This window comes from Theobroma cacao, chromosome 3 (genome assembly GCF_053813885.1).
Source record: "Theobroma cacao isolate CCN51 chromosome 3, ASM5381388v1, whole genome shotgun sequence".
Classification (NCBI taxonomy): domain Eukaryota; kingdom Viridiplantae; phylum Streptophyta; class Magnoliopsida; order Malvales; family Malvaceae; genus Theobroma; species Theobroma cacao.
This window is the reverse complement of record NC_142641.1, coordinates 29,616,330-29,688,418: the sequence shown is the minus strand read 5'-3', so window position 1 is coordinate 29,688,418 and position 72,089 is coordinate 29,616,330. Positions and strand designations below refer to the sequence as shown.

The following is a 72,089-nucleotide window of genomic DNA, read 5'->3' as shown; positions in this document are numbered from 1 at the left end:
CTCTAACTATTTTCACTGACCGGTCACTCAATATTTACTCCGACATGCCACCACAGTTCTCTAACTTTATCTTTGCACTTCCTAGCAATAATATGAACTCAATATATTTAATTACATACATATACGGGCAGCACTTCAATCAATTAATCCTTACTCAAATTTATATTTTCATCCTATCATGAAACCATCTTCCATTAACTCACATCTTAATACATTTTTACCAAAATTACTTACATCCATTGCTTACGAAATTCCTTAGATTATATCACCAGCAACTTATTTACGATGTCACGTGCCTACTTCAACCTTTCTAAATAATTTTCACGCAAATCCATCTTATATTTCCACACATAATCCACGTATATGGCAGCAACAATTATTCTCACTTTCACTTGATTATTTCCTAGTTTACATGCATCATTATCTATCTAACTTTCAATACTTTGTTTCTCAATCCTCCATCCACAATATTCCTTTTTTATTTCTTTCAAACAACATGCCACACAATCTTAACAATTTTCAACTAGCTTATGCAAATAGATCCTTTCAACAACCCTAATTCCATCACAATATTCAACTAACCGTAGGCTTTAAAACATAGTGTTAAGCTTACCATTTTCCTTTTCCACTTTGAGTCCTTCATGTACCCATGGGTTTATTGGCTTACATGTTACCAATTTTTCTCCAATCAAGCCAATCTTTGCTGCCACAAGACATTTCTCTAAGTCACTAACTCATTTTCAAAGACTACTCAAGCCAAAAACAAGAATTCTTACCGTTCCTTGCTTAAATCATCAAAACCAAGCTTTTTCTTCCTTTCTCTCTTTTTCTTTCTTCTCCTTCTAGGGTTTAGATGTGTTGGAAATTGGGGTTAAAGGCTGTAAATTTAGTGCTCAAGAAGTTTGGAGAAGAAAGGAAAAGAAAACATGGAAAGGAAAGTGAAGAAAACTTGATTTCATGGTGGATAAAAAGAAAATGGCATGAAAGCTTCAAGAATGGCATGGAGCATGAAGGAGAAGAGGAAAAAAATCTTGCTAGAGGAGATAAGAACGGTTTTGGGCTGAAAAAAATTAGAGTCAAAGCTTCTTTTGGAAGCTTTGACCAAACTTCAAGTAAAATTATCGTTTTACCCTTTTTATTTCTTTCCATTTTAATTTAGTCCTCCCAACACTCATTTAACTCCAACTTCCTTCTGTTACCTTCTTCTACACATGTACAAACAAAGTATGAAGTTTGTACTCCAACGCGGTGTCCCCATAATATTTAAAATATTTATTTGTTCGCGCTATCTTTGCTTAATAAAGACACGTAGCCCCATTAACAACATTTTTCTCCAAAATTCTCTCACTCTTCTTCTCCCCAACTTAGATTGACCATATAATCCTTATTCATGAAAAATTTTGACACTGAATAAAATATTAATATTTTAATATTATTTTATTAATAAAATATTATTTTATTAATAAAATATTATTTTATTTCAAAAATTTTCTCTTGTCTCCTCTTATCCCCTTGGTACCCAAAATACCTTATTATGCCTCAATTGACTTCCGAATCACTTTTTATCTCGTAAAATCATTATTTTATTATTATTTTTTCGTGTGCAGAATATTTTATCCCAAACTATTCCTTTCATCTTTCATCATTTCTAAACATTATAATTAACCTCAATTGGCATCCAATAAGTTTTATTAGTCACCATATCAAAGTACGGGGTATTATAAAACTATTGTGTCAATTGTGTATGATAGTTTTGAAGACAATTTTGCTAACTTAGATTATCTAAAACAAAAGTCAATAATAACTCCTTATAATGAAATTGTGGATTCAATAAACTCATATTTGCTTGATCTTATTCCATGTACATTAATGTCCTATTATAGCATTGATCAAATATTAAAAGCATCAGATCATTATACAAAACACAAATTATTGTATCCGGTAGAATTCTTAAACTCACTTAGTTTTCCTGGTATTCCTAATCATCAATTGGATCTGAAGGTAAGTACAGCTATTGTGCTATTAAGGAACATAAACCAAAGCTCTAGTTTATGCAATGGAACTAGAGTTTTGGTTACTCAACTAGCTATTAATGTTATAGAAGGAAAAATAATACCAAAAGCTTTTGCAAAAAGTATAGTATTTATTCCAAGAATAGTCATGACAATCAAACAACAAAAATGGCCTTTTATTTTCCAAAGAAAACAATTCCCAATTAGATTTTGTTATAGTATGACAATAAACAAAAGTCGAGGACAAACTCTTGATATTGTTAGTTTGTATTTACGAAAACCTATTTTTACGAATGGTCAATTGTTTGTGGCTTTATCAAGAGTGACATCTCGACAAAGATTGAAGATTCTAATTTTGAATGAAGACAAACAATAGTCAAATGAAACCAAAATATAGTCTATAAAGAAATATTTGAAAACTTACAAAAAGGTTATAGTAATCTTTTCCTCTGTTTAATAGAATTGTTTGTAGTTAAAAATCTTTTATTAGGTTAGTAAAACTTTAGCTATTACAAAACCATTGTTTACTGCATTTACTCTGTGTAGTGTTATTTATCATTTCTTATTATTGTGAGACCTTGACCTTTATAAACTCGTAAAGGGAAATATACACGATATCCCTGATCAAGGGTAATTTCGTCATTTCCTTAGTAAGCCCATAAAAGTAAGATTTTTAAACAATATTATGGCCTAGGTAGGCCTAAGGTATAAATGGATGGTGAAATTAGGGGTAAAATGGAAAGGAAACCAAAAATTTTGACTATTTTCATGGTAGGGAAAAATGGTCATTTTTCACCTTGGGTTAAAATTTTAAGTTTTCATGAACTCAAGTATGTCTAGACCATTATGGACCTTGTCTCGGTGTCAAAAGAGCAAAAAGATTGCATAAAAGATTAGAAGAGAGTAAGTTAATTGGTGGAAGGGTAATTTGGTAATTTTAAGGGAGTGCATAAGTTTGGCTATAAAATATCTTGAATTTCCAGTGGCTTCTTGAATTTCTAGTAGCTTGTCTTCTTCTCCTTCCCTCTCACGTTTCTTTAAAACCTCCATGGAAGCTTGATATGGAGCTTGCATGATTTTCTCTCTCTAGCTCTAGTTTTCATACTTTTGAGCCCTTTTGACTAGAACCCTTGTATTCTTTTAATCTTTCACTTCAAAACCCTTGATAAATCTCATTTCTATACTTTCTCTCACTAGTTGAACGTTCTAGAGAGAGAAAGAGAAAATTACACCATTTATTTAGAAGCTATTGGAAGAGAATTTGACTACAAAGAAGCCCTAGGGTAAGTGATGAACTAAGTTTGATTTTTAGCTGTGGATAAGGGCTAGTAATTTAGATTATGAGTTATATTATTGTTGAGTATGTTCATTACTTTTTAGTGATTAAAATAGTGAACATAGATAGTCATTTAATGTGGTAATTGAAAGCTAGCTAAGAGATAGCTTTTAGGGTTCATAGTGTGTGAATTGACATATTGCTTATACTAATGTGATGGTAGGTTTCAAGGAAGCCCTATCATCCCATTTGGACAATTAGGGGAATTGGAGTCATCTAAAGGCTCAATAATATACCGGTGAGTGGACTTGCATTTCAAACTTGTTTTGGGGAGAATGAATGATTTTGTCTAACTTGTCTTTGAAAATGTACCTTGGGAACAAGCCTTTGATGAAGTAATGTTATATTGTGAAAATGTGTTATACAATGGATTATATGTTGTCAAAATATGATAATATGCATGATATGCATTGGGTGCTTATTTGTATGTTGATGTGGACCCGGCTATGTGCAAGTAGGAGTGCACATAAGTCGTTGCTGACCCGACTATGTGTGAGTGGGAGTGCACATAAGCCGTTGCTGACGCGGCTATGTGCGAGTGGGAGTGCACATAAGCCGTTGCATATGAGATGTTGATGATGGGAGGGTGTATTTGATGATTGATATCTATATATATATACATATATGGTATATGGTTGAAATGCAAAAATATGAGCATTTGATCTGTTGAAATTTGGGAGTTTGCATGTGTTACATGTTGCTTTTGTTATTGAGCAGGATGGCTTTATTTTAAGGGAAAAGGAAACCATTTTCTTGATGTTCTGATTCTCGTTGCAGTGAGAAACTCTTGGGTTTTGAAAAGATAGGCTGGCCGAAAACTCGTTGCAGCGAGAATCCATTTTCGCTGTAGTGAGGAAGGTACAGTAGCTTCTCGCTGCAGCGAGATTCATTCTCGTTGTAGCTAAAAACTTTCTGTTTTATGACCAAAATCTCGCTGCAGCGAGATTCAATCTCACTGTAGTGATAAACCTTCTGTTTTTCACCTCATTTTGATCAATTGTTGCCTTATTTTCCACTTCTTTGCTACTATATTTGAACATGGATTTCCAACATTAAGGAATAAGTGAATTAAGCTTAATATGAGGAGGTTTGGTGAGAAACCCTCGACCAGTCAAGAAACCCTCGGTTAGATGATAATTTAAATCAAGTGTCGCTGCAGCAAAAATTCATTCTCGCTGCAGCTACGCTGCAATGAGAATGCCTTTTTGTTGTAGCGAGGACCCGTCGTTTATTGACTTGATTCGCATGAATGCTATTAAAGTTTTCACTCTCCAAATCCTTTGTTGAGCATGGACTTCTTCCAATAAGTGATTTTTCTCGTGTGGGGTTTACATGAGGGGTTTAATAAGGTCAAAAATAAATTGCATTGTTTTGAAAAAGAATGCATCATGATTTCGTTAAACATTCTTTATGGTATGTTTGTTCCTTTTCTTGTTCACTCACCGGGTTTATACTCACTGTTTTCAACTTCATGTTTTCATATCACGAGGCAGCCGGTAACTAGGACGAGGTGTCCTTGTAGACTTGTATCCATCTTTTGATAGTTGTCTCGGCATTCAGTAGCTATACATTCGTCCGAGTCCCTCCGCTGGAAGTCGAGTATTATTTTATTGTGTATAGACGAACCTAATGTAAATTGTTAAGATACATGTTGTAGACAAATGTATATACACTTGTTTAGTATGCCAATATGAGATGGCAATGTTTAATAATATTTTGATTCTAAGTTTTGAAAAATGACTTAGCAGTTTATGATGGAATGATGAACACGTCAGATTAATAGGCTTGCTTGGGCTTAGTGGACTACGTCCATTGGGCCAATGCGCTGGTCATGGCCCAGAATTTGGGTCGTGACAATTATCTTTTGTTTAAAGAAAATTGTTTGGAGCTTAACGTGTTTTCTGTTTATATTATGTAAATGTTCTTAGTTTCGACTATCTATCTTTGAACTTATAGATAATCCCACATAATGTTGTTTCTTCCAACTGTTGCTTATGTATGGTTTGAGACCATCATGTCCAAAAATATAAAGAGCAATGAGTACTACAAGTCCAATTTTTCAAGACTATTTAAAATGTAATAAATTAATGTTCTTAAATGTTTGTCCTCAGATACAAATGACTTAGAATAGTTGAATGATCTACAGTTGTTCAAACTAGCAAATGCCATACAAGTCAAAGTGCTAAGGATTTTGCAATCAATGACACTTGACAATCTTGAAAACCTTATCAGCCTTAACCTTATACTTGCAGATGTCAATGTAATCTATACAATTGTTCAAACTCACATTAAAATAACAATTTATTGATCCTTTTCACTGTAGAAAAATGTAATCCAAGCAATGATCAGAGGATCAGATGCACCACAGTTTGCATTTGTACTGAAAGAAAGATCTATTTATTTGATTGACAAATTTCAAGCGATGAAAGCTAAGAACAACTTAAATGCTCTTCTCAGAGATATAATGGTTATCTTTTCAAGACTGGCAATAGTGAAAGAAGTCCATGACCATGTTATTAGATATCATTTCTATCATTCCAACTTCATATAGTACAGTGCCCTTCATGACAGAATACATCAAAAGAAAGTCTTGACAGGTGTTACAAATAAACCTCTTTTTGATACTACTTTATATTGTAACTGATACTTTAATCATCGTGTTCTCTTATTTCCATGAAAATATTGTAGATATTATTGGATTGTTAAAGACAATGAGTCTTGTAACAAAAGTCTAGTTGAACAACAAAGATTTGTTTGTGCAGAAGCAAGACATATATATTCAAAACACGAGGTAAATGAAAAAACAAACAAACACTCATCTTTTTCATTGATATCGTTTATCAGCTTACCTAACTTACTTAGCTTTTCAATATATTCAAACAACTATCAAACTTTGAAAGATGTATTATACGGGGCTTAGCATTGAACATTGAAGAACAAAAATTGCTTTATCGAAGCACAAATATTGTGCTTATCTTTGTTGGAGTGATAATCAAAAGTTACATGTGTAAGTACAATCTAGAAAACATTTTTACTTATCGCAATGAGAACTTCATATACAAAATACATAAACATTTTACTATATACTCTTTGTATGATCACTATATGCCTCTTCCTATTCAGCAACAAGAATGTACATTAACCTTGACATTTCAGAAGTCAATGAAGTGAAGGCAAGGTAATGTTAACACACATTGTATTATTTAAGTTTACAATTAACAACTACCTTTAAAGCTATATAATTTTTTCCAATAAAAACTAATTGTCAACTACCAATAACAACCAATTCAACCACAGCTCCAACCATTGGAAACTGAAAGCCAGTTGCAGCTCAATCAACCAATTAGAATGTCGAAGGTTACTGTTGCAAATGCTAGCAATGGAGAAAAGAAAAACAATGGTAGAATTTTCCCTTTATGCCACCATAAGACTTATAACAAATATTTCTTAGACAATTCTCATCAATAAGGCTTAAAATTCCCAATGACATGTGTGGTATTGTATACTCAACTTTCACAGTAGAGCAAGTTTGAACTCACTGCAACAATTGTGAATGTGGAAACACTAATTGGATGGTATTATAAGGCTTGCAACTAATGTGCAGTAGGCTTGTGATTCTGTGTCTAAAAATTTTGGTGTCTAACACATGATGAAAAGATAGTAATTTTAACATGAGTAGACTCAACTATATTTTTTCTGAAGTTCAGTGAGAACAATTGTATCATAAATAAACAAACTAACAATCATTTTATATATTTCCTATAGAAAAATTTTTAGAGCTTATCATGGAAGATCAAATTAGCAGGATTCAAATGCTTACTTTTGGTCAACAAGTAGAAAAATTAATTGGTGCTACCATCACAAAACTAGCTGCAATTAGATCGATAGACAACTTGGTTATTTCAACTCCTATCAAGGCATTGATCAACACACAAAAAACATTAAGGGTAAGGCTAACAAAAAAAACCATTGACCAAGGTTTGACAGTGTGCAAGATTTTTGGTTGTAATAGTGTCAAACAAACCTTACCTGGAAGCTCAAAATTTACTACAAAAAATAGGGCATTACTTGCAAAAAAATTCATCCACGATTAAAATTCCGTCAGTATGTTACATTTCTAATGGAATTATTTATGAAATTTTCAATTTGTACTCAATCAAAGATACGATGGTTGGTAATGGCAAATCTGTAAGGTGATGGATTATTTTGTCATTAAAATATTGACTGATTGATCCGTTCGGTAAATCCATTAGCAAAGGCTTGAATCCATTGGTCATTATCTCATCGATAAAGGGGAAACTCCATCGGTAAAGGTATCGATGGATTAAGATCTGTCGATAAATTCCATTAGTGAGTATTGATGAAATTACCGATGGCCAGCCAAAAGAGCTGGCTTTGAAAGTTACAATCAATATCTGTCAACAATGGCAATAATTCCATCGATATTCCATTTGTATCTCATATGAACTCTATCAATAAAGGAAGAATTTCATCGATGATTTTGTCAATAATTAATGAATTCCGTCGTCAATAGATAAATTTCATCGGTAATACTTGCAGCGTAAGGTTTTTTTTCTGCAGCGTAAGTGTTGGGCTAATATTATTAAGGGTCATAATACTGAGGCCTTATTTGCAATTTAAGAAGTTAATTAACCTAGATATAAACATAACTTTTTAGCTACTCCTCATAATACAAGTAAAACACAAAAGTTAGTTTTTTGAGTTGTCAAATAATAAACAAGAAAGCCTAGTTGCACACTTTCTTAAGTGACTTGAAATATAGTTTTCCAACTTTGTGATTAGGCTAAAAAGAGTGTGATTATGTGAAAAGGACTAGTTGTTGTCCACCTTGCTAGCACAAAGGCATAGTTGAGAAAGCTCCCTCCTTGTGAAGGTTCAAGTGCAACTGTGTGTGCAACTATTGGAAGCCAAACACTTTGGTGGTTTGGGTTCTCCTCCCTTTGTGGTATACACGGGCTTGAGTAGAAACAAGAGTAGTGCCGCATCTTCTCTCATTCAAGAGGATTTGCCATCGTGATTACGACTACACTTGGCTGGATAATATTTATTTATTACTCCTCTTAAATTTTATTTGTCCTAAAATCACCAAGGTGATCCACGAGTGGCGACATGGCATGGTACATTTAAAATTTTTATTTTCCACTGCATATGATAATTGTTATCTATGAGTTTCATGCCATTTCAACATAAAGAACACATCATTAAATGTATTGTGATCATTAACAACATAAAGAATTGTATTATTAAAGTAAATGATTTTTGTAGCATTAAAATAAAACCACGTACCATCCTCTTCTAGTGTACGGTGAAAATCAAGGAGCTGCCTGTATGTTTTGCAACGTTGCCTTCCTTCTCTATACGCAGCTCTGCGTGCTTTTGCATGAGGGTGACTACCATTTCAGCATGGGCCATACGTTATCAACAAGCTAATCCCATACCTTAGCAATGATCCAAGGTCGCACCTTACCCTTCGTTAATAGGAGATCGACGTTAGGGTCACCTGCTTCCCTCTTGGCCTTGTTGCACTCATCCCATAATAGATCCTTAAGGTGATCCTTGCAATTCTTCTCTCATATGGACCATACCTTCGTCACATTTGCATCAGCCCATTTAAAAGATTCCTAGCTCTAAGAAAAATTTATATTAGTATGGAAAATTATTATAAATATACACTAATAGTATATCCTTACGTTACCTCGAATTTACACCACATGTTATCTTTGTGCTCTTGAGGAACCGACCTCCGTGTTGACGAAGATCCATTGAAGTTACTCTTGATAATCCGCGTAACTATAGGAGTAACGTCAGTCCCCTCAAAAGTACTACATGTTGGTCCCAATTATATGTGCTAGAGGGGGTGAATAACACAAATCGGCTCTTGACAAGATAAGGAACTAATTTTCAGAACAAAGAAAATAAAAACAGAGTAAACAATGCACAGCAATTTAGAGTGGTTCGATCCAAGACCTACATCCACTACCTTGATTATCCAACCAAGGATTTTCCAAACAAATCCACTAAGATTCGGTGAAATTCACAAGCTTTCACCAAGCTTTATAATGGCTTTCCAAGGCTCAGCCAAAACCTTTTACACTAGTTTTTCACGGGCTCAACTAAAACCCAAAGTGGTTTTTCAAGGCTCAACCACAACCTACAACAATCAAGCTATCCCAAGCTTGAATAACCCCTTAGAGTGACTTCCTCACTCTAGGAATACAAGAAAAGTAATAAAGGAAAGTACCTATGATCACTGGTTGATTTGATTGGTACAAGATTGAGTGCAAAATACAAATGCAAAGAGTAGGCGTTTAAGTGCAGACAAGTGCAGTGAAGATTTTCTGGTTTTTCAACTCTCTATAGCTCAAATCTCATTCAAGGCTTCTAAAACTTGTTTCTAATTGTTGGAAGACCCTTTTATACTTGGAGATGCAACTCTAATGGCAGTTTGGCAGTTTTATATCCGTTGGAAACAGTTGAGGATGAGTTCTAGCCATTAATCTGTCTTGTAGTGCTCTAGTTCAATTTGTAGACAGAGAACTCTTAGTCGACTAACTTGGTTGACTAAGTTGGTTCTGTTTCAAGTTACAGATTCTGGCAAAAAGCAGTTAGTCGACTGACTTGGTCGACTAAGTTGGTTCTATTTCTTAAACTCTTCAACCCGTCATTCCTCCAATTTGAAACTTGGTCAACCAACATTCTTCCTTATTTCACCAATAAGCTTCCTCTTTGTTAGATAGTTGCATCTTGTTATTTTTATCCCTCTTTTTCTTTTGATATACTCTTTGAAGAGTTAATTAATTAATTTTATATATTAATGTTCCTGCACAATTAAGTAAAGGTATTAGACACAAATAAATGGGAATGTTTTATTATCATCAAAAACTAATGGAGCCAATCAATAAACTAATCTGGATTTCTACATTTTCATCAAAACTCTTTCAATCAATAAATTTGCCACAGGAGATTAGTGATTTCTCAATATTTTTGAACCTATATTCATGCAACTTATTACTGAACTTCGAAGAAGAAGAACTAGTACCTTTGTGGAATGAGAATTCTGTATCTTTTTTCTTGTTAGTTTTTTACTTTTTTTCTCTTAGTTTCTCGGATATTTCTTTCACTGAAGCAGGCATATTTTCTGTTTGTTCTTCAGACTTTCTGTTTTTGTGCCTTTCTTCATTGGCCTTTTCCTTTTCTTCTTTTCTGATATCTCTTTACTCTAAGATGTTCTTGCCATTTTAATTTCAGAAATTTTTAATAGTTAAGGTTTGAGTCAGTTTCAGAGGCAAACAGGAAGATTTGGGTTTTGTTTTTAGAGCAACGGGTTTTAGGAAAGAGAAAAGAAGAGGTTGTTAGCAATTATTTCTTAGAAAAACTGCTCACCTTCCCTTAAGTACTGCCCTACTTTTATTTCTTCATAATTTCAAAATTCCCTCTAAAATTTTGGTTATTTACCTTTAGCAGTTTTGCTTCATTCTGTTTGCACTCGAGAAACCCAATTTTTACCTCATTTTACTTATTTTTCTCTAAACTAACTGAGTCTTATTATTTAATGTTGTCAGACCACTCTTAGTTGACTAAGATTTCCTTAGTCGATTGAATGCACTCTATTTTCTATGTGAGAGCCAAAGGTTTTCCTATAATTCCTTCATACTAATCATCCCTAAATTTCTTCTAATCTCACAGAATCTATCTTCATTTAGAGGTATGGTAAAAATGTCTGCTAATTGATGTAAAGTGTTCACAAATTCTATCTTCATATCATTTTTCACTGCATGGTCTCTAATAAAATGGTGTCTAATTTCAATGTGCTTTGTCCCAGAGTGCTGCAAGGGTTTTTTGATATATTGATTGCACTTGTGTTATCACAGTATATTGGTACGTTATGCATAGTTATTTCATAGTCTTTTAATTGTTGCTTGATCTAAAGAATTTGTGCACAACAGCTACCTAATGATACATACTTTGCTTCGGCTGTTGACAAAGCTATTGAATTTTGCTTCTTGCTGAACCAAGACACAATCATGCTTCCAAAAAATTGGCATGTTCCACTAGTGTTTTTCCTGTCAGTTCTACTGCCAGCAAAGTCAGCATCTGAGTATCCAACTAAGCTGAGAGTTGAGTCTCTAGAGTACCATATTCTTAGTCTTTTAGTGTCATGAGGTATCTAAAAATTCTCTTAACAACTATCAGGTGTGATTCTTTAGGCTATAACTGAAATCCAGCACACAAGCACACACTGAACTTAATATCTGGTATATTTGCTGTTAAGTAGAGAAGAGAGCCGATCATACCTCTATAGAGCTTTTAATCTACATCCTTACCTTTTTCGTCTAAATCGAGTTTGGTGGATGGACTCAATGGTGTGAAAATTGATTTCAACTTCAACATATCGAATTTCTTGAGCATATCTTGAATGTATCTTCCTTGATTGATGAAGATTCCTTCCTCACTTTGTTTAATTTGAAGACCAAGGAAATACTTCAACGCTCCCACCATGCTCATCTCAAATTCACCCTACATTTCCTTAGCAAAGTTCTTGCATAAAGCCTCATTAGTTGCACCAAATACAATGTCATCCACATATATTTGCACAACAATTAAATCATTTAGATATCTCTTAATGAACAATGTAGTATCGATGCTGCCTCTATCATACCCTTTTTCAACTAGAAATTTTGAAAGCCTCTCATACCAAGCTCTAGGAGCTTGTTTTAATCCATACAAGGCTTTATGAAGTTTGAAAATATGATCAGATTTTTCAAAGTCTTCAAAACCAAGTGGTTGTTCTACATATACTTCCTCTTGAATTAATCCATTTAAGAATGTACCTTTTACATCCATTTGGAACAGTTTAAAATTCATGAAACATGCAAAAGCTAGCAACAACCTTATGGCTTCAATCCTAGCAACGGGAGCAAAGGTTTCATCATAATCTATTTGTTCCTCTTGGTTGTATTCTTTTGCTACTAGCCTATCTTTATTTCTATCTACATTTCCTTGCTCATCTACCTTATTTCTAAATACCCATTTTGTACCAACAATAGGGTGATTTAAAGGTCTAGGTACCAATGACCATACACGATTCCTTGTGAATTGATCAAGTTCTTCTTGCATGGCCATTATCCAACTTTTCTCTTTTTCAGCTTCTTCAAAGTTTTTAGGTTCAATTTAAGATATAAAAGCTGAAAACTCACAAGTTTCTCTAGTTGCTTTCCTAGATCTAACTCCTTGTGAAATGTCACCTATTATTTGGTCTTGTGGGTGATCTCTTACAAATCTTCAACTCCTTGGTAGATCATCATGCTGATTTTCTACTCTTTGCAGATTTTCTAGACGTGGAGTTTCATTTTCTCTTCTAAGTGAGCTTTCTTCATTATTTTTGTTGTTCTCTAAGCTCATTTCCTCTATTTATTTTTCTAAGATTTCTACATCATCATCATCATCATGAAGTTCTTTTTATAAAGCATTTGACTCATCAAAAACTACATGGATTGATTCTTCAACGGTTAAGGTCCTTTTGTTAAAAACTCTATAGGCCTTTGAGTTTAATGCATATCCTAAAAATATTACTTCATCACTTTTTGCATCAAACTTCCCTAAGGGCTATTTTCCATTGTTCAATACAAAGCACTTACAACCAAAACTCTTAAGGTGAGAAATATTTGGTTTCCTATCTTTATAAAGTTCATATGGAGTCTTTGAAATTAAGGGTCTTATTGAGACTCTATTAAGAATATAAGCTGCTGTATTTACAGACTCAACCCAAAGATATTTAGGTAGGTTGTTCTCACATAGCATAGTCCTAGCCATTTCTTTTAGAGTTCGGTTTTTTCTCTCTACAACTCTGTTTTGCTGGGGTGTTCTAATTGCAGAAAAATTGTGATCCAACCCCTTTTCATTGCAAAATTTTTCAAACTCATCATTTTCAAATTCTCCTCCATGATCACTCCTTATGCTAACTATGGCTAGTCCTTTTTCATTTTCTACTTTCTTACAATGATTTAAGAATGCTTACAGAGCATCATGCTTATGAGCAAGAAAATACACCCAAGTATATCTAGAATAGTCATCAACAATTACAAAGCCATAAGATTTTCCTCCTAAGCTAGTTGTGCTTATTGGACCAAATAGATCAATGTGTAACAATTCAAGAGGTCTAGATATTGACACTATCTTCTTAGTCTTAAAGGTTGTTCTAATTGTTTTCCTAGTTGGCAAGCATCACATATCTTATAATTTTCAAATTTTAACTCCGACAGTCCAGCAAATAGATTTTTCTTAATTAATTTTGACATAATATGCATGCTCACATGTCTTAATCTCCTATACCATAGCCAACTATCATTTTCAATATTTGCAACAAGACATACTTCACTATTTACTTCAAGATCTTGAAGAAAAACTACATACATATTTTTCAATCTTTTTCCTATAAATAAGATTTTATTTGTACTCATATCTATCACTTCACACTTAGTTGAATCAAAACATACTTTAAATCTTTTATCACATAATTGACTAATACTTAGTAAATTATGCTTTAAGCCTTTAACCAACAACACATGACTAATTTGAGTTTGAGAATTCTTACCAACCATACCTATACCATGGATTCTGCCTTTTGAATCATCTCCAAAGGATACGATTCCTCCCTTTCTCTTATTCAGTTGAGCAAACAGCATTTCATGTCCTGTCATGTGCCGTAAACAACCACTGTCCATGTACCAAAGCTGTTTCTTCTTGAGTTGAGCTCTTGAACATATCTCCTTTAAGTCCAGCTCAACCTACAAAACAGAATTTCAGTTTTTCATTATAAGTACCCATACTTTGATGGGTCCTTGAATGTTAGTTGCAATAAAAGATCCCTTAGGAACCCAGATTTTCTTAATTTTTTGCACTTTTCTTTTCTTAAAACAGTCATGTGATAAATGACCAATTTTACTACAAATGTAGCATCTTAGTGATGCATTAGCAGAATTTTTCTTTTTGTACACATCTCTTTTTGGAAATTCATTTTTCAAACTTTTAAGAGCTGTGTTTTCATCAAGAGTTATTTACAAAGCTTCAGACTTGTTTTCCAGCTCTTGTTTTAAAACCTCAAAGTATGTTTTTGAGTGTTCTAACTCAACTTGCAAAATATATCTTTGCTCAAAAATAGAAGTAAACTCTTGCTTGATTTGTTCAAAATCATTTTCAAGTAATGTAGCCTTTTTCTTTAATGATTTATATTTTGAAAAAAGCTTTTCAAATTCATCGTAAAGGCATTCATACTCATCTTGTAAGTCATCAAAAAAATTATTGCAGGGGGATGAGGATACCTCTGTTTCATCATCTTGTGCAATCAAACAAGTATTGGCTCTTTCCTCAGAATTTTCATCTTCAGCTTCAGAGCTTGAAGTGTCATTGTCCGACCATGCAGCAGCCACCATTGCTTTCTTAGATTTCTTATTTTTCTTGAGAGTTTCATTTTTCAGCAATGGGCAATCAGACTTGAAGTGGCTAGGTTTCTTACACTCATAGCAAATGAGCTCCTCCTTTTTGTTGGAGTCAATTTTGTTTTTGTTTTTCCATAAGGCACCTTGGTCTTTCCTGAAACCTCTTCTAGCTAGCCTTCGGTTTCTTTTGCTCATTAACTTTCTAAATTTTCTTGCAACCAGAGCTAATTCTTCATCATCATCATAGAAAAGTTCTTCCAGCTCTTCTTCAATGATGCTGGCTTTAAGTGCAATACTCTTTTTCTTTTCCTTTGCTTCCCTTCGGTCTTTTTTTTCTTCTTCCTTAAGCTCCAGCTCATGAGTAAGAAGAGAACCACAAATCTCATCGAGTGTGATGATGTTCAAATCTTGAGCCTCTCTAATGGCAATCACTTTTGGCTTCCAAGATTTTGATAGGCTTCTAAGTAGTCTTTTTACTAATTCATGTTTAGGGATAGGCTTGCCTAGCTGCCTCAATTTATTTGTGATGTTTGTAAACCTATCAAACATGCTGGTGATGTCTTCACTAGGCTCCATTTTGAACATTTCATAATTATGTGTTAAGAGAGCAATTTTGGACTCCTTTACTTGAGAAGTCCCTTCATGGATTATTCTAAGTTTTTCCCACACTTGTTTAGCTGTTGTACAGCTTGAGACTTTGTTAAATTCAGTGGGGGTTAATGCACAATGCAATGTGTTGATGGCTTTAAAGTTTATTTGAACTTTCTTAGTTTCAGCTTCGGTCCACTCAAACCTTGGCTTAGGCATCAACTCATTTGTCACCACATTCACGGTTGAGGGCATAAAGGGTCCATCAGTTATGACATCCCACATTTCATAATTTATAACTCTAATGTAAATTGACATTCTAGTGCTCTAATAAGAGTAATTAGAGCCGTCAAATAGAGGTGGTCTGTTTGTTGATTGTCCCTCAACCACTACTAATTTTTGAAAAGCCATTTGGATCCTCCCTAAAGATGTTAAGCCTTAATAACAGGGAATTAGCTATGATACCACTTGTTGGTCCTAATTATATGTGCTAAAGGGGGGGTGAATAGCACAAATCGGCTCTTGACAAGATGAGGAACCAATTTTCAGAACAAAGAAAATAAAAACAGAGTAAATAATGCACAACAATTTAGAGTGGTTCGGTCCAAGACCTACATCCACTACCTTGATTATCTAATCAAGGATTTTCCCTATAAATCCACTAAGATTCAGTGAAATTCACAAGCTTTCACCAAGCTTTATAATGGGTTTTCAAGACTTAGCCAAAACCTTTTACACTAGTTTTTCACGGGCTCAACTAAAACCCAAAATGGTTTTCCAAGGCTCAACCACAACCTACAACAATCAAGTTATCCCAAGCTTGAATAACCCCTTAGAGTGACTTCCTCACTTTAGGAATACAAGAAAAGTAGTAAAAGAAAGTACCTATGATCACTGGTTGATCTGATTGGTACAAGATTAAGTGCAAAATACAAATGCAAAGAGTAGGCGTTTAAGTGCATACAAGTGCAATGAAGATTTTCTGGTTTTTCAACTCTCTATAGCTCAAATCTCATTCAAGGCTTCTAAAACTTGTTTCTAATTGTTGGAAGACCCTTTTATACTTAGAGATGCAACTCTGATGACAGTTTGGCAGTTTTATGTCCGTTAGAAATAGTTGAGGATGAGTTCTAGCCGTTAATCTGTCTTGTAGTGCTTTGGTTCAATTTGCAAACAGAGTGCTCTTAGTCGACTGACTTGGTCGACTAAGTTGGTTCTGTCTCAGGTTACAGATTCTGACAGAGAGCAATTAGTCGACTGACTTGGTTGACTAAGTTGGTTCTGTTTCTCAAACTTTTCAGCCCGTCATTCCTCCAATTTGAAACTTGGTCAACCAACATTCTTCCTTGTTTCACCAATAAGCTTCCTCCTTGTTAGACAATTGCATCTTGTTATTTTTATCCTTCTTTTTCTTTTGATATACTCTTTGAAGAGTTAATTAATTAATGTCATATATTAATTTTCCTGCACACTTAAGTAAAGGCATTAGACACAAATAAATGGGAATGTTTTATTATCATAAAAAACTAATGGAGCCAACACTACAAAATAGAGTTATTGTTAGTAAAACGCATAAACTAATTTACTAAATTTACTACGTATAATTAATGATATAAATTGGAGTATAGGAAATTACCTCTCTCTGAAAGGATGTAGAAGTAACCATTGGTCCGGATGAGTTGGAGTAAGCAAGTTGAGACTCGACCCTCAGTTCTTAGCCTACGACATGTTATTGGAAGCAATAGTAGCGTCCAGAGAGGGGGTTCTGACTAGAGTAGTTGAACTCAGCATTAGTACCTCTAGCTCTACATCGGTATCTGCCACTGAAGTGGGACTCCGTAGTTTAGGGGGAAGATGTGACTGATGATGCAATATAAGAGGTCGATCAATCGAAAGGCCATCACTACTAGTGTGTCCTTGATAGCCTTCTTTCATCTTCTTTTTGAGCTTAACCATGTCTATCGAATAAGAAAAAAAAATGTACAACCATTAGTATAACTATAAAAGAAATATTTATATGGATATAAACATTAATTTAACTATGAAAAAATATACAGCATGATATATATATATATATATATAATGAAACAACTTCATAAAGTTTAAATGTCAAAGTGCAACAAATAAATTTGTACTTATTTTATAAAAAAAATAAACTTCCATCAATCTTCATTCGAACAAGTGAATTCATTTTCTTCATTTTCATCTTCTTGATTATTGATATTGTTTTCATTTTATTTGCTTGATATTTCCTTTATCTCGTTGTATTCTCATTCAACTTGATCAACTTTATCATCTTTTTCATTATGTTCAACATACATAAACGTATTAACCTATTTATATTCACTAGTACCAAGAATTGTATTATTGTCAAGGTCAATCAAAGTATGATCAAATCATGAATTGAAGGTAACTTCATCTTATTGATACACCCCTTCGTTTTGAACATTGGCCACCAATCACGTCAATCTCTTTTGTTTGATGGATACAAAGTGTAGTATACTTGAGTTGCTTGTTCAGTTAAAACAAAAGGATCATTGCTAGTAAAAATCAAGTTGTGTCTAATTTCGACCAATTCATGAACAAGATCTACTCGAACATCTTTGGATCTTTAGGAAAGACAGGTTCATTTCAGGTCTCATCATTGAACTGAAACTCTAATTGTAAAGCATCTATAACCATTTCAGCGTATGGGTTTTCTCCTTTGACTTCATTAACTCCTTCATTTTACTCATAAAAAAAATGTCCCGATGATTGTCAAATATGGAATGATTGTCCAACATCCCATATTGTGTACGCACCAATATACCTTTTACAAAATAAGTGCTCTCGAACTTTATCAATAGCCGAGAGTAAGGACATTTGATTTTATTCTCAATCACATACTTTGGTTGACTGAACGCAAATGAAATAAATTCATCTACGCCATTCACAAATTCTGTCCTAAAAAATCTACTTGAATCGACTCAAGAATACATCTAACTCCAATCTCATTCCATTTTGAGAAAAATATTATAACAGACATATAATATCGTTCGTTAACAGATGTTAACACAAACATTAATTGAAACGATTATTTTATAATGCTAGAATTATAAAATTTTTATTTTTTATCAACATATTATTTTATTAAAATCTTACTTAATTTAAATGAATTTAAAAATATATAATATTATTTAATTAATTTACCCTAAACCCTTAATTAATTTAAATAATTTTAAAATTTACTAAATTGACTAAATTAAGGTAATTGATTAATTACTAATACATGTTTTTTATAATTAGTAGAATTATGTAATTAATTCCCTAAAACCTTAATCAATTTAAATAAATAAGATTTTATATAATATTACTAATTTAATTAATTACTTAATTACTTAATTATAACACATTACATTACATAATTAACTAATTTATTTAATTAGCATAAAATCAGCCCATCTTCCACCCCATGGCCGGCCAAACCAGCAAGAAGAGAGAGAAAACAAAAACAAAACCCTAGAGAGAGAAAAACAAAGAAAAAGTGTGAATTTTCAAGAAAATTAAGTGAAAAAGGTGAGATTTTTTTCTATTAAGCTTGAGTTTTCTTATTCCCAAGCATTTCTCTTTATTTTCCATGATTAAATTACATGTTTTCATGATGAATTCAATTCTGAAAAAATGGGTTAGGAGAGAGAAACTTGTTAGATTAATTTGATTTTAAGTTATGTTAGTGTTTTAAGTTAGTTTAGCATATTTAGAAACAAAACAACAAGAAAAGAATTTATTTTCTCCCACAATCATTAATGGCCGAATTTATCATGTGTTGAGTGAGGATAAATTTGATTTTCATTTTAGGAGAATTGGTTAAGAAATGATGAATTATGAGCCTAGAAAAATAATGGAAATTTTCGGAGCAAAAATACGATTTTTACCCACTAGGGTTATTTTCATAATTTGCTACCGAGACTGATAAATTGAATCTCATTCACAGTCATGGAGGTAATTTAGTTCTAATTGGAGTGTAGAAAGTGAGAAGAATTGATTTGGAGTTAAATTGGAGATAATAGGCCGAATTAGGTCAACACCGCATTTAAGCGGTAATCGGATAAGTTGTATATCCTATCATGCATATATACCGAGCCTGAATTGATTTTATAATGGTCAAGCATTGATGTGATGAATTATGTATTGTACATTGTGGACAGGTGGTGAGCAAAGTACACTGGTAAAAGTATAGAAATTGTGCTTGGAGATTGAGATTAGGAGTACATCGACTCCTAGAACTGTGAGTGAACTTATTATCGTCTTAATTATCTAGAGTAGTTTTATACAACTGTGTGATTTTATGGAAAATGGGTTTAAATGGTAAATTGCTATGTTTTAAGAGAAATTGTGATTTTATAAAATGATTTTATAAATTTTCTGGAAAATCGAATATTGGTTTTGAAAATAGAGTAATTGGAGACTGTCAGTTTGTGTTGCAAATTTATAGTTTTGAATTGAATGGCTTATGACAATAAATGAGCATGAATGACTAAACTGATTTTGATGTTAGAATTATTTATACTGTGTATTCAGCCTTGAAAGGCTAGGTTGCGATAAATTGCCATGTCATGCTAAAATGAATTTTATTGATTGATGATTATATATTAATTATTTACTGCAGAGGGGGTTCCGTGGATCAGCCTATTAGAGGGGCACGGTAAACTCCATTATATTATTACCTCGAGCGGAGAGGCACGTAGGGTATCTCTTGGGGCAAAGCTTAGGGTTCACTTCACGCCAAACCACCACGTGAAGGGGAACTCAGCCAACGCCAAAGAACGGCTGTATTTTTCTCAAACTAAAAATATATTTTAAGTGTATACAAAATTTTAATAGCCTTGGCGGACTCGATTGGATGCCCTGCGCAAGGTATCACCGAGTATGACTTTTGGCACGAGCCAAAGTTTTAAGAAATTCATAAGCCAAGTTGATTACTCGATTTTTATGGATTGATTTTATTTGGTTGAAATGAGTTGAAAGGTAATGAAATTACAGTATGATGATTTATTTTAATTGTCTCCATTTACTCAACTTTAGATAGTTTAGATGGTATCTGTTTACTCACTGGGATTTTATAATCTCACCACCCTCATTTCCTCACATTTCAGGCTCGGAAAATTCCATAGTTAGCTGACTTGACAAGGACCTTTATTTGGACTCAAATCGGTAAAAGCTGTAGGTTTCCAGCTTCCGATGCATTTTGGATAGATGTGGGCCCACGTGTCACTGTAAAGAAATTTTATGTTTTGGTTATTTGCTTTATAGTATATATGAATATAATTATCTTTTACGCTATAAGAATTATGTACCGATAGTTTTATGAAAATTATTTTACAAGAAAATAGTTTATTTTATTAAATATTTTTATTATATTCAAATGGTCAAATTTTCACTTCAAATGAACATTTTAGATACTTAATTTTTTTTAAATCATTAAATATATATTTTCGGCTTACCTACTACATTTTTAACAAGTTTCGAGATTTTCGACAAAAATGACGAAAATGCCCCTGTGAGCAAAAAAAAAATATGTTATGTTATGATTCGGAAATGATTTGTAATCCTTCGTATTTTGATTATTTGATAACTATTGCTCACCGGGGAAGTGCGAAAGCTAATACGAGAGCCTTGCGAGGTTTCGATCGACATTCGGGGTGAAGAATGTTTGTCGAGGCTTCGCGACGGTTGTCACGGGCTCGATGGGGAGTTTCGGGTCGTGACAGCTTTTCTCATATAACTACCAACTATTTTTGTTCATGGTTAAGTTTTTGCACCTACTTATAGATTTTTATATTCTTATTTATTGTCTATAAACATGCTTGATATATAACATTCATTACTTGAAAAATATATTTATTATTTTGAAAGTTTGTAATAAAATATTTTTTCAAAGAAATTTCACAATTTGCATAAATTCAATCACCTATTTTGAAAGTTTGTAATAAAATCACTTTGATTGAGAAAAAAAGGTATAATTTTTAAATAAGTTCCTAAACTATTCAAAAATATTCAAAGAAGTCTTTATTCTTTTATTGCATTTAATCAAATCCTTATATTTTTATTTTTAAATCAAATAAACTCTTATGACTAATGATTGACTGATTGTCATTAGTCAAAATGTCACTTGTCATTTTATATCCATATGATACTAACATTATATTGATATGGAAGGTGAAAAATGCTACACGGTCATGTTATCACATTAAATTAGCATGTTACATCATCATCAATTATGATCTGTCAACATGTCACATTATCATTATTTATGATATTTAGCATGTCATGTTAGCGCTACACGGTATAGAATGAGAAATCGTATTTTGATTAAATCAATAATTAGTTATAAGAACTTATTTGATTTAAAATAAAAATATAAAAACTTATTTAACTCAAATTAAAAGTATAAAGACCTAATCGAATACAATAAAAATATAAAAACTTATTCAAATTTTCTCAAATAATTTAAAGACCTTTTAAGATATTTGACCAAAAAAAATAAGAATAAATAAAAGGCTTGGGCAAGCATTGGTACCATTCCTCAAGGACCAAGGCCCAGTTCAAATTTTGCAAGGTCATATCAACATTGAGATCCATAACCCAAAGAGAAAAATGATGAGATGCAATCTGTCATGACCCGAAACCTCTCTCAGGCCCATGACAATCGCCACGACGTCTCAATTGACACTCATTATCCGGAATGCAAACCGGAACCCCGCAAGACTTACATATCAGTTTCTTTCCTTTCCTGTGAGCAATTGTTGTTAAATATCGAGTTTTTAGAGAATATACACTATTTTAGATCAAAAACAATCAAAATAAAATTTTCGCCACACAAGGGTATTTTGGTCATTTTTTCTCAAAAATTTCGAAACTGGCTAAAATGTAATATACAAGTACAAAACACATAATTCATATTCAAAATGAGTTTAAAAGTCTAAAATCTTCATTTAAAACGAAATTACGGTTATTTGAATATAATAAGAAAATAAAAGAAATATTAAGGGAAATATTTTATTTTCTTATAAAACAATATTTATAGAGTTATACGTGAATAATTTTTATAGCGTAAAAACTAAATAAATTTATACATACTGAAATACAGTAAGCTAAAATATTTAATTTAATTTACAATAACAAGAGGGCCCCCGAATAAACAAAAGTAAAGAAGACTGTGAACCTACGATTTGGAAAATGCAGATCCAATGGTAGTCCTGGATGAGATCAGCTATCTACAGTCTATACTGAACCTAAAATTGGTGGAAAGGAGTTGGGTGAGATTTTGCAATCCCAATGAGTAAACAGACATTATCATAAATATCTAAAGGCGAGTAAAATGGAGGCAAGTTTAAACAACAAATTTCAACCCATTTCATAATGTTTCCAATTTATTTCTTAAACCATAAAACATTTGTAATTTACCAAAACAGTTGTTAAGGCTTATGTCTTTTATTAAAACAAGGCTCAAGCCAAAACTAATCCTCGGGGATACCTTGGCCGAGGCATCTAATCGAGTCCGCCAAGGGTGTTAAAATATTCACACATGAAACACATTTTTATTTTTAAAACAAGCCGTCCCTTGGCGTTGGTCGAGTTACACATTCACGTGGGGGTTCGACGTGAAGTGAGCTCTAATACTACCCCGAGAGTTACCCTTCTCGGCTCTACAATCGGAGTAACTATATAACTGGGTTTACCGTGCCCCTCTAATAGGCAGTCCACGAAAACCTGTCACTACAGTGACTAACCCACCAATTTTAATAAAATTTCGATAGTATAACATGGCTTTTATTTATTTATCTAGCCTACATAGTAAAATCAACTTACATAAATTTCTCAATGCACTCACAAAATATAGCCACATATACTCATTTTTCATAAGTCATTCCTAGGAAAATATATATTTTTCAAGTCAATTTGCAGCCTCCAATTACTCAATTTCATAATCAATACAATATAGTTTTATTTGTCACATTTATTCCTAAAACATCAAAAATCTCGTTTTAATCTCGTTTTCATTTCATAAAATACATAAAGGGCATTTAAAAATAAACTCTAGATAATTTACAATAATAATAAGTTTACTCACAGTTTGTACAAACTAAAAGCTTTCTAAGCGCCCCGATCACTACTCGTCGGGTACGACTTCCTTGCCTTTTTCGGAAGGCTCTCCTCCTAGACACATTGCAAAAATTTACACAATTCATCACATTAATGCTAAATCACTATATATTTGACTTAAATCCTATACTAATGCATGGTATGAAATGCAATAGCCAAAAATGGCTTAAACGCGGTATTAACCTATTTTTGGCACTTTACTCGATAAATTGCTAACGTGCTCCATTTTAGCTCTAAATTGTCTCATTTTCTCTCCAACATTTCTAACCATTAATTATCAGCCAATATCCCTCTAAAATCACCAAAATCAACTCACCCTCTTTCTTGGAAAATTCGGCCAAAAATGGGACATTAACTCGGTTAATTTTCTACTTTGTTTTTCTATCACGTTTAATCATTTTTCATCATTTTCCTTAGAATAAAATCAATTCATCATCATTGTACAGCATTGAGCATCCAGCCAAGAGTGGGTATTGTGAAAATTTCATGCTTTCTTGCCCAATTTAATTTCTATACACATTTAACTAACTAAAACTATCAATTTAACTAAAAATCAAAACCTAAAAATTCCAAAATTCCCCCCCTTGAATTTCGGCCAGCACATGGTGTCACTCTTTGATCTCTCTCCTCAAACATGCCCAATGGAAATAAAGGCATAGGAAAGGTAGAAATCAAGCTAAAATCGAAAAATATTACCGTTAGACGCGTAAACTGACGAAATTCGCGATTTCCCCTTTGAATTTTCTTGTTTCTCTTTGGTTTTTCTTTTTTTCTTCCTTTCCTCTCTATTTCCTCTCTTGTTCTTCCTTATGGCCGGCCAGCACTTAAAATGGGATTTAAATGGGCTAACTTTTCATTAACATAATATTATATCATTAAAAAAAATGCCATGTGTCACTTTCCCATTGGCCCATTTTTAAAATTTCATCCATTTGTTTCCAAATTTTCACCATACACTTGTCCCACATATCCATAGTTTAGATAAAATTCTCAGACTTATCCAAAGTCTCGGTGGAGTAATTTTTGAAATTTACACTTTTACCCCCGTAAAAGTAAAAAATTACATTTTTGCCTAAAAAACTGAAAAATTGCCCATAGACATATTTTTTATCCCTTATACTCATACTATTCTCCAATTTGTCAAATTTGATCTAAATTCTCTCAAAATCTCAAATTTTGTACACGGATGGTAGAATTACGATTTTACCCCTACACTCCAAAAATCACCATAATTAAACTTTTTCACTTCCTATCATTAAATTATACTCCAAATAGTTAATCTTGGTCAAAAATTTCACTCCATGATCAAATTATTATCTTAGGTGGCAAAATGACGATTTTGCCCTTGAACATCAAAATTTTCAATTTTACCCCAAATGAACCCTCAAATTTCAAACAATCATTTTTAGTCATTCCTTAACTATAAAATATTAAATTTCATCCTACAATTCCTATTTGAACTAGTTCGAGGTTAAATCAATTTAAGTGTACCGTTAGGTACGATATCGGGTTTCGTCTTTTCTTAGGTACTTTCCTAGCATAACAACATGCTACTCAGTGCATGTATGTCATGACATGTATTTATAGGGTCGGGTTTTACACAATCAATATCAGCCCAAAATTGATGTTAAACTTGCGAATGTAGGTGGCAAGTTACAAAGTGCTCAAGATTTTGTATACTGAGGAGAGCAGTCTAAAGCATTCTCTCTACTTTCACATTCATTTGCTACTACTGATAGATTTCTTCACTCTCTCTGTCTCTCAACAACAAGCTTGAAACTATGACCCATCTTCTCTCTTTTTTTCCTTTTCCTTTTTTTATATATAATTTCATTAGTTACTTTCTTTTTTATTGGTTCTGTGTGCTTTTGGGTTGGGTTTACAATGAAAAATGAGTTCTTTTTTTAAATAGGTCCTATGCATAACGTGTTTTTGACAATAGACCTCCTCATAATTTTAACTATTTTTAGCCAAAAGAATTAAAATTTGGATAAAATTACCTTTAATGAAATTGACCCATTTATTTGGCTCCGCGTCTCAACCCGAAATCTATTTGCGAGTCAAGTATGTTTAGATTTGCATCTCAAACTGACTCATATTTTTTGAACTTTCCTCACCAGACTATTCATCTCTGGAGTATTTCTTACCAGAAAAAAAAAACGTTTAAGCATTTTGAGCATTTTGGAGTAGTTTTTTATACACGAAGAAAATCTGTGAGCGTTTTGAGCATTTTTAAGCATTTTAGAGTATTTTTTATATATGAAGAAAAACTTTTGAACATTCATATTCATTAATTATGTTGTTAAATGGAATATGGTGTATCGTTTGAAATTGTTGATCTTGTTAAATGGAATTCAATAGTTTTGGTGATTTTTGAGAATTACGTGACTAGTTTTTAGGTATTGCGTGACTGACTTTGGATATTGCATTACTGACTTTGGGTATTGCGTGACTAATTTTTGATAAGGCATTGCGTGACTAGTTTTTGATAACGCATTACGTGACTAGTTGATAGGCATTGCGTGACTAGTTTTTGATAAGGCATTGCGTGACTAGTTTCTGATAAAGCATTGCGTGACTAGTTTCTGATAAAGCATTATGTGACTAACTTTGGGCATTGCATGACTAGTTTTTAATAAGGCATTGCGTAACTAGTTTCTGATAAGGCATTGCGTGACTAGTTAGTAAGGCATTGCGTGACTTAGGCATTGCTTAAAAATCAATCACGTAATGTCTAAAAACTAGTCACGTAATACCTAAAAACTAGTCACACAGTGATTAAGTCACGCAATACCTAAAAATCAGTAAACTCAATTTTGAGATTCTATGAATAAACCAATAAACTCAAGAACCTAAAATACATACTTTTTTTTTTTTGCTAAGCTATGAAATTGTGCATTTCATAAAAGATAGATTACAAAACTCCATAACCCTCCAAAGTAAGAGAAAATATATCCCTATCGAAAGGCCTTGCTTACTCCCTTTATACAAAAATAAAATATATCCTCTTTACAAAATATTCCCTAAACAATTTCAACTCAAAATCCTATAAAAAAAATCAAAATCCCTAACAAACATGCTTAACAATCATCCCAATCCCAGACACAACAAAACCGTGAACCACTATAAAACCCATCAAACATGCTTTAGCTGTTCTTTCTCCCTAAGCAAAATCGCTGCTTGCAAAGAGCAAAATCGCTGTTTATCGCCCTTAAGAACCCCAAGATCCACCATCCAAAAAAATAAAACAAAATAAGAAAGAGCTTGATGTCATCTCTGCGAATTAGATGGCGAGATAGACATATTTGAGTAGAGAGAGAAATCGATATTTAATTTTGAAATTTTTATCTAGATGGCGGGAGAGAGAAAACTGAAACCATTTTAATTTGTCTGAAATTGTTTAAAGGATATTATTGTCAAGTCATGCCAAAAATTGATCAAAAATAGTTAAAATTATAAAAAAAAATGATATTTTTGAATTAGGTTTATGAAGAAGGTTATTTCTCACAATTTTCTCATGAAAAAGCTACTCTTTTTAATGACAAAAGGTTCAAACTTTTGAAAATGAATTCATTCAAATTCACGCTGCAATGCAAAGGACATATTTATTGATCTGGAAAAACAGAAAAAGGTAATAAGTTTCCATTTCAATCTTGTTCATCATAGTAGATTTTTTTCGTGCTTTTTCTACGATTTTTTAATTTTCTTAAAACTCAATCCAACACCTTTTTTTTTTAATTGAGGAAGGTAATGAGAACATGTGGCAATTAAAGTCAAATGTTAGAGTGTATAATCATTGATTTTTTTAAATAAATTTTAAAATCATTTTATATAGTTAATTAAAAAATAATTATATTCAATTAAATTCTTATACTTTTATTTTGAACCAAATAAGTTATATATTTTTATTTTAAATTAAATAAGCTTTTATAATTAATGAATGATTTAATGAAAATATAATTTGTTATTTTATATCACATAGCATTGACGTGGCATATCATTATGTCAGATTGATAATAATGTGACATGTTGACATATTATAATTTATGATAATGTAACATACTAATGTGGCATGATAATATGACCTAGTGACATTTTTAATTCTCCACATCAACATCGTATTAGTGTCATGTGAATATAAAATGACAAATGATTAATAACAATTAGTCAACCATTAGTAATAAGTGATTATTTGATCTAAAGTATAAATATAGGGATTTTATTGAACATAATAGAAGAAGATTTATTTAAATTTTTTTGAATAGTTTAAGGACTTTTTTGAATATTATGTCTAAAAATATTAATATTAATTAATTATGCAATATATCAAAAACATTTTTTCAATATTAAAAATATTATATATAAATAATATTTAATTTTTTATATTTATTTATTTATTTCTCATCATATTATTATACCAATTAATTTATTAAGTGAATAATCATAAACTAGAAATTAAAAGAAAAGAAATATTTTTACGTGTGAGAAATTTATTTCTATTTTATATAAATTTTTTTATTATTTGACCTTAATTATTTTGTATTATATTAAATATTATAATATTTTAATAAAAATAATTATAGTAATATGATTCTTATTAAATAATTGATAATATTTTATTAAAAAGATAATAAATAAAGAAACAAAAAACAATAATACTCTATTATTTTATTGTTTTGTGAGATCATTCGTGAAAAGAGAGTCAATATTCTCTAAATGAAATCTATTTGGAAACAAACAATAAAAAATATGTTACGTTTTTTTCGAAAGTAAAACATTTACATTAACGAATATAAATTTTTTTATTAACTGGTAAAATTTAATTTATAAAAAAGAAATTTCCTTGTTCAAAACGAGAGTGGCGAAAAAAGAACTTTCAGCATTGGTGGCTGAGAAACTCAAACTGGAAAGTGGGATGACGTGGCCTTTTGACGGTGGAGGGCTGAAGCCAGGCTCAGTCCGAACTGGTACGTACTCTGTTATGTTAAACACGTGGCTCTTGTAGGCGCGTATACTCGTTTTCAAGGTCTAATTAGCAACAGAATTAACAAAAGTATCTTGTCGCTGCCCGCCCTGGATTCGCCAGATTTACTACAAAGGCCCCAACGCAAGATCCTGCTTCTGCCTTGACCACCAAGCCAAGCCAAGAAACATTCCACAGCTATATTATTATTATAATTATTATTATTAATATTATTGATGAGGTGTTTATAGTTGCACGTCGACATTTTTAAGGCGTAAGTGTTCCAATGCTCTTCGCCCACGCGTCCTCCGTTACATCCTCAGTGTCAGTGCCGTTCCATCGCTAGAATCTTCTGTCACGCTATGCTTGACTTTGTACACAATCATAATTCAAAGTAAAAATAAATAAATAAAAACACTGACCCACTGTCCAGTCCATATTAGAAAAGAGTTTTTTATTTTAATTTTTAATTTTTTTTATCAAAGTGCAATAAAGAAAGGGGTGTAAGTAGCCCAAGTATGTCGTATTTGATGACTCAATCTGCCTAATAAAAAATGTTACAAGACCAATTCAAAACAAGACTAGACTTGGGTTCGGACACCCGCAAAATGAATTGAATTACTAGTAATTGGATATTGTTATTAGTTTCATTTTGCTATATAACAGGATGAATACAATGTTTTAGTCGCTTATCAATTATCACGTTCTGTATTTATTTATAACTTGTGATCTTTCTCCTTATTATCATATTTAACTAACATGTTACAAAATATATATATATAATATTTTAAAAAAATTCTTATATTATTAAATAAAATTATCAATTAAATTTGTATATTTTTATTTTTGATAAAATAGATTCTTTTTATTAATAGTTGAGTAAAATGTTGTTACTATTTTTGCTTCTCAGATGATTAAGACTACTTTTTTTGCTTTTTATTGGACCAGTATTTACTTTTTTGCTTTCACAACATTTTACTTATAACAAATTGAATAACATTGACAAAAATGTACACAATTAAAAAAAATAAATTAGACACTCAATTAAAATTGAGTAAATAGTTAGAGATTGAGAATATGGGTGGCAAATAATATGAATGAATAAACTCTTATTTTTACTATAAAAAATCCATATTTATAAATTTGACTTGTAATTAAGCAGGCCATTTATTTTTTTTTCTGATGTAGGAAAAAAAAATCAACGTTCACAATTTACAAAGCAGGCCAAAAGGAAAGGCAGGAGATAAAAGCTGTGACAAGCAAGCACCGTCACAGCCTCTCCCCAACTTGCTTGGAAAAAAACAGGGTTGACAACACAGAGAAAGAAAAGAAGAGAAGCCGCCTCCGTTTCTCTCTCTAAAAAGATTTTCATTTTCCCTCTCTCTCTCTGGAAACAGACCCAGAAGTTTTGAACTCCGTTTTCAGGTGCCTGTCTCCCCACAAACCATGCTCCTTTTGGTTTTTTGCATTATAATCTTCTCATTGTTTAGTGGGTTTAAGCTGTTTTTTTTCATATTGCACCATTTTTTCTTTAATCTTTTTGGTTCTTTGACTTGTGGGTGTTTTTCTTTCTTTATTTTGATTATTGAACTTAGCTATGTTGGCTCATTCTCAGATGTGGAGGAAATTGATATTCTTTTTTGCCCTTTTTTTCATTATATTGTGTTCATCGTATCTTGGGTTTAAATTGTTATTTTTTTTGGTAAAAAAAAAGATGAAGAACTAGATGGCTTGATGTGCAAAAAAGCATTATGAGATTAGTCAAGGGAAAAGAAAAAAGCTGCGATAGGACTGCATTTTTTAAGGGGGTGTTTGGTTGGCTCTTTTCTGTTATTTTTATTGATTTGTTGTGCAAAAGAGAGCACGATGTTAGTTGAAGTCATTTGCAGTACTTGATTGGTCTCTTTCCTGGTGACTGCGGTTTTGTTGGCATTTATTGTTGTACCCTTCCTTAGTTTGAGTCTGAAGTGAGTAGATAATTGCCTGCTGAACGAAGGGAAAGGACCGTAAATCATATAATTCTCAGATGAAGTTCAATTAATTTTCCTATTTTCTATCCATTGGAGCATTGCATTTTAAGTTTTCTACTGCTTTTTTTTGGAGATTGACAAGGTAGAATAGCATCTAATTTGTTTTCCAATGGATTTTGAAGTGTTGGCATGGAGCATGGATGAGTATGGTTTATTTCTTTTGACAGAAAAAATGTCTTACTTTTCATAGGCCATTGTCACATCGCTTATATGGCCTATTTCTGTGTACCCATTATGTACAAATGTCACTTTATATGCGAGTGAATATCACCTCTGGGATACTTGCATTATCATCAGCTTGATGCTATTGCCTCCTCAAAACCATTTTTCTATAGTTGCAACTTGAGACTACCTTGTCTTCCTGGCAACTCTGGAGTATAATAAAGTATCCAGAATGGTTAATATTGCTGGTGGAAATGTCAAAGGCACATACGGTGCTCCCGTTTGGAATTGATAAAGAGGCTTAGAGCCTGAAAAACCTTTCGGAAATGTCCAAGTCACAGAAAACATCTTTTAAAGGGCAGGCCCTTGTTTATTCCGTTGAGTAGTTTGAAGTTGTTAACTTATTGTGATTCCTATTCTGAATTTCATGGTGCAGAAATGCTATATGATGTATAAATGTAATTACATCTCCTAATCTGGGATGTATAACAACTCCTATACCTCACTTTTCCAGCTGTCAGTGAAGATATCAAGGGCATTGCTGGAAGCAGAATTGTCCATATGATTTGCATGTGTTGCAAAATATATAGTTTGCATCTGGTGGCATGTATTGTTATACTTGATTTTCTGTTTTTGTAGCAAGGATGTAGATTATCCCCTTTTGCCATTGGTTTGTTTAAGTGCCACAGCTTTGAATTACCAATATCTTTTTAATTGATTGATATATGTGGTATAAAACTTTTTCTCTTCTTTGAAAATCTTCTGGTTTGTGCAGATCATGTTACGAGCAAAGCATATTGGTAACCTCTCAAGTAGTGCAAGGTCATTTTTATTTAGTGGGTCACGATGTAGCGCATCAGATGGAAATTCATGCACGTGCCCTGAAGATGAGTCCTGTGTTTCCAGAAAGCGGAGCATAAGAAATGAAGTTCTGTCCAAATCCTCAGGTAGGGGAACCCTGGCGTTGGGGACTGCATCCAAAGCTGTTGGTTCTCATGAAGCTGAGAGAGCACCACAGCTTGTCTCTAGTCCTATTCCTTTGCATAGATCTGGCAATGTAAATTATGACGTCAACATTGATGCTGCTCAACTTGATGGGCAGGCATCAGCTCCTATTTCTGACCAATTTGTTAAAGCTGGCATTGCAGCTGTGTCATTCTTGTCTGACATGATGAATTATAAGCTTCCTTTATCAGATGGGGGTGTAATGTTAAGCTCACCAAAAAACTGTGTGGTTGAATCATCGAGGCAACTTCCAAATATAAAATCTCCAGCTGTCAAACCTATCAAAAAAGAGAACTTTGCTAAAGTCTATCCAAAACCATCATCTGAAATAGCAGCAGGGCCAAAATCAACAGTTAGCTACCATGGTACAAAAGATAGAGGTAACAAGCCCAATTTTGTTAGAGGTTACAAGCAAGTTTCAAATGCTGCATCAGTGGGTTCATCCGAAACTCATAGAACATCTGCAAATACTTGTGATAAGGGGAAGCCTATGCCACAGAGAGTGAAAGCTCATTCTCATCGCTTCATGTCAAATTTTAACTCCAATGTCCTACCTTCAGATGCAAAATTTTCAGATTCTGGCACGGAAGGTTTTAAAAAATCCTTTAGGGACATGAAAATGCCAACAGGAGTTGTTCCTATGACCAGGCCTTTAGCAGGCACTCGGCATGTCACTGAAAGTGTTTCCCACATATTGCAACAGCTGAACTGGGGTCCTGCTGCTGAACAGGCACTTGAAAATCTCAACTTCTCAATGGATGCATATCAAGCGAACCAAGTACTGAAGCAAATACAAGATCACACAGTTGCTCTTGGCTTTTTCTATTGGTTAAAACAGCGGGCTGGATTCAAGCATGATGGTCATACATACACCACCATGGTGGGTATCCTTGGTCGTGCAAGGCAGTTTGGGGCAATAAATAGATTACTTGATCAGATGGTGAAGGATGGATGTCAGCCAAATGTTGTGACATACAATCGTCTTATTCATAGTTATGGACGTGCAAACTACTTGAAAGAAGCTATCAATGTGTTCAATCAAATGCAGGAAGCAGGTTGTGAACCTGATCGTGTCACATATTGTACTCTTATTGATATCCATGCCAAAGCTGGGTTTCTTGATGTTGCTATGGACTTGTACCAAAGAATGCAAGCAGTTGGCCTTTCTCCTGATACGTTCACTTATAGTGTGATAATCAACTGCCTTGGAAAGGCTGGGCACTTACCTGCTGCCCACAGGCTGTTTTGTGAGATGGTTGGTCAGGGTTGTGTTCCTAATCTAGTTACCTACAACATCATGATTGCTTTACAAGCAAAGGCTAGGAATTATGAGAGTGCATTAAAACTTTATCGTGATATGCAGAATGCCGGATTTGATCCTGACAAGGTTACATACAGCATAGTAATGGAGGTGCTTGGACACTATGGTTATCTGGATGAAGCAGAATCAATTTTTGCTGAGATGAAAAAGAAAAACTGGGTGCCTGATGAACCTGTTTATGGTCTGCTAGTTGACTTATGGGGAAAGGCTGGTAATGTGGAAAAGGCTTGGCAGTGGTATCAGGCCATGCTACATGCAGGGCTGCGCCCCAATGTTCCTACTTGCAATTCTTTGCTCAGTGCTTTCCTTAGAGTGCACAGGTTGTCAGATGCTTATAACTTGCTGCAAAACATGGTGGCTTTGGGTTTAAATCCTTCTTTGCAAACTTATACCTTGCTCCTGAGCTGTTGTACAGAAGCCAGGTCACCGTATGATATGGGGTTTTGTTGCCAGCTCATGGCAGTCACAGGTCATCCTGCACATATGTTTCTGTTGTCCATGCCTTCAGCAGGACCTGATGGTCAAAACGTGCGGGATCATGTGGGTAAGTTCTTGGATATGATGCACAGTGAGGATAGAGAGAGCAAGAGGGGACTTGTGGATTCTGTGGTGGATTTTCTTCACAAATCAGGGCTCAAGGAGGAGGCTGGATCTGTTTGGGAGGTAGCTGCACAGAAGAATGTGTATCCAGATGCTGTTAGAGAGAAAAGCTCGTGTTATTGGCTGATCAACCTTCATGTGATGTCAGATGGTACTGCTGTAACAGCACTATCTAGGACACTTGCCTGGTTTCGCCAGCAAATGCTAGTGTCTGGGATCAGTCCCAGCAGGATTGATATAGTGACTGGATGGGGGCGGCGGAGCAGGGTTACAGGATCATCACTCGTGAGACAGGCAGTTCAGGATCTTCTCAGTATTTTTAGCTTTCCATTTTTTACCGAGAATGGAAATTCTGGGTGTTTTGTGGGGTGTGGAGAGCCTCTTAACCGATGGTTACTTCAATCATATGTGGAGCGGATGCATTTACTGTAGTTGCCGTCATTGTAGCATAAACAGAGTTTTGTTGCAGGAACTAGAAGAGGTTGTGTGTATATGAATGATTGCAGCTTTTTAAAATTTAACGTTAAATGAGGAGCTGATGCAGCTTTTGATTGTGTTACAGTTTATATCAGCTTTTGATTGAAAATTGTGATTACATAACTGGTGCACTAAGAATATAGGATGTGTGCCTTTTCTCCCCCTTTTTTGCAGCCCTCGCTGTAATTTTGGATCCACCTGCAATGAACTAGTGGTGGTCAATTGAGCAGCGGAAAATTATGGTGTTAATGGCCAAAGTTTTTGGCTGAGTAGATCTATTCTCCTACCTTGTTGTCTTTATTTTGGCTGTTAAGCAATTATCCGTAACCTTAACCTTCAAAACACTTGAATACAACTTGTTAAGAAAGAGATTGGAAAAGTCAGTTGATCATTGTCATTTATATTCAGCTTACTTTGTTTGATTCTGCTTTCTGTTTATCTTTTGCATGATCTACTGAAAATAGCTTTTTCATTTTTTTTCACCTTTCCTACTTCAACCTATGATTTTAACCTTGCCATCAGCTCTGTTGCTTCTTTTCTCTGTTTGGATGCTATGCTGACTTGTTGATTGTAGGTTATGGGTTATAAGTACGAGTGCTGTCAAGGTTGATGGGGCGGCTGCTAGAACTGAAGTGGGTTAAACTTGTTTGGTTTTCGCAAGGCCTTGGTTTCCTAGTCCTGTTTCTCAAACTTATAATATTATGGTCTCTGTTGAAACTACTTGTGTTTCCAAATGGGAAGGAAAATTTTAAACTTCCGAATGCCCAAAGGAGATGGCATTGAGCCATTGACTTCACAAGCAAAACCAGAGAGAATGGTGGAAATTTTAGATATGGTAGTTGCACTGTTTCATTGGCCGTGCCATGACTGATGAAACTTTGTCCAAAAGTAACAAGCAATTTCATCTCCATATTCTCATTATGGGATGATAAAACCTTATTTCTTCCTTTCGACACGTTTATATTTGAATTCACATGCTTGACCAGTGAAGTCAACATCTTCTTCTTCTTCATGACCGGTTGGGGTGGTTGGGGCTTATTACTCCGCCTGTCCCATGGAAAAAGGGTCCTACTCCCTAGCCAATCTCTCAAAGGCTTTTACTCTGATTTTGTTTGGGCAACAGCAACACTGTCAATCAAAACGTCCCAGTTGATATATTGGTAATGGGACATCCCTTTCCCGTTCAGTTGTAAGTAGGCATCAACCAGAATTGGAGATGTCAATATTTTGCTGGTGTGGCAACCGCATTCGGCATCAAATAACTGAAGATGACATTTTTTGGGTTAAGAAAAACCTTGTTCTAACTGCTTGTCCTAGTGATTGTTTACCCGTTTGTGGCAGGCTGCCTTGTACTAAATGAGCTTCCGTCTCCAACCTTGCTTGCAAATGGTAGATGGGTCTCACTGAAAAACATTCCTGGCTGTTGGGCAGGGAAAAGTGTTGCGCGATGACCATGCCCCCGTATCATTAGTATCCGACTTCCCACCAATCTTAGAAAATGGAGTGCATGCAGGCAGCAGATAGCAGAGCATTGGCCATTCTAGGTAACAATTTTCATTTTCCAACACCTAATCAAATTGCTTTCACAGATTTTGTAATTTCAATCATGATATGATAGCATTATACTAGTGCCCAAAAACAGAAGAGAATAGGGAGAACAAATTAATTTCAAGAAATTTGTTATGTTATTGTGTTGTTATTATCCTTGACTTCGGAGACCTGAACTAGCTAGTATAAAGAAAAAATTTAAAAGTCTAATTAGGCTTTTAATTATCCAAGTTATGTTTTGACAATAATTTATGAAGTAAGAAAGAGGTGAATAATTAGGGAAGATGAGCTGACATGATTTATTGGATTGGGACTGGCTTTTCGGTTTCCTGTTCATTAATCATTTTCTTTTGCGGGTTTTGATTTTAAAGTGAAATAAAATTATTTAAAATTGACATAATGTTTTAAAAAAAATTTTAATTATTAAATTTTTTTAAAATTTTTTTTATTACATTTAACATTAACGTATGAAGTAAAAATATCATGTGATCATACCTAATCTATAAAATCTTATGTACTGAAATATTTATGTTTATTAATTATAACCTGTCTTGTAGGACAAGTTTTTGAGTTAGTTCACCTTCATATTAAACTTATACTAGGATTTACAAAATTCTCAATTATACAATTACTACACAAAGAGTCAAACATAAAGATGCACTTAATTTGGCAAGAGATAAGAAAATATTGAATATTCTTTTTAATTAAAAATATTTATGCTAATATATATATATATATATATATTTTATTTCCTAATACAGATTAAAAGGTAGAATTGCTTACAAGTTACACCTACCTACCCTTCATTTTGGTGTGAAACACACTTTCACCCTTTTATTTTATTTTTTTTGACCTTTTATCTTAATATTAGTTTCGGCCGTAAGCCATGATCCGAATCCCCAATAATCCCAAACATTTTCCCTAAAAACCCCCACAAGTAAAAGGAAAAAAAAAAAGAAAAAAAAAAGGAAAATCAAAACAAGCAATTGCTTAATCCCCATTTTAGACGCCTCACGCTCACCCTCTTGCCATGGGTAGGTGCCTGTCTGTCCGTCACGCTCACTCACAGGACCAACAAGAAGAAGCAGCGATTCTTCCCCAACTCTTAGCTCCTCGCTTCGATTTCGTCGCCGATCCTTCTCCTTTACCCCTCTGAATTTCCAACTTTACCCCGCACATTTCCAGTAAGTCCGTTCGCTATTCTCTTCGCCCCTCCCTCTCTCCATCCCAATTTCTTTCCCTCGAAACAAACAGATAACACAATATATATGATATGTTATGCATGTTGATTCGCTCGAGATAAAATTAGATGGGGCACAAAAAGAAGAACGCTGCTCCACGCTCTAAACGACCGTCGTCGCAGCCGCCGCCGGTGGCTGCCACAACGGTGGTGGATGTCATTAACGATTCAGCTGAACGCGAGCTGACTGGGAATAATGCCAAGATCGAGGTTGCGGCTGTTGCCGTTGAATCTGACGCTTCGTCTTCCTCGTCCTATGCGGCGGTTAAGATTGAGTGCGAGCGAGCCCTAACGGCTCTCCGACGTGGCAACCACACGAAAGCGCTTCGGTTGATGAAAGAATCGTGTACTTGTCACGAGAACTCGGCTCACGCGGCCTTAATCCACCGCGTTCAAGGCACGGTATGCGTGAAAGTGGCTTCCATCATCGACGACCCTAACGCCAAACACCGGCATTTGAAAAATGCAATCGACTCGGCAAAAAAAGCCGTGGAATTATCTCCCAACTCGATCGAATTTTCTCATTTTTATGCTAATTTACTGTATGAAGCGGCCAACGATGGGAAAGAGTTTGAAGAAGTGGTTCAAGAATGCGAACGTGCGTTGGCCATTGAGAATCCGGTGGATCCCGCCAAAGAAAGCTTACAAGAAGAGAGTCAACAGAAAATATCAACGGCGGAGGCAAGGATTTTGCACGTGCAAAGTGAGCTTAGGTCGTTAATTCAGAAATCGAATATCGCTTCTATTTCTACGTGGATGAAGAATTTAGGGAATGGAGAAGAGAAGTTTAGGTTAATTCCGATTCGGAGAGTAACTGAGGATCCAATGGAGGTTAGGTTAGTGCAAACGAGAAGGCCTAATGAGATTAAGAAAGCTACAAAGACTCCGGAAGAAAGGAGGAAAGAGATTGAGGTTAGAGTTGCTGCTGCTAGGTTGTTGCAGCAGCAGAAATCTGAGGCAGCTTCTTCAGCACTGTTGCAAAGCGAGGGAGAGAGGAATGGACTCGATTTGACATCAGGAAGTGGACAAAGAGGAGGAGTGGAAAGGAGGAGGAAGATTGGTTCTACTGCTGAAAGGAAAGATTGGGTTCGATCCTTTTGGAATTCAATGAGCGTTGATTCAAAGAAAGATTTGCTTAGGATTAGGGTTAGTGATCTCAAGGAGTATTTTGGTTTGTTGAAAGATGGGTTGGCGAGTGAGGTTTTATCAGAGGCTTTAGCATTTGCTGAGCTTAATAAGACTTGGAAATTTTGGGTTTGTTGTCGGTGTAGTGAGAAGTTTGCAGTTTCAGAGTCTCATATGCAGCATGTTGTTCAGGAACATATGGGTAACCTCATGCCAAAGATGCAGACCGTTTTGCCACAGAGTGTTGACAGTGAGTGGATTGAGATGCTCCTTAACTGTTCTTGGAATCCTTTGGATATTTCTGCTGCTGTTAAAATGATTGGGAATGAGTCTAAATGCCGGGACTCAGAGTTTTCCGAGGATTTCTACTCAGATAACCATAATGAGGAGTGTGATGATTGCTTCAAAGATGCATGGAGTTCATCTCCTGAGAAGGAACATTTGGGGGATCAATACAATTGTACTAGCGTAGAGGGCAAAAATTGTGACAAAGTTTCTAGCATTGAGTGCAAAGAATGTGATGGAAACCAGGGTTCTGTAGCATATCCCCATGTGGATAGTTGGCCAACAGTGGATGATGCTGAGCGCGCAAAGTTGCTTGAAAGAATTCATGCTACTTTTGAACTGCTTATTAGACATAAGTACCTTGCTGCAAGCCATCTTAACAAGGTGATACAATTCACAATGGATGAGTTGCAGAGTTTGGTCTCTGGATCTCAACTTCTGAATCATGGTGTAGATCAAACTTCCATGTGCATCTGTTTTCTGGGAGCTATGCAGCTTAGAAAAATCCTCAAATTCTTGCAGGACTTATCTCATTCTTGTGGTTTGACTAGATACTCTGAGAAGACCGCCCCTGTGGATGATGTGAATCGAGCCAGTCAGATTCTTGAGGTTAAAGAGAAGATTGTTCTTAATGGAGATGCTTCATGTCTCCTCCTGGATGAACGTTTATTGCCTGATGTGGCAATCCAAGAGGCTGCTCTTGCAAGTGCTAACGGTAGCAATAATTATGGGTTTGTACAGGATGCTGATGCTCTGCTGTCCTGGATCTTTGCAGGCCCCTCAAGTGGGGATCAATTGGCATCATGGATACGCAAAAAAGAAGAGAAAACACAGCAAGGACTGGAAATTCTTCAGATGCTGGAGAAAGAGTTTTATCACCTACAGAGTCTCTGTGAGAAAAAATGTGACCATATAAGCTATGAGGAAGCATTGCAGGCTGTGGAGGATCTCTGTCTTGAAGAAGGTAAGAAGAGGGAGACTGCAACTGAATTTGTTTATCGAAGCTATGAATCTGTCCTCAGAAAGCGAAGAGAGGAACTTATTGAGAGTGAGAATGATGTTATGTTCCTCAGCAGTAGATTTGAGTTAGATGCTATATCAAATGTTTTAAAAGAAGCAGAAGCACTGAATGTCAATCAATTTGGCTATGAGGATACTTATGCTGGTGTGACTTCTCAGTTATGTGACTTGGAATCTGGTGAAGGTGATGACTGGAGAACTAAGGATTATTTGCATCAAGTGGATACCTGCATAGAAGTTGCCATTCAGAGGCAGAAGGAACAATTATCACTAGAGGTTTGTCTTTTGCTTAAGTTGCAAGTTTCAATATAAAGAATTGATTCTTAACTTGCCGTTCTTAACTGTTTCTTTTTTTTTTTGCCAAGCAGCTGAGCAAAATTGATGCACGAATTATGCGAAATGTTACTGGGATGCAGCAGTTGGAACTCAAACTTGAGCCTGCATCTGCACATGATTATCGATTAATAATGCTGCCTTTAGTGAAGTCATACTTGAGGGTTTGTATTAAACTAGTTGAACTTTGTGTGATGTTCTTCTAGACCAATGTATATATCTTGATTAAAATTTTTAAATTCAGGCACACTTGGAGGATCTGGCGGAGAAAGATGCCACTGAGAAGTCTGATGCTGCAAGAGAAGCTTTTTTAGCTGAGCTTGCATGTGATTCTAAGAAGGGTAGTCGGGGGGGAAGCGATAATTCGAGACATGCTCAGGAGAAAAGCAAGGATAAGAAAAAGAACAAGGAGCTCAGAAAATCCAAGGATTCAAAGGTATGGTTTACCGAATTCTTATATTCAGCTGGAAGTTATTTAAGGTACATATTCCATGACACAGGTCTAATGTTTTCTTAGTGTTTCAGGCTTCTGGTGCAAATGAGCAGCATATGCTTAATGATGAGACTGCTGAGCAAGTGTATGTTTCCTCCTGTTCTGTCTTTGCAGATTCTCATTTATCTATTCTAAAGCATTCTGCTCTTCGCACGAGTGCTAGTACTACTTTTTGTGTAGTCTAATATTAATGTACATTTTCGTGTGTGTTTTCTTGCAGTTCTTCTGCAGTTGCTTCTGATGGTGACCATCTGGATTCTGAAGTTGTTTCTGTGAATGGTGATGACTTAAAACAACAAGAAGAGGAATTTAGACGAAAAATTGAGCTTGAAGCAGAGGAAAGAAAGCTTGAAGAGACTTTGCAGTATCAAAGACGGATTGAGAATGAGGCTAAGCAGAAGCACCTTGCCGAGCAACATAAAAAAACTAATCAAGTATTTGAAGAGATAGCAGCAAATGGATTGCGTGATGCTTACTGGGAAGCCAGTGATCTAGATATTCAGGTAAGCATTCCATTGTTGACTATTTCCTTTTATACATGATGAGATGGTTGGTCAGAGCTTTTGTGCTGAGATGTGCTTTATGCTGTTACTTTTAGAGGAAGCATAATGAGATAATCCAAAAACTATACAAACTTTCCTTTCAGGAACATTTGGCAATAAGTAACAGAGTCACGGACAATTTGGATAGCATACCACTGAGCACTGCAAATGGTTCAGCTGTGGCAGTGACTTCGAATACTTCTGGCACTTACGCAAAATTTAAACAAGGTTAGCAATATAGCAAGGTTTGTGAAAGAGGCTAGTGTGTGCCGTAGTACTTGGTAGATCTCATAATCTTTTTATGCTATGCAGGACTATCTAATGGTGCAGTCCCAGAGGATGCTCTTTTTCCTGGTGATCGACGGGCAGGAAGAAGAGGTAGACGACATAAGAGTTCCAACAAATTTCTTGATGGAAAGTATCAAGTCATTCCATCTGAAAAGGAAAGCATTCAAGTTGGAAGCTCTCATGGCAATGTGGAAGAGCAAGTTAGATACGTTGATGGTTTCCCCATGGACAGTGGTAAGTTTTGCATACATTTTGTACATTTTATGTTCTAGAATGTTATATTTTGCATTGCTTAACTCTGTGCAAATGTTTACAAACCAAGAGGTCTGTATGAATGGACAAATGGTTCTATGGTGATTGAAAGAGGGTTCAGATATAAACTGTGGAAGCAGTCAGTTGTCCTTTTTTTTTTTCCTCACTTAATTTGTGGTGACAGAAGAAAAAAAAAGGAGAGATTAAATTTACTTTCTTCAATATGAATTTTGCATGGATGTCTTAAAACTTGAAACAAATTGCTGGATTTTCTTGATAATGTCTTGACATTGAACTGTTCACATTATTGGATGCGTTTATGCTACCACAGGAATTATATCTTTCAGTAACATACCACTTGGTTCTTGTTTCATTGAATGCTTACTTGACTTTGGCATCTGAGAAATTCCTCTGGCATATAATATTCCGTTGTTTATGTAAAATTAATATTCGAAAAGTAGTTTAGACATCTTCTAAGTGCCTTCTTTGTTTCTGCATTTACTCTTGTGTCACATGTCACGTGATGTCATATTGAAGCAAGTGATATTTTGATATTGCATTAGATCTAAGCTTTGACCAATAGGTGCTTGAGCTGGAGTTTTTTAATTTACTGGATATCCTGTCTACACATGTCCTCATGGCTATTGGCATATTTTCTGTGAAATTTCTTTTCTGATGTTGCCTGTGTGTATTATGCCATTGTTCAAACCCCGTTCAGTGTTTCGCTTATTCAAAATGTTGTTCTGACTACTATGTCATAGTATTTGGTAAATCTAGAAAGTTCACCATGAGGTTGTACTGAAATTACACTTACCACATTTTATTTTGGAAAATTACAAATTCCTGCTTAATTTTGTAAACTGTAGCAGTTATATTACGTTAACCCATTACACGCATGTTTTCTTATTATCTATAATATATAAGGGGGAAAAGCATATGTAAGCTTTAGAATTCAAGAAATAAAGTGCATTGTTAATATCATTTTTTGCAGTTTGCCCTTAACATATGCATCTGATTCCTCCATTGACCATGCTTTTTTTATCTCCATGCCATAATGGGTACAGGCCATCTGTCGGTGTAAATTTATATTACTATTATTACTGTTTTAAGTTTTATAGTGTAAGTTGTTTATCAGATTTTTGTCCATGTTTTTGGAACTAAGTTGATATGGGTACTTCTGTGGAATTAGTTGCTCCTATCTCTGTAGAAGGTGGTACAAAGACTTTAAGACAACTGCAAGCTGAGGAAGATGACGAAGAAAGGTTCCAAGCTGACCTTAAGCAGGCTGTTCGCCAAAGCCTTGGTAATGTTCTGACTGCATTTATTTATGCATGCTTCATATCTTTATGCTACTCTTACAAGTGTTGTGCTTGGGATTGGTGTCTTGAAACAAGTTACTAGTTGTACTTGGTGAACCTAAAAGAACCATTTTAGTGTATGTTTGGTGATTTGTCTTGGGCACTCATTTTCTCCATAATATCTTATGAACAAACTGTAAAATGATTTCACCTGTGAACTTTTGAGTGGCAAAAAAAAATTGGTTTCATCTATTTAAGGAACATTTTGCGTTCATTATAAACTGCTATTATAAGGTTTATGTTGAGACAAACTTGGACAAAAGTTCTTTTGCTGGGTATTTGTTACAAGGGTTAAGTATTGGAGTCCTCAATCTGATTGGCTAATGCTTGAAATGTTTTGGATGAGAACTGCCATGTTGTGCATCAGCATTTAACTTGGTAGTTTTGGCTCAATCCTAGCGAGTGTTTATCAGTGTATTTGGTAGTCTATTGCGTAGTTGCATGTATATGTTAACATGAATGCTTCAGTAGGTGCTGAAAGAAGGTTTACTTGTATGAATTGGATTCCATATAGTTTAAGCCTAAATATTGCAATTTTCTTTGTATACCTATCTACTACTGTAGTTTCTATGTTCAGTTGTATACCATTCTTCTATAGGATTGATAGCAGCTTGGCCAGGAAATTAGGCAAATTGTTTAAGCATGGACTTGGTGTTAATTCCTAGTTATCACTTACCTTGAGTAGCTTGGCTACTTCAGCAGATTTCTAACCTGGTGTTATGTCATCTTTCAGACACATACCAAGCACAACAAAAAATGCCCTTGGGTTCAAGTTTGAGAACAGCACCAAGGGTACCTTTGCAAGTAAATAACCACGGTGTCTCACCAAATGAGGTCTCAAGTGAAAATTTGAATGAAACTGATGTGCTTGGTACAGGCCTGCAGAATGAAGTTGGTGAATACAATTGCTTTCTGAATGTTATAATACAGGTTGGTTTTTCTTTGTATGAGTGATTTATGGTCTCTTACAGCCCACCATTTTTGAACTTGGCTTTATATGAAATCTTCTCTTGCTAAATTGTTTGTTGCCTTTGGTATAAGCTCAGTCCTTGTGGCATTTGAGACGGTTTCGTGATGAATTCTTGCGGAGATCAACATCAGATCATGTTCATGTGGGAGATCCATGTGTTGTCTGTGCACTATATGAAATTTTCTCTGCCCTGAACATTTCATCTACTGATGCACGGAGAGAACCAGTTGCCCCTACATCACTTAGAGTAGCTCTTAGCAACTTGTATCCAGATAGTAACTTTTTCCAAGAGGTAAATTCAGTTTTTATTTTACAGCTTGGCTTTCCTAACTAGTAGATTTCTCATCACTAGCTATAAATTAGGATTTTAGAGGGATGTCTGTGTTGGAAAGTTCTTACAAAATTGTAGCAATTTACAGGCTCAGATGAACGATGCTTCTGAAGTATTGGCTGTAATATTTGATTGCCTTCATCGATCTTTTACTTCTGGTTCGAGTGTTTCTAATGCTGATTCTGCGGACAGCAACTGCACAGGCTCTTGGGATTGTGCAAACAGTGCTTGTATGGTGCATTCCCTTTTTGGAATGGATATCTTTGAACGAATGAATTGCTACAAGTGTGGTGTGGAGTCCAGACGTTTGAAGTACACTTCTTTCTTTCATAATATAAATGCCAGTGCGCTGCGAACTATGAAGGTATCATCCTTTACAAAAAAGTTTGTGCTAGAATTCCTGTTAAATTCTTTTCTTGGTTCTTCCTACCAAATTTGTTTGTCATTCAGGTTTTGTGTGCAGAAAGCTCCTTTGATGAGCTTTTAAATCTTGTTGAGAGGAACCATCAGTTAGCTTGTGATCCAGAGGCTGGTGGCTGTCGGAGGCTCAACTGTATCCATCACATTCTCTCAAATCCTCCGCATGTTTTCACAACAGGTTGTCCTTGAAGTTGTTAAATGAATTTATACTTAGCTAATCAGTAGTTTATACTTTTAAAATCATTATCATTTTTGGTCTTGCAGTTCTTGGTTGGCAGAATACAAGTGAATGTGCTGATGACATAGCAGCAACACTGGCTGCCTTAAATAATGAAATAGATATCAGTGTCCTTTATCGTGGTCTAGATCCAAAAAATAAGCATCACCTAGTCTCGGTGGTATGTATATGTTCTCTCTCTTTCTCTCTCTCTCTCTCTTGTGTATGTGTGTTTGAGTTTTATTTGTGAACACAAAATTTAAAATGAAGAAAGAGGTGATTATTGCATATTGGTTGTAAGGTTTGATTTTGTTGTGTTTTTCATATTTCTTCTTAAACTCTCAGGTTTGCTATTATGGGCAACATTATCATTGTTTTGCCTATAGTCATGATCATGAGAGATGGATAAAGTATGATGACAAAACTGTAAAGGTCAGTTTGTGTTCTATTGTCAAGTATGATATCCAATTTATTCCCTTATTTCTGGTATTACAATCTGATTTTTGATGTCCAGGTAATTGGTGGCTGGGCTGATGTTGTTAAAATGTGTGAACAAGGGCGCTTGCAACCACAGGTTCTTTTCTTTGAAGCTGTAAATTAACAAATTTTGGTGGAATCTTGTCACATTATTTATACACCGGATAGCATTGAGCTTAAAAAGGGTTTGGCATCTGATTGCTGTTGGTGGCAAGGTGTTGTTCATAGTCACATTGCAGCTTACACCCATTGCAGTTTATACAGTAAAAGCATGCAAAATTCGTTCAACAGGAAGTTTGAGAAGTTTTGTTACAAAAACAGAGATGTGATATAAAAATGAAGAGTTTTGAAATTCAACGAGTTTTTGGTAGGAGAAAGTGGTCTTTTGAGGGAAGAAATGATGTAAGGAAAGAGATTTTGTTTTAAATTATGAGGAAATCAGATAATGGAAGAGCATGAAGTTGGTTTATTGATACTCCTGCCTCGAAATACTTCCCAATTAATAAGGTGGATTTGGTTGAGAAAAATTGTATGTGATTGGCAGGCCAATGAATGCATTGAAGATCATTGCCAGGAGGATATAGCAATTGTAAGTGGGGGAAGTTAGTAGATTCAGAAACTGTGCTAGATTGTCTTTCTGTCCAAAATTATTTCCCCCAATATTTGACAGAGGTTCTGTATAGATCAACATCAGGGGACCTTCCCTAGGGTCTTCTACTCTTCAAATTCCAGCTTATAGTGAAGTTTTGTTGTCAACCTGAATCCTGATGCTGATGCTGATGGGGTTACATACATACATACATACATACATACATTACATAGTGATTTTTTGTCGGATCTCAAGAAAAATTCTAGTTACTTGCAAGTCCTCTCTCCCAAATCCCAATTTCCCTCCTTTTGCTTTTATATTGATGCAGAATTTCAGCCTTGCATGTTATTATTTGATATTATAATAATATCTGCAGTGCTGTCTGAGCATGTCATGCCATGTGACGCAAAGCCTTTCATCTTTGTAATCTGTATTCCATTATCCATCAGCAAAGGTATACAAAGAAAAGAAAAACATGCACTGCTTCACTTCCACCCCTTGATATTCCATGTTTTATCACTAGCATTACCTTTTTTACATGTTTAATTATTACTGTTGTACTTGGGGGAGAGAGAAAATAAACTAGCGTTTTTCTTTTTTTTTTTAAACAAAAATTCAAATTGCTGGGTCGGTGTAACTCTTTACTTGTATTGTTTTGTGTTTCTAGGATAGGAATAGAGAGGGGCATAGTCATAACAGTCTCCTCTCTTCCTACCCTTTCATTCACATTTCCTTTTTTTTCACTACAGTGCTACTTCTCTCGCCCGAGTTTGACCATTGATGCCTCTTTACTTGTATATACGTGTATGTATACACACACACACACACTAGAAGTATTTCCTTATATGTATACTGTTAATGTATAATTTGGATGGTGGGTGGCACCACCAGTGCCTGCGCTGCATGCAAGTACCACAAGCGATCTTGCACCTTGTCCGCCAGCCATGATCACATTCTTAAGATATTAAAGAATATGGATCCTGCCCAGCAGGGTGAGGCCACGTGTTCTATCAAGTAGCAAGCCATTGCTCAGAGACATGTGGATGCTCGAGGGTCATCTTTTCATGCAGTGCATGCACACCTTGAGATGTAGAGGCAACAGCATCAGATTTCTTCCATGCCTAACGACCTGCATGGCCCCGCCTATCACTATTAATGCTCTTCCTCTCCTCAATTGAGTTCCAGCCTTACACCACAGTAGTGTCTGCTTTGCAGTCTTACGAGAATAGCAATAATAATGTTGGTTATAGCTCTTCTTACAAGGACTCTCAAGGAGAAAATTTTGGAAATCCTGTGGCTTCAACATCCTTTTGGCATATAACGATAACACCAATAATGGCGGCCCAATGGCAATTCAACAGTTTCTGGGTTCCCCTAGCTGTTAACCAACGTGTTTTCAACTTTTTTGTAGTACTATACGTTTGCCAGGTTATAGCACAAGAAACATATCATTTTCTTCACCATCAAACCAAACAACCTGACAAATAATGCCATGAATCATACAACAGATAACATCCTTTCCCACCAGGAAAGTCTGGGCATTCTTTTTTAAGCAGAATCTGGAAATGCAGTTGATTAAGCATAGTTCGATAGCAAGAATGGTTTCATTCAGAATGCAGGGTAGAAATATCAAAGGGATATACAACAAGAGGAGAAATTAAGATCTTGAATATTCTGACTGATTTCGAAACTAATATGACAGTAACTGTGTCCATTTTATCAAACTCACCTTCTTATATCTCGAGAAGCAATCATCTGGTGGAACAGAGTCAGAGAACCCTGGTGTTATATGAGCCACAGTTTGAGCATTTGTGATATAGCCAATGGAAGGGAGCAGTTCCTTTTTTTTCACAGTCATTGCATAGTATGACCTGGAATAATTTGTATTGTATTTAGTCAAAACATATATTCCATACCACTAGAAGAAGAGTCAGTATGATAGATCGGGACAAAAAGCAATGACCAACCTGAGTTCGGCCATGATATTCATCTGGGATTTTCTCTTCAGCCAACAATGCATCCAACATCCTAAAATAGACCTGCAAAACATCCTTAAGGTTTAAGGATCATTGAACCCCCCAAAGCATCAAGTCATCAACTAGAGCAGTTCCAGTGCACTTGATATAATCAAATCAAACAAACAGCTAAACTGAATCTCCAATTTTATTGTTGTTATCATTAAAGTAAGGAACAGCAAATAAAAGAAAGTAAGGACCAGATAAAAGTTCAAGTCAAGGGAAATCCAAGGTGATGAAATTGAATAACTACAATCATCTTAGCTGCTAGCTTGTTGTTCATATCTATCAATACTACTAACATAATCCCAGTGCCAAGGGAAGACTAATTGAAACTGAAACTTGAGATCAATCTGTTATGCATGAGAGGAGAGGCATTTTTGCATCTGTAGTTTTCTTTATTCATCGATTTAGCAAGGGACTGATTGCTGATTCTAGAAGTCCACCATCATAGTGTGAAAAGTTCGGCTACTTAGATATCTTGAAGCAGTAATCAAAAAAATTCTTTTAGATAATCTTTCATGTTGCCAAGCATCCAAAGAAATAATGACCAGCAAGGAGGTAGTAACTGCAGGATAAATAATTTGTAATTACAGAAATGTTTTGACTCTAAACAATCTGTTTTAAGCATTAAGCAGATGATTTTGATTCCAAACAGGTTCACTTTAGGGAAGAATTACCATAGCTAAAACTGCTTTCATCAATGAAGCACAAGTATGAGAAACCATAAGAATTCCTTTCCAAAAATTGCATCAAATGCAAAGGTAATTTCAGAAAGAAGAATAGATTTTTGCTGACATGATTAGTGTGACATAGTCAGCTCAGCACTATTACAATAACATTCATTGAGATAAGAGATAAGGAGAAGCAATTTCGTAACTGACCTGCATGTCCCCAAGTGACTTGCTACAGATTGGGCACGTGTAGTGTGTACAAGTATAGTCCTAGCAACAGCATGAGAAGCAAATAATATTTGGCTGAATATGGGTGATAGTTATAGGGGAAAAAGAGGGAGCTTCAGAAGTACCTGAAAACAAATTGAATGCATTAAATGCCCACATGGAAGTGCCTTTACTGGAGCGCTGGAGGTGAAGATGTCTTCATGGCAAATAGGACAATTGTCCTCAAAACTCTTTTCTCTGCATATGTGCAGTGATAGAGATCGTGACATGCAGGCATTGCAATTCATGCAATGAAAGTAGTCAATACCCAATCCCTTCCCCACTCGACAGAGATTACAGTAAGGGCAGTGATAAATTTGCCTGTTGAAATTTTTCCATGTTAAACACTTCGTAAATGTAGAATCAAGAAGTTAACCCTCTACATCTACATTGATAGGTACTGCACAGAAGCTTTGAACTTCCCTAGATAAAGATTCATCCGGGAAATTGAGGGAAGAATAATTGAAATAATAACACAATTTGGAATTCAGAATGACCATAATACTTTAGTGTTTATACCTTCTACTGTTTGATTATTTAAAATATTCATTTCTGAACTAGTATTGTCCTTTTTCATTTATGTAAGTAGGAGCCTAAGTTATTAGGATTTTGCAGTGGATAATGCTCAATTCCCTTTACATCTGCTCCAAGAAATTGTTCTAAGATCCCTTGGTAAAACTTAATGAGGTCCTTGATGAACAATGACTTTTACACAGCTATATATAATACAGTAAATCATTAAGTATATGTTTCAGGATGTTTACAAAATCAACTTGTCCAAAACCACTTCTCTGACAGTTGGATGTGTATAACATAGTCATCCTTAAAATGTCATAATCTCAAACATTTGTAATCAATTCACTTTTGTTCATTCATTTATGTAAAGAGAGAATGTTCAGTAACTGCAAATGTAATCAACAACCCACCAATGACTGCATATTAAGAACAAGCATTTAAAATTGTAAAGTAAACTAGAGAAAAAGCATATCAAAGTACATCAAAAGTAAATTCTAATTGTGCATTGGGATTACCTTTGCATAGGAGTTTTGTGTAGGGCATATTCTAGCATATAAACAGAAGTTATATGTTTCAAATGCCAGTTTGGCCATGATGGAACAATACTCTTATATCTGATTCTTACCTATTAAGTTTGTTGGCTGAACAAAGGCAGAGCTAATAAGTCATGGTGGCAATAAAGAGATTTAGAGTTTTGTTGCATCACATTTAGGTGTCCAGTAATGATTTTAAAATTTACCTTCAACAAAGTGAAAACATTACATGAGAACCATTAAAAAGTACATCACCTTTCATCATCAAATAACTTGCATATTCTGCAATAATATTTTCCCATGGATAGATCATTGCAGGAAGCGGTTGAGCACATGGATCCAATTGGCTGAATTATCAAGCATTTCATGCACATCATTTTTGTGACAGATTTTCTGCATATATTTTGGAAGCAGCAAAAATGTGATGAGGAGAAAGAAAACCAAGAAATTTTAAAGAATAACAGCAAGTATTTGACGTAATGTGTGAATACCTATCCAATGAATGATCAGCCACCTCATCATGGCAACGAATGCATGTATAGAGCTGGTTGCAACATGCAGCAAAAAGCTTACAGTTCCTCTTGTAGTGTTTGCAACCCAAAGCTAGTTTTCGTGGGTCCCGATAAGATGGATGCTGACCGGGAAATTCTCCTCCATTATGTGATTTGTTTACTTCTAAATTATATACCTGTTGCTTAAGAATCCAACGGCTGAACCAGTGTAAACTAGCGTCAAATTCTATGAACATATAGAAAACATATAAGCACCAAAAAAAAGAAAAAATAGATACAAAAATAAAATGTCTGGTGTTAGTTATATGTTCTAGCAGCATATTGTCTCATTTAAGCAAGAATCCTTACTACCAGGCCATGGTTTCAAAAACACCTAGTCCCAAGGAATCAGAGTCATTTGTTTTTTGAAAGTTAGGAATCAAAGTCACTTCAGTCAATAAATTTGTCCATCTCCCTAATACTGGCAGTAATATTTCCAATGCACATCCTAGTAATTTGTTCCTGTCATTGGCTTCCTGATGTCTAGAGTTACCAGAATTTGTTCACAAAACTACCTCTGTGAAAATTAATTTAAATATTCATCCAATTGGCTGTGAGCAAAGTTGTGAACAAGAATTAATTGGTTTGACATGGAGACTAATGTATTAGATGATAGGCTTTTGCAGATAGGATTTTCAGTCTACCAAGCCAATTATATATAGGTGAAAGAAGTGCCTGTACCTTTAGATAATTCTGAAAGTAGCCAACAAGGACCACAAATCTTATCCTAAAAATTTAAAAGATAAGATACCATTTAATAAATAAGGAATGCTTGCTACCAACCTCATTAGCAAGTTCTGCATCACATGTGCTTTCCTTTCAGGATCGAAGGATGTGTCAGAGAACACTCTTCTTATGGCAGCCTCTAGATCTTCTTGACTCATTGTCAGGACATGCTTGCATTGCCCAGAGTTCTCAGTCACTTGAAAATTTTGACATGGTTTGTTGGTCCTGTTCATCCAATCAGCTACTTCATTGCTTTTCTTGTCATTGCTCCTACTAAACAGTCCTGAACATTCAGAAAACTTTTCATCTCCTTTAAAAGCCTTTGCTTTATGATCTAAATTGGACATTCCTAACCGCTCAATATCAGCACCAATGGAATTAGCACTTAAAAAATTGTCACAAATGGCTTCTTGTTCATCAAGGACTTTAGGCAAGTATGTTGAGATAATCTCCAATGGATCTGTTGTCCAAGAAGGAGTAGTTGATTCCTCTGCTGCCTTGGCTATTTTATGTCCTTCCCACCATTCTTCTAACCATTCATCAAACATTGTATTTCTCGTAGCTTTGTGCCATAAGGACATAACAGATTGCTGTTCATCGGGAGTCAAAGATGCCATAAGCCAGGGTATCATATCTTGTAATATTTCTGCTCCTGTTCTTCCAAGCATGCTTCTTATGATCTTTTCTTGCTCCTCAAGGGAGAAACATTCTCTAAATAAGGGCCAAAGTTCAACTTCTTCGCGATGCACATGATCAGATAGTAACTTATGCATTGATTTGCATGCATCATGGAGATTAACACAGAGCTGCTGGTGCCTCACCACCCTGTCCAGTGTCTTTGATTCACCATTAGAAGGTGTAATGTGCAATTCATACATCTCATCTAAAATGAGGGATATTTTACTGAAGTTTTCAACTTCCAGTTTATGGTCTATGGTGTAGGAGTGGCTGATGTTTTGGAGTTTCCCCTTTGCTTCCAAAGCTGGAAAGGCAATCTCATCTTCTGCATCGCTGTGGATCTGATATAAGAGCTGTATCAAATTGAAGTGTTGGCGGAACTCCATGAGAAACCCAACATTTTCAGCCAGCTGAGCTGAACCAAGGACAAGGTAATCTAAATCTTTCTTTTGAGCCCTATGGAAGAAGAAAATTAGATCCATTGGTAATGGTTCAGTAACAGCAGAATCAACACAACTCTTTTCACCTGGAAATTTTGAAAAAGAGTATGATGCCCTTATTGTTTTGGGAAAAAATATATGCAGATTGATTCCACTGCAGTATGATGTATCAAACTGCTTAATGCCATGGGAGTCAGCAGAAGAAAAAGAGAAACCCTTCTTTTCCTTGTTGACAAAAACTGGTTTAACTAGCTCAGATTTAGGTCCTTTACAAAGTAACATATCTGAAAGTAAGCAAGAGGATTCAGCATCTTCCTTAATCGGCTCAGGAAGAAAAGAGCATCTGCTGCTGAACATTTTCTCCAAGTCCCTCCTGAAACTTTCAACTGAGGTTTTTCCTGAATAACCTATATGGAACCACTCCAATAGGAGGGATGCAAAAGATTTATTGACCAAGGAACTTCCCTGGTTTATATTCCGCAGAATGGACCTAGATTCATCCTCAGATAAATGAGCTGCAAACCAGGTAATCACAAGTTTTAACAACCCAAGTGGCAACACATGAAGGCTCATGCACAGAAGCTGCTGCTGCATTTCTTGGCTGCAATTCTTGCTAATAATGGAGAATACCTGACAAAAACTGGAAAAGTGTCAAAGGACAATGAGGCAAACATTTTGTAGTAATTGGTTAATGACAGTCATTCAGACAAAGCTTCAGTAAGCTATTATTGGAAATGTGGTTGCTATCTAATAACCAAGAGATAAAACTTTATCATGACTGAAAACCCTAGCTTCAATAGAGCTCATCTTGTCTTACTTCCGCTATATAAGAATGGTGATAAAATAAACAATTTATACCTCCTTTTCTTGTAACCCAAATTGTTTGTCAACATTCATCACAAAGGACTCCAGTTTCTGGAACAGCTTCTCCGCAAACTCATTTGTTGCCCACCCCTTTTGATCATTATAGTGTAGCAAGTACTGTAAATGCTCAATATGACACGCAATATAGAGATGTTGGGTGGGTAGAGACAGCTGACTGTTGGAAACATCAACTAGGACAGGGTAAAAGAACTTCTCCAATGCATTGCTGCAATTAAAAAAACAACTTCTGAAAGTTTAGACATGCTGTTAAAATAAATATATAAGGAGTGATAAATAGAGGAATTCACTGGCAAAGACAGAGATGTTAAAGTAGGCACCTTGGTCAAATAAGTTTAAATAAAATCAAAATAAAATGTTTCAGGAAATATATTAATTACCTGTAAAAGATTATGATATCTACAAGGAATTTCAGTTGGTGAACAACAAAATCTATATTTTGAAAGCAGCTTGATATTTTTATTTGATGCAGCTCTAGTAGAATTTCTTTCAAATCTTTTTGAATGGCACTGTGCCAGAGAAGAAGACCATCAACTGGATTATTTCCAACACTTGTTTGGAAACAGTACACCTTCTTCCATCCAAGAGGCCTCTTAATGAAATTGAAATTGAATTTTCCTTTGATAGTGGCTGGTCCATCAAGAGGTTGAACTCCTTTTGCAAGCTCAGTGTGAAACCCAAACGTGGTCTGGTGTTTCTTACCAAGCCAGGATACTACCACCTTCAAAAATTGATTTTAATTTTGTTACCATCACCAAGATTAGCCAAATTGTGTTAAGAATTTAACAAGGGATCTACCTCCTGCAATGATTTTTCCTTTGGTACAACATCTTTTATACAATTTGTAATTTCTTCTTGCACATCTGGATGAAAAAAGGAGATCATCCATGGTAGAAAATCCTCCAGCAGAATTATAGGGATGCTCCCAATGAATTGCCACACCAGAGAAGCTTGTTCTTGGGAAGAAAACTGCTTTACCAGCAAAGGGAAAACCTGCAAGCAGTGCATAAGATTGTAACATGCTGGTTAGTCAAGTATGTATTGACATGTTTAACATAAAGAACACAAGCATATCAAGAATGAATTGTTGTAACTGCTACTAAACTACCCCACACTCTACTTTAAATATTTTGAGAGTATCATCTTTAAAGAGTTTTTCAGTATTGTGCTAAAAGTTGAAAGATAAAGAAACGAAGTAGCGACACAGCAGCATAAAAGGAGAAGGTTGCAATTTCATGTCATTCATATCCCTCATTATTTCTTCTAATTCTAATCTCCTCTGTTTACACATCTGCCAATTGCCTTAAAGACATGCTAACTTAAACAAAAGCCATTTAATCATCAATATTGCCATGTTTTCCAGGCTAAACATTTGTGATGACATAGAACTTGCTTATTCATAGAATAGTGATTTCCTTATTTTGCATGCTAGTTTTGGTAAGGACATCTAATTACAAATGTTAAAGGTATTTGAGTAGAAATTGCCGTTATGCAATTCGTAGACCAACAGAACAAGGGAAAACCACAATTGTCCTCACTTGGTGCAACTTGTTTTGACTTCCTTATTTATAGTCAGATGGGCATGTGACAAATGTATGAAACAGTTCGTGAAGTTTTTAAACTCTATAAAAATATAGGCTAATAATTTCTTTACAATCAGCCATGGACACATGGCATGAATTTAAACCTACATATTGAGTTTAAAACCTCCACCACTGTTTGTAGAATTATCCTCTAAATTATTATATATATGCATTTAATCTTAACCCTCTATCTAAGTATCTGCTCTTTGTGTTTTTCTTTTTTTGAGAATTTAAATATGGTGACAGTAAAGTTCTCTCATCTAAATTAGTTCCACATTATAAACCTAAAATCAGTAAGAGTAAAAATATGTAGTTTTAGCATAATAATTATTACTTGTACAAATATCTCAAGAAAGGAAAAAGTAACAATGCAAAAAGAAAAAGGAAAAGCTACATAGGATAACTAATGACAAAAAAAAAGAGAATAACCTGCTTTTCTTCTTTCAACATATGCTTGCAAATAGAAGACTGGATGGTGCCAATGCAAAATACGAGTTCTTGCGATGCTTTGGAGGTACTTTTACTTCCATCGAATACATTCAAGCAACAGAAAACAGAATCAAAGAGATCGTCTATACTTTCATGCTCCAGCGAATATGTACAAGCCACATTTTTAACATGTGCATCCAGTGCTAGAAAGACAACCTGCCACCAATTTTTCATTGATACTCATGGAACTGTAGATGTCTATTAGAAACTCATACATCCATGTGTATGCACACATGCATACATACATACATACATACATACATACATACATACAAATACATAGACACATTCTATGAAATATATTGCAAAAAGAGCAAGTTGTTTGAAGAGTATGAAACCAACAAAATGATTCAACAATAATAGTAAGGTTTCTTAATAAGTTTAAGGATCAATTCTTTATTAGCTACTTATATAAAGCTTTGCTCAATACTCTAGGAAATAGAAATGAAACTGGCCTCATTCAAATGCATTATCTAGTTGACTATCTGAATTTATTACTTAAATAATTAGCGGCCATTTTTATATGGATGATACATATGAATTATTAGATGTGAGAAGTCAACTTTTGTTGTGGTTACACAAAAAGTCTTTTGTTTATAATTGATAATTGAACAAAAAAGAGTGTTTGTTGCATAATCCTCAGTTAAATTCTTGATCATCTTATAATCGTAAAATTTAAAAAGAATCTGTAACAAATAATTTAATTAAAATCCAGAGCCTTCTGTTTGGCTTCTGAGAAATGGAGGGAAAAGGAAAATTTCAAAGATTTTATCCAAAGAGGACAACAGAACGCTATTTGTTCCTTTTATCTGAAAAGGACGACTCCGGTGTTTCTCCTTTTTCTTGGCAAGCATACCAAACAGAATAAAAATGCAAATACCAGAGCTCACCTCATCTTCAGCAGCGCAGTGATACTTACAAACAAGCTTAAGAAACTCGAACCTTCCAGACAGCTCAACCGCAAATTCCCGCGAGTGTGACTCACTCTTCTCATCCGCAGCAGCAGCAACTGCCACGCGCCGTAGCTCAGAAAGCTCTGTGCGTATAGCCTCATGGAAGTAAACCAGGAGAAGTATAGGAGCATCGGCGAGCCGTACACCGGCCAACGAAGGAGGCAGCCATGGAGACGACGACGGTGAGGGTCGCTCCTCCTCCTTGTCCGGCGGGTCTTTTGGAGCGCGGCCACCGCCCATGCAGTGCTAAACCACGGCCAAAAGAAGGCAACATGAAGAAGAGAGAGGGGGAAGGGTTTTGCACAAGGGAGGGAGTTTGGATTTTAAGCTTGTGGGAGAACTCAAATTTCTGTTATGAATGGAACAATGGGAATTTAATATAATTTCTTTTCAATTAATCAGATTTTATTTTGTTTATTTGGTGTTTTACAATATGAGATTGCCACGGAGGGATGATGGGGACGTTCTACCGAACAGCGTTTCGGGGAGGACAGAGAAGTCGCTGTTTTTTTGGCGGATGTGAAAACGGAATTCGAAGCGCCCCCGCGGGGGGATTTATGCTTGACCTCATACCGTGAAAACGGGTTTCTCATTCTCCAACGATATTGGATTATTCTCACCTTTTTCTCTTCTTTCTTAATTGCTGCAACATAAGAGAGGCATTTGGTATCTCATCATTCTATCATGGTGTAATGTAATGATATATACGAAAGATTATTGATTAAAATAATGAAAAAAGGAATATTACTTTGTCAACATTTTTAGGCTAACTTTTTTTAAAAAAATTGAAATATCATAATACTTAAAAATTAATTTCTGGTAACATACCCAAATTATAATTATAATTATATTGGTGTCTTTCTGAACAAAAGCCCGGAACGGACTGCCTATAATCTGGCACCCGTTGCTAGAACGGTGGCAGTTACGCGCCAAAGAAGAGAGTGGAGGGCTCTGATTATTTAAATTTCCCGCGTTGTGGACCAGCATTAATGAAGTGATTAATTTAAGCAGAGAAAAGGGGTTTAGGTTAGTTTTAGGAAGTAGGGGGCTTAATCCATGCCGTCCGTACCTTGTCATCACGTGAGGTGAGGGGTGAATGGGGGAACAGCCTGCCTTTGAATTCTCAGTTGCTGAATTAAGCACTAATGTCGCTACCCACGCTCGTGTGTAGCTTTTGCCCAGCACGTGCCCTTCCCGTGTCTCCACGTTCCATGCCTTTTGCCTTCCTCCCGCTTTTCGGTGAATCGGCTCCGGCTGACGCCTAAAGGGACAAATGAAGGATAGTAGAGTAATTTGATGAGAGGTAACCTCAATGGAAGGAAAGGCACAAGCTTTCTTATTTATTCTTTCTTAACCTTCTTAATTTGAAAAGAACTTTTTTCAGTTCCCGTTAAATAAAATGGTAATAGTTGTTATTTTAATATAATATTTTAATTTTTTAAAAAAATATTAAATAAATTTTTATATTTTTATTTTCAATCAAACAGATTTTTATGATCAACGATTGACTAATTATCATTAGTTAAAATATTATTTATCATTTTTATATTATGTGATGTTGATGTATTATTGACATGACGAATGAATTATGCCATATGACTATGTCATTACATCATGTCAACATATAATGTTAACAACATCAGATGAATAAAATTACAAGTGATGTTTTAATTAACAATAATTAACCAACCGTTAATCATAAGCTTATATAACTCCAAATAAAAATACAAAAACTTAGTAAATGCAATAAAAAATAAAAATTTATTTAAATTTTTTAAAATAGTTTAAAATTTTTTAAGTATTTATGTTTTTTTTTTGTTAAAACTATTGTACTTCCAAACCGTCTATAAAAATATAAATGGAGTAAGTTATTCAAGTGCAACTCAAGACATACTCAACTACTCAAATTCAATTTGTTCAATATCAATATCAAGTTGAGCTAAATTAACTTGAGTAGCTTTAGTAACAACTAACAAGTCAGTAGGGAGAGTGCTCTACTTCTAGCTAGCTTAGAGTGTTCTACTCAAATTTTTATATTCTGCTAAATAATTAATTTGAATGGTAGAATAAGATATTGTAATATTAATTTCACTACTTTAATATTCTACTAATTAATGATTTGCAAAACAAACTTTTGGAGAAAAGAATAATTAGATCACTTTTACTTGAATTTTGTGTATGATGTTTGATAAAATGATGTAGGTTTTATTCAATGTAATTAGGTTTTGTAATTCTGTATCAGCAATAAATGACAAAAAATATATTTATACTACCAATTATTTATCAGCTTTGCAACTATTATATTGATTTTATGGTTTTTTTTTTTATAATTGGAGGAGGAGAGATTAGAGCCCTACTCTTTAGACAGGGAGATAATGCACCAACCAATGAGCCAAATGCTCGAGTGCATACTAATTTTATGGTTATTTATTGGTAATTTTGTGACTTGTGATCTTATTGAATCTATATACAGATTTGTTGTGGTGAATGAGGCTGAAGGTTTCGTGTCACTAATATTTCAACTCCGTTTCTTTTGTAGGTTAGATGGCGAGGCTACAATTGGATATGAAGTTTGTTTTTCTTTCTTCTATATGATTGATATTTTATTTATTGGCTTCTTTTTTTGTTTATATTTTCTTGAAATTTTGTTAATTTTTTTTATTACAATGAAGCAATATGAGTAAATTGTTTATATAAGAGAAATTCTTTAGACTTTAGAAAGTTATTATATATATATATATTATTTTTATATCTATAAAAAAATAAAAACTAATTGTGTAAAGCACGGGACAAAAAAACCTAATGGATATAGACATAATCATGATTTTGAATTTATGATAAATCTCTTAAACAAAGATAATAATCATATTATAAGTCATTTAAATAAAAATTCAAAGAAAATGTAACTAAAATACATCGTTTTTGACACCTTTCATTACATTTGAATATTGTATTGAATGCTACACATAGTGATCATATATATATTGTCAAGCTCGACTCTACTATATGTTTATTATGCCATTCCTATATAAGAATGCATGTTTGCTTACTTGGGTATCTCGAAAATAGTTAAGGACGGTATTGTACCAAATGGTATAATTAAGTTGAATTAAGCCTCGAACTAGTCCAAATAGAGATTTTAAGATGAAATTGAGAATTTTAAAACCCCAGAATGACTTAAAATGGTGATTCGGAGTTCGAGGACCGATTTGGAGTCAAATTGGTATTTTCATGACCCAAGGCCAAAATGGTCATTTTGCCACCCGAGGTTAAAATTGGAATGTTAGAAGAAGTGTTTGATCAAGATTGACTATTTAGAACATAATTTGAGTTTGAGAAGTGAAGGATTTTAATTTCGGCATTTTTTCGAGCATAGGGGAAAAATAGTCATTTTGCCACCCCAAGGGCAAAATTATAATTTTACACCACCCAACAGTTGTCTAGCACATGGATTTTACCCAATATTATCATGGATAATTGAGAAAATTTAAGTGGTGGAGAGAGATTGCTTAATGGGTAAGTATGACACTGGACCAATGGAATGGTGACATGTGTCAAATTTTCATCCATTTAATATTTGGCTTAAAAATCAGCATAAAATCAGCCCATTTCTCTTCATATGGCTGGCCAAAGGAAGAACAAAGGAAGAAAAGAAGAACAAAAACCCTAGGTGGAAAAATTCAAGAGAAAAGTGTGAAAATTCAAGGAAACAAGTGACAAAAGGTAAGATTTTTTAATTCTAGCTTGTGATCTACCTTTCCTATGCATTCCTTTTCATTTTCCATGGTTGAGAATCAAGTTTGCATGAGGATACCCTTGCTGGCCGGACATGGGGGGAGGAGTTTTGATGCTTGATTTGGTTAGATTTTAAGATATTTTAGTGTTTTTAGTTAGTTAGTGATGTGTAGCATGAAAAGCCAACAAGAAAAATTCATTTTCTCTCATCACCCATCATTGGCCGAATTCTCCATGTGGAATATTGAGGATGATTTTGATTTTATTTCAAGTGATTTGGTTAGGAATTAGTGATTTATGGTGTGAGAATCAAGTAGGAAAAATTATAGTGTTGATGCACCCACCATGGCTGAATTTTTCAAGAAAAAATGTGAGGATGATTTTGCCATTTTTCAAGTTGTTTAATTTGTGTTTGATGGTTTGGAGAATTGGAAGAAAAATGGAATTATTTGGAGTTGAATTGGACGTATTAGCCAATTAATTGGGTGATAAATCGAATTAGGCCAATACCGTTTTATTTAGGGACATAATTGAATTTATATTGAACACCGTATTTAGATAGTTACCCGAGTATTTCACATCCCATTTCATGCATTAGTATAGAGCCTGAATTAGTTTTATAACAATTTAGCACAAATGTAGTAAATGGCTTATTGTGCATTATATCTAGGTGGTGAGTATTTTGGCAAAAGTAAAGAGATAGTACTCGATGATCAAGAATCGGAGTACTTGGAATTCGACTCCCGAAATAGTGAGTAACCTTACTATCGTCTTAATTATCTAAAGTGATTGTTATCTGATTTTGTGATTTTATGGAAAATGAGTGTCAAACCCTGTTTTATAAAATAATTACGATATCATTTACATGCTCAATAGAATGTTTGCATATTTAGGAAGTTTAAGAAATTATTAAAAGACGATATTGCCCCTAATGGTACCATTAAGTCGATTAAGTCTCGAACTGGTTCAAATAGAAATTTTAAGATGAAACTAAGAGTTTCACAGTCCAGGAATGATTTAAAATGGTGATTTGGAGTTCGAGGATCAATTTGGAGTCAAATCGAAATTTTTACTATTTAGGGGTAAAATGGTCATTTGCCACTTAAGGACAAAATGAAAATTTTAGAAAAGATTTTTGGCCCCATTTGACTTATTGGAGTATGATTTGAGGTTTAGAAGTGAAAATTTTTAATTCCGGTATAATTTGGAGTATAGGGGTAAAACGGTAATTTTGCCATATCGGGGACAAAATGGTAATTTTACACCACCAACACTTGTCAAATTTGTGGAATTTAATTATGGTGGGAATGGCTAAAGATGGAATAAAGGTGTGGTGGAAAATTAAAATGAAAAGTAAAAAAAAAAACGGGCCAATGACATGATACCACGTGTCATGCCTTTATTAATGTCAAACCCTGTTCTATAAAATAATTACAATGTCATTTACATACTCAATAGAATGTTTGCATGTTTAGGAAGTTTGAAGAATCGTTAAAAGACGATATTGCCCATAATGGTACCTTTAAGTCGATTAAGCCTCGAACTAGTTCAAATAGGAATTTTGAGGTGAAATTAAGAGTTTCACAGTTCAGGTATGACTCAAAATGGTAATTCAGAGTTCGATGATCAATTTGGAGTCAAATCAAAATTTTCACTATCTAGGGGCACAATGGTCATTTGCCACTTGGAGACAAAATGAGAATTTTAAGAAAAGATTTTTTTTGGCCCCATTTAACTTATTGGAGTATGATTTAAGTATTGGAGTATAATTTGAGGGTTTGGCAGTGAAAAAGTTTAATTTCGGTGATTTCTGGAATGTAGGGGCAAAATCGTAATTTTTCCATCCACGGACAAAATTTGAGATTTTGAGAGAATTTAGATCAAATTTGACAAATTGGAGAATGGTATGAGTATAAGGGATGAAAAATATGTCTATGGGCAATTTTTCAGTTTTTGGGGCAAAAATGTAATTTTTGACTTTTATAGGGGCAAAAGTGTAAATTTTAAAAATTACTCCACCAAGACTTTGGATAAGTCTGAGAATTTTATCTAAGCTATGGATATGTGGGACAAGTGTATGGCAAAAATTTGGAAATAAATGGATGGCTAGAATTTAAGGAATTAATAAAACAAAAAAAATAAAAAAATAATATTATATTATTTTAGCCTTTAAAAATGTCAAAATTTCAGAATTCTCATCTTCTTCAGCTGTCCAAACCAGGAGAGAAAAAGGGGGAAAAGAAATAAGAACCCTAGCTGAAAAAAATTTGGGGAAAATCAAGAGAAATCAAGAAATCAAGCATTAAAAAGGTAAATTTCATTGATTTTTCTTGTGATTTTCACTACCCATGCATTTTTTTCTCATTTCCATGCAAAATTAGAAAGTGGGTATGGACACCCATGCTGGCCAAACCTCCATGGATGAGTTTTGAACTTGAGTTTTGGTTGATTTTAATTGAATTAAGTGATTTTAGTTAGGTTATATTGAAATATAGCAAAAATAAGCTAGAGAAATAATTTTCTCCCATTGAAACCCATTATGCTGAATTTTCTAGGGGAATATTGGCTGCTGATCTTGATGTTTATTTGAGGAATTATGATGAATAATGTTGAATTATGAGCCTAGAAAAATAATGGAAATTTTCGAAGCAAAAATACGAATTTTTACCTACTAGGGATATTTTTGTAATTTGCTATCGGGACTGATAATTTGCACCACACTGAGGAACATTAAGTCAATTTGGGTGCAATTGAGGTATAGAAATTGAAAAAAATTAATTTGGAGTTTAAACAGACGCGTATATCGATTTATCGGGTAAAAGATCGAAATAGGCTAACATCTCGTTTAGGCAAAATTTAGACATTTTGCACTTCATATCATGCATTAGTAGTATAAATTAGTTTATTTTGGTTTAGTACCAAAGTAGTAAACCTCTTAATTGTGCAATTTGTCAAGGTGGCGAATCTTCTGGCAAGGGCAAAGAAATCGCACCCGGGGAGTAATAGCTGGAGTACCCGAATTTAGTTTTCGAAAACTGTGAGTAAACTTATTATCGTCTTAATTATCTAGAGTAGTTTTATACAATTGTGTGATTTTATAGAAAATGGGTTTAAATGGTAAATTGCTACATTTTAGGATAAATTGTTATTTTATAAAATGATTTTATAAATTTTCTGAAAAATTGAATACTGGTTTTGAAAATAGAGTAATTGGAGACTGCCTGCTTGTGTTATAAATTATGTTTTAAATTATATGGCTTATAACAATATGTGAGCATGAATGGCAAAGTCGGTATTTGTATCAAAATTATATATACTATGTATTCAGCCTTGAGAGGCTAGATTGCGATAAATTGTCATGTCATGCAGATAAGGATTTTATAAATCAGTTGGTAGATAAAATAATCCATAGTCACTGCAGTGGTGGGGGGTTCTGTGGACCAGCCTATTAGAGGGGCACGGTAAACTCCTTTATATTCTCACCTCGGTCGTAGAAGCACGTAGGGTATCTCCTGAGGTGGGCTTTTTAAGTGCACTTCACGTTAACCATCGCGTGAGAGTGAGACTCAGCCAACGCTAAGGAACGATTGTGTGTCAGATCCAAAAACATGTTTATGGGTATGGGACATTTAACAGCCTTGGCGGTCTTAGTGGGATACCTTGACGAAGGTACCCGAGAGAATGATTTTGGCAGGAGTCAAGTTTTGAGTAATTCACGAGCCATATTGATTATTTGGTTGAAATGAATATTCGTGATGTGAAAAATTTGCTAAAGTTAATTATTTTTTAATTGTCTCCATTTACTCGCCTTTAGATAGTTTAGATGGTGTCTGTTTACTCACTAAGATTTTATAATTTCACCACCCTCAATTCTTCACATTTCAGGTTCGGGATAGTCGGTAGATAGCTGATTGCATCAAAGACTTCAGTTAGCCTTGCATTGTCAAAATTATAAGTTCACAGACTCGCATCTTATTGGTTAGTTGGGGGCTCACGTGTCATTGTAAAAGTAATTTTATACTTTAGTTATCTGATTTAAAATATGTATGAACATATTAAGCTTTTACACCATGTTTTTGGCGAGTTTCGATATTATCGAAAAAAAATGACGAAAATGCCCCTGTGAGCCAGAAAATAATATTTTATTGTTTTGATCTGGAAACGACTTAGGATTTTTTTGAAATGCAAGATTTAATAACTGTCGCTCACCAAGGAGATGCGGAAGCTGATGCTAAGCCTTGCGGGGTTCCGATCGACATTCGGGATAATGAGTGCCTATCGGGACGTCGCGACAGTTGTCACGGGCCCGATGGGAGTTCCGGGTCGTGACAATTAATTTATTATTTTTCTTTTTTAAAAGGCACAAAAACCAGCCCATCTTCCACCCCATGGTCGGCCAAACCAGCAAGAATAGAGAGAAAACAAAAACCAAACCCTAGAGAGAGAAAATCAAAGAAAAAGTGTGAATTTTCAAGGAAATTAAGTGAAAAAGGAAAGATTTTTTCTATTAAGCTTGAGTTTTCTTATTCCCAAGCATTTCTCCTTATTTTTCATGATTAAATTGCATGTTTTCATGGTGATTTCATGGCTGGTCATAGGGGTCTAGAGAGAGAAAATTGTTGGATTGATTTGATTTTGATATATGTTAGTGTTTAGTGTTAGTTTAGCATGTTAGTAAACAAAATATGTAGAAAAACATTCATTTTTCCTATTACCTAGCCTTAGCTGAATTTTCAAGTCAATGGTGAGGAAGAATGTGATGTTATTTTAGGTAATTTGATTATGAAATCATGGTTTTTGATATGGAAATTAATGAATTATGGAAAGAAAATCAAGTAGGAAAAATTGTGACAATGATGCACCATTTTGGCCGAATTTTTCTAAGAAGGAATATGAATGTGGCTTTGCTGATTTTTGGGTTATTTGGCTGGACATTGGTGATTTGAAGCATTAGAAAAAGAAATGGGATCAATTGGAGCTAAATTGGATAAGTATTTCAATTTATCGAGTAAAAGACTGAAATAGGTCAATACGGTGTTTAGGCAAAATTTAGACCTTTTGCATTTCATACCATGCATTAGTGATCTAAATTAGTTATTTCAATTTAAGGGCAACGTAGTAAATTCCTTGATTTTATACTGTGTCAAGGTGGTGTGCCCTTCGACAAAGGCAAGAAAATTACGCTTGGGGATCACTAAGCTGAGTACACCCGAAATCTGAACTTTTGAAACCTGTGAGTAAACTTATTATCGTCTTAATGATCTAGAGTAGTTTTATTCAATTGTGTGATTTTATAGAAAATGGGTTTAAATGGTAAATTGCTATATTTTAGGAAAAAGTATGATTTTATAAAATGATTTTATAAATTTTCTGGAAAATTGAATACTGGTTTTGAAAGTAGAGTAATTGGAGACTGCCTGCTTGCGTTATAAATTGTGTTTTAAATTATATGGCTTATAGCAATATGTGAGCATGAATGGCAAAGTCTGTGTTTGTATCAAAATTATATATACTATGTATTCAACCTTGAGAGGTTAGATTGCGATAAATTGCCATGTCATACAGAAAAGGATTTTATAAATCAGGTGGTAGATAAAATAATTCATAATCCCTGCAGTGGAGGTTCTGTGGACCAGCCTTAGAGAGGGGTCACAGAATCAGATATACCTTACATCGATTAGAGAGCCGTGTGTAGGGTTTCTCTAGAGGTAAAGATTTGAGTGCACTTCACGTGGACCACCGCGTGAGAGTGAGACTCAGCCAACGCCAAGGCATGGCTAGAATTTCGGATGTAAAGACATTTAACAGCCTTGGTGGTCTCGGTCAGATGCTTAAGCCAAGGCATCCCCGGGAATGATTTTGGCAGGAGCCAAGTTTTGTGAAATACATAAGCCAAGTTGATTATTTGAGTAAATTGATTATTGATGTTATGAAAAACATATTGAAATGGAATATCTTACTTGTCTGCATTTACTCGACTTTAGATGATATCTGTTTACTCACTGGGATTTTATAATCTCACCACCCTCAATTCCCCACATTTCAGGCTCAAGATAGCTGGTAGATAGCCGATTGCATCAAGGACTTCAGTGAGCCTTGCATCGACAAAATTGTAGGTTCACAGACTCGCACCTTATTGGTTAGTTAGGGGCCCACGTGTCACTGTAAAAGTAATTTTATATTTCAATTATCTGCTTTAAAGTATGTATGAATATATTTAGCTTTTACACTACAGAAATTAAATTACGAATTTCTCTATAAATATTATTTTTTTATTTAAAAAATAAAATATTTTATTCAAACAATTATAATTTCATTTCAAATAATTATTTTAGACATCTAAATTTACTTTTAATTATGAAACATGTGTTTTTCACCCACACACCATGTTTTTGGCAGGTTTTGGTATTTTCAAAGAAAAATGACAAAAATGCCCTAATGAGCAAGAAAATAATATTATATGTTTTTTATTTGGAAATGACTTATGATTTCTTGAAATGTGAGATTTAATAATTGTCGCTCACCGGGGAGATGCGGAAGCTGATGCTAAGCCTTGCGGGGTTTCGATTGACATTCCGGGTAATGAGTGCCTATCAAGATGTCGCGGCGGTTGTCATGAGCCCGATGGGTGTTCCAGGTCGTGACAATTAAAGTGGTATCAGAGCATGGTTTAAAGATCAGAGATTTTAGTTTTAAAGCTTTGGATTTTAAAGTTTTTGATTTTAAAGTTGTTTTAAGAAATCCATACTGACACTGCGTGGCCTTGAGTTAGGTTAAGTCAGGTTAGATTGAATAGGATGCATTTGCATATAGAACTTGAGGTTGCCTAAGATTGTGTTATTTATCTTTATAGATCACTATGCCTCTTTCGCCCATTTGTTACTAGATCAGCGGGGAGAGGAAGGGGTCATCCCCAACCTCGTCAGCAAGATGCAGTAAATGAGGGATCAGCTGCATCCACATATCGAGCAGCATCTGCTGCTGAGCAGGTAGAGAGTCCTCCACATCCACCTCTTTCGCCACCGACTAGTATTCCCGCCATGCCTATTGAGGCAGCACAGACATTGGTAGCTTTCTTCACCGCAATGGCTGGTCAAGCTCAGACTAGTTAGGTTCCACCTATAGTGCCTCCAGCTACTCTTTCGATTCCGCCAGTACAAGATGTATCTATTTTCAAGAAGTTGAAGGAGGCTAGACAATTAGGTTGTGCTTTTTTTACGGGCGATTTGGATGCCACCGTAGCCAAAGATTGGATTAATCAAGTTTCGAAGACACTATCTGATATGAGGTTGGATGATGACCTAAAGTTGATGGTGGCTACGAGATTGCTAGAAAAGAGAGCTCGTACTTGGTGGAATTTGGTGAAGTCCCGTTCCACTACTCTTCAGATATGGTCAGACTTTTTAAGAGAATTTGATGGTCAGTATTTCAGTTATTTCCATCAGAAAGAATAGAAGAGAGAATTTTTGAGTTTGAAACAGGGGAATTTAACGGTAGAGGAGTACAAGGCTCGTTTTAATGTGTTAAGGTTATATGTGCTAGATCTGGTAAAATCTGAGCAGGATCAGGCCAATTATTTTGAGGAAGGGCTCCGTAATGAGATTAGAGAGCGGATGATAGTGACTGGTAAGGAGCCGCATAAGGAAGTAGTGCAAATGGCTTTAAGGGCTGAGAAGCTCTCAAATGAAAATAGGAGAATGCGAGTTGAGTCTGCAAAGAGGAGGAATCCGAGTGTATCCTTCAGCCAGCCACCAAAAGGGGCAAGGATTCACTTGTATCAGGAAGTAATACCTCTGTTCCAGTAACATCTTCCCAACCTTCATTTTCACAGACACAGCAGAGGCCTTCGAGATTTGGTAGGTCTAAAATGACTATTTTTAGGAAAAGATCCCAAAGTTCTGATAAATGCAGAACGTGTGGGAATTATCATGTAGGGCTGTGCAGAGGGCCGGTACGATGTTTTCATTGTGATCAACCTGGTCACATTAGAAGTAACTGTCCCCAATTAGGACAGGCTACTATAGCTCCTCCATTCCCACTAGTTCATACGGATATACAGGGGAGAGATTTTGTTGAATCATAGCAGAGGCAAGGTGTGACTATATAATCTGGAGTGGAGAGTAACACTCCAGTGTATCCACCTTCTAGACCATAGACTCGTTCTTCGACAAGAGTTTTTGCTGTAATGGAAGATGAAGCAGTAGTCCAACCTAGAGAAAGTGAGTGAAAAGTTAGATGAAATGTGAGATAGTGACAAAGGATGTTAATATCAAACAAGGAGAATGTAAATAAAGGTTTCAAGAATAATATAGTAAATGAGTTCATATGGAATATTGCTGTAAGAATTTCTTATTATATTGTGGAAATTAGAACTCAAAAATACTTGAGGTATACAAAGTTCAAATGAATTTAAATCTTAAGCAACAAATTAATGTCAAAATACAAGAAGGATACAAAGCAATATAGAGGCATGAAAGATGATTGAGGACAAAGGGATGACTCTGAGGAATTGTGATACTGCATCGTATTTGATGATTAAATCAAGATAGATCTTGGAAGCATAAATGGGATTATAAGGCATATACACATATGTGGGGTTGATATTGTGATAAACTAAAATGAAGAATGATTTTTAGCGAATTAAGATTCCCTATAAAGGAGATAACAAGAGAAGTTGAGCATCAAATAAAAAGATAATACCCCGCATTTTCTTTGAGCTTGATAAGTGAAATTTTGAGGATAAAATTTTATTTTAAGGGGGGTAGTGTTGTCAAACCCTGTTTTATAAAATAATTACGACGTCATTTACATGCTCAATAGAATGTTTGCATATTTAGGAAGTTTAAGAAATTATTAAAAGACGATATTGCCCCAATGGTACCATTAAGTCGATTAAGTCTCGAACTGGTTCAAATAGAAATTTTAAGATGAAACTAAGAGTTTCGCAGTCCAGGAATGATTTAAAATGGTAATTTGGAGTTCGATGATCAATTTGGAGTCAAATCGAAATTTTCACTATCTAGGGGTAAAATGGTCATTTGCCACTTGAGGACAAAATGGAAATTTTAGAAAAGATTTTTGGCCCCATTGGACTTATTGGAGTATGATTTGAGGTTTAGAAGTGAAAATTTTTAATTTTGGTATAATTTAGAGTATAGGGGCAAAACGGTAATTTTGCCATATCGGGGACAAAATGGTAATTTTGCACCACCAACACTTGTCAAATTTGTGGAATTTAATTATGGTGGGAATGGCCAAAGATGGAATAAAGGTGTGGTGGAAAATTAAAGTGAAAAGTAAAAAAAAAAAAAACGGGCCAATGACATGATGCCACGTGTCATGCCTTTATTAATTTATTATTTTTTCTTTTTAAAAGGCACAAAAACCAGCCCATCTTCCACCCCATGGTCTGCCAAACCAGCAAGAAGAGAGAGAAAACAAAAACCAAACCCTAGAGAGAGAAAATCAAAGAAAAAGTGTGAATTTTCAAGGAAATTAAGTGAAAAAGGTAAGATTTTTTCTATTAAGCTTGAGTTTTCTTATTCCCAAGCTTTTCTCCTTATTTTTCATGATTAAATTGCATGTTTTCATGGTGATTTCATGGCTGGTCATAGGGGTCTAGGGAGAGAAAATTGTTGGATTGATTTGATTTTGATATATGTTAGTGTTTAGTGTTAGTTTAGCATGTTAGTAAACAAAATATGTAGAAAAACATTCATTTTTCCCATTACCTAGCCTTAGCTGAGTATTCAAGTCAATGGTGAGAAAGAATGTGATGTTATTTTAGGTTATTTGATTATGAAATCATGGTTTTTGATATGGAAATTAATGAATTATGGAAAGAAAATCAAGTAGGAAAAATTGTGACAATGATGCACCATTTTGGCTGAATTTTTCTAAGAAGGAATATGAATGTGGCTTTGCTGATTTTTGGGTTTTTTGGCTGGACATTGGTAATTTGAAGCATTAGAAAAAGAAATGGGATCAATTGGAGCTAAATTGGATGCGTATTTCAATTTATCGGGTAAAAGACCGAAATAGGTCAATATGGTGTTTAGGCAAAATTTAGACCTTTTGCATTTCATACCATGCATTAGTGATCTAAATTAGTTATTTCAATTTAAGGGCAACGTAGTAAATTCTTTGATTTTATACTGTGTCAAGGAGGTGTGCCCTTCGACAAAGGCAAGGAAATTACGCTTGGGGATCACTAAGTTGAGTACACCTGAAATCTGAACTTTTGAAACCTGTGAGTAAACTTATTATCGTCTTAATGATCTAGAGTAGTTTTATTCAATTGTGTGATTTTATAGAAAATGGGTTTAAATGGTAAATTGCTATATTTTAGGAAAAATTGTGATTTTATAAAATGATTTTATAAATTTTCTAGAAAATTGAATACTGGTTTTGAAAGTAGAGTAATTGGAGACTGCCCACTTACGTTATAAATTGTGTTTTAAATTATATGGCTTATAGCAATATATGAGCATGAATGTCAAAGTCTGTGTTTGTATCAAAATTTTATATACTATGTATTCAGCCTTGGGAGGCTAGATTGTGATAAATTGCCATGTCATGCAGAAAAGGATTTTATAAATCAGGTGGTAGATAAAATAATTCATAATCCCTGCAGTGGAGGTTCTGTGGACCAACCTAAGAGAGGGGTCATAGAATCAGATATACCTTACGTCGATTAGAGAGCTGTGTGTAGGGTTTCTCTAGAGGTAAAGATTTGAGTGCACTTCACGTGGACCACCGCGTGAGAGTGAGACTCAGCCAACGCCAAGGCATGGCTAGAATTTCGGATGTAAAGACATTTAACAACCTTGGTGGTCTTAGTCAGATGCCTAGGCCGAGGCATCCCCGGGAATGATTTTGGCAGAAGCCAAGTTTTGTGAAATACATAAGCCAAGTTGATTATTTGAGTAAATTGATTATTGATGTTATGAAAAACATACCGGAATGGAATATCTTACTTATCTCCATTTACTCGATTTTAAATGGTTTAGACGGTATTTGTTTACTCAATGGGATTTTATAATCTCATCACCCTCAATTCCCCACATTTCAGGCTCGGGATAGCTGGTAGATAGCCGATTGCATTAAGGACTTCAATTAGCCTTGCATCGACAAAATTGTAGGTTCACAGACTCGCACCTTATTGGTTAGTTGGGGGCCCACGTATCACTGTAAAAGTAATTTTATATTTCAGTTATCTGCTTTAAAGTATGTATGAATATATTTAGCTTTTACACTAAAAAAAATAAATTACGGATTTCTCTATAAATATTATTATTTTTATTTAGAAAATAGAATATTTTATTGAATATTATTATTTTATTCAAACAATTATAATTTCATTTGAAATAATTATTTTAGACATCTAAATTTACTTTTAATTATGAAACATGTGTTTTTCACCCACACACCATATTTTTGGCGGGTTTTGGTATTTTCGAAGAAAAATGACGAAAATGCCCCAGTGAGCCAAAAAATAATATTATATTGTTTTGATTTGGAAATGACTTATGATTTCTTGAAATGAGAGATTTAATAACTGTCGCTCACCGGGAAAATGCGGAACCTGATGCTAAGCCTTGCGAGGTTCCGATCGGCATTCCGGGTAATGAGTGTCTTTTGGGACGTCGCGACGGTTGTCATGGGCTCGATGTGTGTTCCGGGTCGTGACAATGAGTTTAAATGGTAAATCTTTATGTTTTATAAACAAAATGTGTTTAAATGAAATGATTTTATAAATTGTCTTGAAATTGAATGATGGCTTTGAAAATAGAGTAATTGGAGACCATTTGATGTATTGTGAATTTATGGTTCTAATTGATTGGCTTATGACAATATTGGCATGAATGGCTGAATTGGTATTTGTGTTGAAAATGTATAAACTGTTGTTTGCTTTGATAGGCTGGATAATGATAAAATTGCCATGTCATGTTGTTAAATTTTATTGAATTGGTGGGTTATTGATTAATCGCTGCAGTTGACAGGTTCCGTGGACCAACCTATTAGAGGGGGCACGGTAACCCTATTATATTCATACCTCAGTATGAGAGGCGCGGATGGATAACTCCTGAGGTTAACACTTTAGAGTTCACTTCACGCTAAACCACCACGTGAGGGTGAACTTAGCCAACGCCAAGGAACAACTATGTTTTCAAAATAAAAAAATGATTTATGCGTACATAACTTTTTAATAGCCTTGGCGGACTCGGTTGGGATAGCCCTCGGCCAAGGTATCCCTAATAATTGAGTATGAGAATGATTTTGGCATGAGCCAAAGTTTTAAGAAATTCATAAGCCATGTTGATTACTCGATTTATATGAATTGATTTTATTTGGTTGAAATGAGTTGAAAAGTGATGAATTACAGTATGTTAAACTATTTTATTTGTCTCCATTTACTCAGCTTTAGATATTTTAGATGGTATTTGTTTACTCACTGGGAT

The 72,089-nt window shown here is 34.7% G+C and overlaps 3 protein-coding genes across 7 annotated transcripts; 2 read left to right on the top strand and 1 right to left on the bottom strand.

Moving 5' to 3' along the window:
• Positions 1–29,764: 29,764 nt before the first annotated feature.
• Positions 29,765–34,187, top strand: LOC18604576 (pentatricopeptide repeat-containing protein At1g74750-like). The gene is made up of 2 exons (XM_018118178.2): positions 29,765–29,928; positions 31,471–34,187. The coding sequence occupies exon 2, from the start codon at positions 31,474–31,476 to the stop codon at positions 34,051–34,053; it is 2,580 nt and encodes an 859-aa protein (XP_017973667.1). The 5' UTR covers positions 29,765–29,928; positions 31,471–31,473; the 3' UTR covers positions 34,054–34,187.
• Positions 34,188–36,525: 2,338 nt separating this feature from the next.
• Positions 36,526–45,862, top strand: LOC18604575 (uncharacterized). 2 transcript variants are annotated; one of them, XM_088804940.1, is made up of 15 exons: positions 36,530–39,592; positions 39,685–39,813; positions 39,894–40,085; positions 40,175–40,227; positions 40,363–40,645; positions 40,789–40,912; positions 40,997–41,206; positions 42,414–42,527; positions 43,316–43,512; positions 43,629–43,844; positions 43,972–44,247; positions 44,334–44,481; positions 44,568–44,701; positions 44,866–44,952; positions 45,035–45,862. In XM_088804940.1, the coding sequence occupies exons 1-15, from the start codon at positions 36,956–36,958 to the stop codon at positions 45,119–45,121; spliced, it is 4,887 nt and encodes a 1,628-aa protein (XP_088661066.1). In that variant the 5' UTR covers positions 36,530–36,955; the 3' UTR covers positions 45,122–45,862. The 2 variants fall into 2 exon arrangements, 1 of the variants encoding a protein (XP_088661066.1); XR_016025493.1 differs by lacking the exons at positions 44,866–44,952; positions 45,035–45,862 and having other exon boundaries at positions 36,526–39,592; positions 44,347–44,481.
• A 338-nt stretch (positions 45,863–46,200) lies between these two features.
• LOC18604574 (zinc finger protein BRUTUS-like At1g74770) lies at positions 46,201–56,478 on the bottom strand. Of its 4 annotated transcripts, none has more exons than XM_018117671.2 (13): positions 55,831–56,473; positions 54,881–55,096; positions 53,667–53,861; positions 53,249–53,589; positions 52,845–53,076; positions 50,926–52,616; positions 50,083–50,301; positions 49,847–49,984; positions 48,629–48,863; positions 48,486–48,545; positions 47,554–47,625; positions 47,316–47,457; positions 46,201–47,145 (listed from the first exon to the last, which is right to left on the bottom strand). In XM_018117671.2, the coding sequence occupies exons 1-12, from the start codon at positions 56,131–56,133 to the stop codon at positions 47,356–47,358; spliced, it is 3,804 nt and encodes a 1,267-aa protein (XP_017973160.2). In that variant the 5' UTR covers positions 56,134–56,473; the 3' UTR covers positions 46,201–47,145; positions 47,316–47,355. The 4 variants fall into 4 exon arrangements, with proteins under 4 accessions (XP_017973160.2, XP_017973158.2, XP_017973157.2 ...); XM_018117669.2 differs by having other exon boundaries at positions 46,201–47,063; positions 55,831–56,472; XM_018117668.2 differs by lacking the exon at positions 46,201–47,145 and having other exon boundaries at positions 47,158–47,457; positions 55,831–56,470.
• Between the last annotated feature and the right edge of the window lie 15,611 nt (positions 56,479–72,089).

Coding starts and splice junctions, on each gene's coding strand:
- LOC18604575 (XM_088804940.1), top strand. CDS start 36,956: ATGGGGCACAAAAAGAAGAACGCTGCTCCACGCTCTAAACGACCGTCG. Junction 42,528..43,315: donor GGCTGTTCGCCAAAGCCTTG/GTAATGTTCTGA, acceptor GTCATCTTTCAG/ACACATACCAAGCACAACAA. Junction 43,845..43,971: donor ATAGTAACTTTTTCCAAGAG/GTAAATTCAGTT, acceptor AGCAATTTACAG/GCTCAGATGAACGATGCTTC.
- LOC18604576 (XM_018118178.2), top strand. CDS start 31,474: ATGTTACGAGCAAAGCATATTGGTAACCTCTCAAGTAGTGCAAGGTCA.
- LOC18604574 (XM_018117671.2), bottom strand. CDS start 56,133: ATGGGCGGTGGCCGCGCTCCAAAAGACCCGCCGGACAAGGAGGAGGAG. Junction 53,077..53,248: donor GATATCATAATCTTTTACAG/GTAATTAATATA, acceptor TTTTAATTGCAG/CAATGCATTGGAGAAGTTCT. Junction 52,617..52,844: donor TTGGGTTACAAGAAAAGGAG/GTATAAATTGTT, acceptor AGTTTTTGTCAG/GTATTCTCCATTATTAGCAA.